This window comes from Peromyscus eremicus, chromosome 2, assembly GCF_949786415.1.
Source record: "Peromyscus eremicus chromosome 2, PerEre_H2_v1, whole genome shotgun sequence".
NCBI classification, from domain to species: Eukaryota; Metazoa; Chordata; class Mammalia; order Rodentia; family Cricetidae; genus Peromyscus; species Peromyscus eremicus.
Genome location: NC_081417.1, coordinates 136,192,137 through 136,248,379, shown reverse-complemented (window position 1 = coordinate 136,248,379; position 56,243 = coordinate 136,192,137). Strand labels below are relative to the sequence as shown.

At 49.4% G+C, this 56,243-nt stretch overlaps 2 protein-coding genes across 7 annotated transcripts; one reads left to right on the top strand and one right to left on the bottom strand.

Moving 5' to 3' along the window:
• Positions 1-8,481: 8,481 nt before the first annotated feature.
• Positions 8,482-17,399, top strand: Zc3h12a (zinc finger CCCH-type containing 12A). Its single transcript, XM_059256110.1, has 6 exons — positions 8,482-8,588; positions 9,287-9,760; positions 13,865-14,004; positions 14,919-15,153; positions 15,604-15,710; positions 15,907-17,399. Exons 2-6 carry the CDS (start codon positions 9,321-9,323, stop codon positions 16,770-16,772), a joined length of 1,788 nt encoding a protein of 595 aa, XP_059112093.1. The 5' UTR covers positions 8,482-8,588; positions 9,287-9,320; the 3' UTR covers positions 16,773-17,399.
• A 9,397-nt stretch (positions 17,400-26,796) lies between these two features.
• On the bottom strand, positions 26,797-51,525 carry Meaf6 (MYST/Esa1 associated factor 6). 6 transcript variants are annotated; one of them, XR_009377659.1, is made up of 9 exons: positions 51,370-51,524; positions 50,344-50,459; positions 45,984-46,071; positions 45,789-45,834; positions 32,881-33,073; positions 29,032-29,061; positions 28,870-28,927; positions 28,230-28,263; positions 26,797-27,405 (listed from the first exon to the last, which is right to left on the bottom strand). XR_009377659.1 is itself a non-coding variant. In XM_059254945.1 (8 exons), the coding sequence occupies exons 1-8, from the start codon at positions 51,457-51,459 to the stop codon at positions 27,397-27,399; spliced, it is 606 nt and encodes a 201-aa protein (XP_059110928.1). In that variant the 5' UTR covers positions 51,460-51,525; the 3' UTR covers positions 26,797-27,396. The 6 variants fall into 6 exon arrangements, 4 of the variants coding, with proteins under 4 accessions (XP_059110928.1, XP_059110930.1, XP_059110929.1 ...); XR_009377660.1 differs by lacking the exon at positions 29,032-29,061 and having other exon boundaries at positions 51,370-51,523; XM_059254945.1 differs by lacking the exon at positions 28,870-28,927 and having other exon boundaries at positions 51,370-51,525.
• Between the last annotated feature and the right edge of the window lie 4,718 nt (positions 51,526-56,243).

The window sequence follows — 56,243 nt, the reverse complement described above, 5'->3', positions numbered from 1 at the left end:
ATGACTCAGCAGCTGGAGAGGAGGGCCACAGCAGACACTGACTCTCCCACACCACCTGAATGGAGGAGAAGCAGCTGGCACAAGGGGACAGACAGGACATTTGGGACCTTGAGCAGCTCTACAATCACCATGCTGTGTGGCCTTTGGTTAATCGCCAGCCTCTCTGGGCTTCTGCTTCCCTATTTGGAAAATGAAAGGAACTGTTGTCATCCTCCTATTGGGAAAACACAAAAGAAAAGGATAAAAATGTGGAGTGATGGTTTCTCTGGGGATGCAGAGAAATTCAGTGAATAGCAATAATTAGTGGGTGGGGGGCTGGGGATGCCAATGAATTGGTAGAGTGCTTGGCTAGCATGCACAAAGCTCAGGGTTCAATTCCCAGCACAGCATAAAAAAAAACAAGCATAGTAACCCATCCATGTCATCCCAGTGGGTGGAGGCAGGAGGATCAGAAGGTCAAGGTTACCTTCAGCTATATAATGATTTTGAGGCCAGCCTGGGCTACATGAGAAACTGTCTTAAAAAACAAGCAATAACAATAATAATAATAATAATAATGGAAAAGGATGAGGGCTTGCAAGCAGCTGTAAATCCCTAAGTAAGTCTCATGACTTTCCTAGTTTGATAACGTGCCAAACAGCCAAGGCTGAACCGCACCGCCAATTCCCTGCCTTTGACTAAACATTTATTGTACTATTTCCAAACACAGACCTCATAGTTTGTAAGATTTTACCTTAAGCTCTATATAGTTGTTAAGTAATTACTTATCTTTAGAAGGGATTTTTAAACTGCGAGTAATAGTATTGACAGGCAGATAGCACCTGAAAACCTAGAACCGGGGATAGCTTCAAGTAAGGCTTGATCCAGCAGCTGATACAAAGGACCTGTGGTTTTTTCAACTGTCAGCTTCTCCTCCTGTGATGATTCCAAGGAAGCCAGAAATTCCAGGCATCACTGGCTTTCCTCATTCATAATGAGCAGAAAGCAGTTCCTTTCCCAGTTATCAAAAAAAAAAAAAGACAAGAATTGAGACACCTTGATTAACTCTGGCTCATCTAAGTTGGGCCTGCATCTTTTCTGGACCAATGACTATAACCTGAAGGATGAGATTTTCTAACTTGCTTATGCAGACCAGACCCCTCCCCTTGAGTGGGTCACGTCTGACCAAGTCACACGGCTAGGAAATCCCCTGTTAGGCAGAGAGTGGGGCAAAGGGTGCTGCAGAGGTAAACGCTGGCAGCCTTATTGGCCAGCTGACTTCTGACCAGAAGAATCACATGTAGGTGAACTCCAGGGTTTGTGGGGTGCTGCCATGAGGACACTTTTCTGAGTGTGATCACGAACGAGACTCGTGTGAGCTGATGTCCGCACAGGAGGCCCCCAGATCCTATAAAGTGGTCACATAGGGCCTTGTGACCCGTCCCTCCTGGCCCCACTCAGTCCTCCATCCCTGTGGTTTTCCTCACAGACAGATTAGCTGGAGCCCTGAGCTCCCTTCCAGCTTTGGATCCACAGGCACACGCACAACCTTTTCAAACAGGAAATCTGTCAGCCGGGCTTGGAAAGCGGGGGACAGCAGAGGAGGGCAATCCAAAACATAATGAAGGCTATCAGGGCCCTCCCACCCCAGTTCTCCGGGGATGGGACCTGGCCAATCCTCAGTAGCCGCAGACAGAGGGGAGAAAGCAGTGCCTCCCTGGGCATTCAGCAAGGAAATCTCCACGGCAGGGCAACTCAGCGAGACCCCTACTTACTGCCCTTGGGAGGTCACATGTCTTCTAGAAGCTTCCTGTGTATTACTGGGGAATTCGACCTCTAGTTGAGGGTCCAACCCTGATGTGTACACTCAGGACTTCCACAGTCCTCTTTGAGCCTTCAGGGCAGTGATTTCGGTGACTGACATTCAGTCTTTTACCTACCTTCGGGCCCATCTCTTCCTGGAGGTTCAAAACTAGGTGAGACACACACTGTTGCCAACATTAGGGACTTCCATCTGGCTCTCTAGCCAGCACCTGCTGGTCCAGGGTTGGGGTGGGGTGGGGAGGTCCAAGAAGAGTCATAGGGACTTGAGCCCAGTAGGCAGCTGATTTTCATCTTTGTACAAATAGGGCTAGGGATGCCTGGGGTGGAGAAAGTCAGCCTCACCCTGTTCCCAGCATGACCTACATGAACCCGGCAAGCCAAGGCAAGGCCTCCCGTAGACTCCAGTCTCTGGTCTATAAAAGAGTTTCCGGTGGGCCAGCCTGCAGGGACTTTCCAGCCTGCTGAGCCATTTCAGGGCCATAAAGGAGGGAGCTGGGGTAACCGGATCAGGGCAGCCAGGAGGAGGGCGGGCAGAAGGGCCATCTCATCAAAGCCCCCAGACAAAGAGGCCTCAAGCATAGACTTTGGATGTTGTCCCCACATGGGTCCAATTCAGGTACACCAACTCAGGTACAGGACGTAACCAGCAGAGCTGAGTGATGACAAGACCACATCTAGGGCCAATCACTGAAGCACAACTTTTGTACAAGTCAGAAAACATATGTGTTTTCTTTTGCTTTTTCAAGAGTTGTGTGTGTACGTGTGTGAGTGCGTGTGCATTGTGAAAAAGACATTGTATATCTTCTTTAATTGCTCTCCACCCTACTCTTTTTAATACTTATCTATTTTGGGTCAAGTGAGGTGGTGCACGCCTCTAATCCTAATACATGGTAGGCTGAGGCAGGCAGATATCTGTGAGTTCAAGGGCCCCCCATCTACAGAGTGGGTTCTTTGAGAAAGATCCTATCTCAAAAAGAAGAAGAGGAAGAGGAAGAGAAGGAAGAAAGAAAGAGGAAAAGAAGAAAGAAAGAAAAGATTTCATTTGTTTTATTACATGGGTGTTTGCCTGCATGTATGTCTATGTACCATGTGTGTGCCTATTGTACACAGAGACCAGAAGAGGGTGTCTGATCCATCCGATCTTCTGGGATTGGAGTTACAGATCGTGAGACACCATGTGGATGCTGGTAATCAAATGCAGGTCCTCTGAAAGAGTAGCCAGTGCTTTTAACCCCTGAGCCATCTCTCCAGTCCCCTCCAGCTTATTATTTGAGATAGCTGAAGCTGGAATCAAATGTTCTGCTTTGAAAGTCCAGCGGTGGTGGCACACACCTTTAATCCCAGCACTCGGGAGGCAGAGGCAGGTGGATCTCTGTGAGTGTAAGGCCAGCCTGGTCTACAGAGGGAGTTCCAGGACAGCCAGGACTACACAGAGAAACCCTGTCTCAAAACAAAATGAACAAACGAAAGTTTTGCTTTGTGACCCTCATGAACATTGTTCCAGCGGGAGCTGCTGGAGCTCCACCTGCCCGGCACCCTTTACCCTGCGCCTTTCTTCCATGGTCAGGTGTGTCCTAACTATCTGGCACTAGGAGGTGCCACAGGTTCACCTCTCTTTGCCCCAGCCCTAGGATCAGACACCGCTCCAAAGAAACAAATATTTCAGGCTGGCATGATGACACACACTGTGATCCTAGTCCTCAGGAGGCAGGGGTAGAGGCAGGAGGATTGCCATGATTTCGAGGCCAGCTTGTAGCCATGCAGCTGTTCTCAACCTGTGGCTCGTGACCCCTTCAGCTACACTGCATATCAGATACTTATATTACAATTCATAACAGTATCAAAATTACAGTTATGAAGATGCAACAAAAATAATGTACGGTTCGTTGTCCTCACCACATGAGGAACTGTATTAAAGGGTCACAGCATTAGACGGTTGAGAACCACTGCTATAATGTGTTCCAGGTCAGCCAAAGCTACATAGTGAAACTTTGTCTCAAAAGAACCAAGAAACTTAAACAAAAAGAAGTGTTTTTTTCTTTAAAAGCAAATAATACAAATACGTGGTGCCACATTTGAAAACCTGATTTTTAAAAAGAAGTTAATTGTTCAGCTAATGTTTAAAACCAGGGCTGGAGAGAAGGCTTAGCAGTTAAGAGCATTGGCTGCTCTTCCAGAGGACAGGGGTTTGAATCCTAGCACTCACATGGTGGCGGCTCACAGCAGGCTGTAACTCCAGTTCTGAGGGATCCAGGGCCCTCTATTGGCCTCCCTGAATACTGCATGCATGTAGGGCACAGACATGCAAGGAAAATACCCAAACATTTAAAAAAAAAATCTTAATCGTTTTTTCTTTTTATTAAAACATACACCAGTTGGTGGTGGCACATGCCTTTAATCCTAGCACTCTGGGAGACAGAGGCAGGAGGCCTGGTCTATAGAGCTAGTTCCAGGACAGCCAAGGTGGTTACACAGTGATACTCTGTCTTGAAAATAGATAGGTAGGTAGGGAGATAGATGATAGATAGATAGATAGATAGATAGATAGATAATAAAACATACACCAGGTCCAGCCAGATGGCTCAGCAGGTAAAGACACTTGGTGCACAAGCCTGACAACTGGAATTCAATCCTTGGATCCCACATAAAGACTCAAAACACTGGAGGCTTTCGTGGCTTGCAGGAGTCCTAGCCACTCAGCAGCCACTCAGCTAACGCATGAGAGTCACTGTTCAGCCCTCTAGAGGGGGCTCAAGTTCCTCTGTCATCCCCAGACTGAGCTGGAGTCATTTCTGGGACTTTTCCCTCTCTAGTCTTCCCCACTTATCCCTAAGGGGTGACAGTCCAGAAGTTTCTAGACCTTCTCCAGGTGACAAAGGACAGGACTACTCTAGGAAGGAAGTGGCAAAGCCTAGCTTCCAAGACAGGCATGCAAGATGTGAGTTTGGGATGATCAGACCCATAGGGCTCCTGGGAACTGGGCCAACGCTTGCAAAACCCAGTTGTAAACAGGGCATGGCTTCTCAGGAGCAGCCAGGGCTTTCTGCAGAAGAGGGTGTCTCAGGAAGGAGTCATCGTCACAAACCGGAAGAGAGGGAGACTGTGGCTTATGGGGAACTGCATGACTCATCGCTGGCCCTGCCAGCTGCCTCTTTAAGTGCTGGACAGCACAGGGCTTGGGAACACAGGTGGAAGCCCCTGTCTAGTCCCCTCACCAGAGGAGGCCCCAGGCAGATGAAGTGGTTCTTAACTCGGACATATCACTTAATGTTTTCGCCATCTGAACGGCGGTTACCTTAGAGAATGGCCCCACTATCGCTGAGCACACATGAAAAAGGGGATTCAGTGTGCTGAGTTCAGCAGGAGTGACCCTGAGCATGCCACATGCCCAGCACCAGTCATGAGCTGGCACTCAGCAAGGATGAGTTGGATTCTCTTTCTGTTCAACCCTCCAGCTTAAGTAAATAAGGCCAGGAACCAAATAAGCACATGCCTACATGTTTTGATGACATTCAGTAAGCCTCAAGGAACAACCTCAGGACCAGCTAGCCATGTGTACTTCCTCCTCCTGGCAGCCTCCCAAAGCCTCCGCAAAGCAGGTTTCCAAGGGAGCTGGATGCAGCAGGGAAAGCTGCAAGATTTCCAGCCCCACCAACTCCGAGCCTTAACTTAACCCTTCCCAACCTCTAAATGACATTTTCTCCATTCTCCAATTATATGAGGGCAAGCCATGGTGGTGCATGTCAGTAATCCCAGCACTCAGGAGACAAAGACAGGAAGACCACAAATAATGCGATTAAACTGATAGCAATCCACGGAATCAGCTTAATGACCAAAGGAATGTATTTGGGGGTAAACTCACAACCACGGGAGATTTATCATAGGGTCTGGGAAAGCTGAGCTATGTCCCACGCTGAGCAGCTTGGTCCAAGATCTCAGCATCCAAACCATGAGTTAGCCAAGAGAGATTGCGCATCCCAGGTCTTCAGAGTCCCCCAGCGGCCACGCCCCAGGGGCAGGTACCTTAAGGTCATAGGCAGGTGTCACAGCTACAGCTGCCTTACTGGGGGCAGTGCTTCAGGGCATGGCTCAAACAGCTACCACTACACACAAATTAGGATCAAGCCTTATCTACACAGCAAGACTTTGTCAATAGATAAATATGCAAATAAGAAAAGAAAGAAAGCCAGTATGGTGACACACACCTTTAATCCCAGCACTTGGGAAGCAGAGGCAGGCAGACTTCTGTGAGTTTGAGACCAGACAGGTCTGCATCGTGAGTTCCTGGCGAGCTAAGGGACACAGTGTGACCCTGCCTCAAAAAAAGAAAAAGAAGAAAACAGATAATATCCAAATCATAGAAACAACACCCAATACAAGCAAAGGGATAAATAGTTCTGAGTTTCTCCATGAAGTAGGATGCTTTTCAGCAGAAAACCAAATAAAGTGTAGTATGCAGGCAACAGACATGGACTTTCACCATCAGAGACCTGTGGGAAAAGGGAAGCCTTTTCATTGTAGAAGGAGTCTATTTACCTAAAATTCTAGACAGAAAGCATGGCCAAACAATATAATGTTAACACAAGGGAGCAACTCGGGGGAATGACTGGTACGGCAGTTCCTCCAGATGCAGGAAAGCGGTGTGGTGGGGGCACCCAGGAGTCCTCAAAGGTACCACACCAGCCTCCTTTCCACATTAGGTGATAGATGCATGGAAAGCCAGGCACGATGGCACATGCCTGTCACCCCAGCATGTAGGATCTACAGGGAGAAGATTAGGATTCAGGGATAGCCTCTGCTACTTAGTGAAGTCAAGGCTAGCTTGGTCTCCATGAGACCCTAACTCAAAACAACAAAACAGGGCTGGAGAGATGGCTCGACCATTAAGAGCACTTGATGCTGTTACAGAGAGCCCAGGTTCAGTTCCTACATGACAGCTCACAACAGTCCGTAACTCCGGTTCCAGGAGATCTGACACCCGATTCTGACCTCTGAGGGCACCAGGCAAGCATGTGGTACACAAAATTAGATGCAGGCAAAACACTCAGACACATAAATAAAATAAATCTTCAAAAATAATACAAAGGATAACATAGGCAAGGTTTTAAAAATTATTATTGGGAGTGGGAGAGATAACTCAGCGGTAAAGAGCACTGGCTGCTCTTTCAGAGGACCCTGGTTTGATTTCTAGCACCCACACTGCAGTTCACAACCATCTGTAACTCCAGTTCCAGGGGTCCTAAGCCCCTTCTGGCCTCCTGGGGCACCAGACATGCACATGGTATGCAAAACACCAATGCATGTAAATAAGATAACTAAAAAAGATAAGTAAAGTCAATAGAATTATTGCTATCATTTTTTAGGCTGAACATGTCCAGTTGTATCTGTAGTGTCTTTTACTATAAAACCATTTTATTAAACAGCTAGCATTCTTAGAGGACACCTACATTTGACAAGGCAGGTGTAACATGACTAAAGTATTGATACTCGGTAATAAGCACGTAGTTTTGGGTGTTTTGACTTCCTGAGCCTCAGTTTCCCTATATACAAGCATGCTGGTGACACAAAAGACTTTGTCCTCCATGTGCAGGTCCTGGGGTCCCTTTCTCCCTCTCCTCTGCCCCTCTCTCTTTTCTGGCATACACACGCACGCACGCACGCACGCGCGCACGCGCGCACACATACACACACACTGACAGCCAGGCTTCCTCTGCCCTGGGCCAACAATGGTTTTCAGAATGCTGACAGTGGTCCCTGGTGCTCTGGAATGGGATCTCCTGGTCTTAGTCTCTCTGGCTGAGGCCATCCAGCCTTTTCTGCATCTCTCAGGGGTAAATGGAGCTAGCAGGATAGCTCCTGCCTGTAACTGCAGCACTCAGGAGGCTGAGGTAGGAGGCCACTGGGTTGTTCAAGGCCAGCATGGGCTGTGAAGCTTGACCTTGTACCAGAAAGAATGACGAAACCCAAAGGAAATACAGAGCAGAAGGATCTGTCCATTACCTAAGCCCCAGGCAGACGCAGTAAAGGGCTGTGCTCATCTGAGGGATCTTGACCAGTGACCTGTCGCCTCTTGAGAGTGAGGGATAGGATGAGTTTTTGCAGTGTGCTTACCAGCATTCTTCATGAACTCTCCCATAGAGATTGGTGTCAATATCCCTCCTTTCTCTGGTTTTCCTCCACCACTGTGCATCTGTGGTGGTGGTGCCCTCCTGTCTTGGGAAAGTATTTATTTCAGGAAAAGTGTCCCTGGCCCCGAGTGTGGTTGCATCTCTGAACCGGCTTCAGACACAGGCTATGGAACTGAAATGGAGTGTCCTGGTCTCCACCAGACAGGAAGGTGCCACCTCCAATGGCTGTGGCCCCACTTGTGCACTTGGAAGTCTGGACCAGGCCGGTGGACCTGTCAAGTTGTTGAGCTGAACCATCGAATATAGCCGTGCTATATTCCGGTTTTGCACAGTGCGCAGAACCTGCTTCTGCAGAGCCTGCCTCCCTTAAGCAGTCGGGTGGCACCAGCTCCGGGCCGCCCAGACTCGGAGTGGCCAGGGGCGTGGCTAAGGATGCTTGGGCGGGGTCTGGTCAGGGACGGGGCGGGACCAGCGCGGGTCTGCCGGGGGCGGGGCCGGGCAGGAGCGGGGCGGAGCAGGAAGGGGCGGCGGCCCTGCCCGGCTTCCGCGTCACGGCCCTTAAAGCACCTGCCCGCCTGTCGCAGCTACGAAGGTGCCGTCCGACCTCGGGACTTGGCTCCATGGACACGCTACGGGCTGCGTCCGGCGCTCGGCGGGGTGAGTGAGTGCTGCGGGGTGGGACCGGTGGTACGCTGCGATGGGACTGACCTCGGGAGGGTCGCGGGCCGCGTCTCCATCGCGGGTCACCGGGACCCCGCCGAGTTCACCCTGGTGAGTGGAGCGGGCTGTCTTAGGGCACCCAGCATGCGCGAGGCTCTAGCCGGGACCGCCTCGCGTCACCGGGCCCGGTAGCCAACCAGAGTCTCCCAGCAACTTTTCTCCCTGTGGGTCACCCCGGAAACTTGTCCTTCCTGGAATGGGACTCCGGCCCTGGGCTCTTAGTATGGGACTGAAGAACGAAGGCGATGGCCACAACGGGGAAGCCCCTGAGTCCCCTGCGCACTTCCAGCCCCCAGTTTCCTTCTGAGAGCCCCGCCCCTGCCTCTTGGGTCCCTTGGGTTGGCGTGGATCAGGACGGGTTTGGGGGTGGAGTCAGACAAGTTCAAATTTTTTTTGTGTGACAAACTATGAGTTGACGACCTTGAGTAAATTCTTACTGACTGTGCCTCAGTTTCCCTCATATGAGAATAACTCCTTGTCGAGAGCTCTTGAGAGCACAGCCTAAGCTGGCACGTGAGGATGGCTTTGGATAGTGTCACCTCGGTTCATGTTGCCTCATCCTGTGGGGGAGAGAGGCAGAAGAAGAGAGCTACATTGGGTATTCCTTGCCCCTAACCCTGTGGTCTGGTCAATAGGAGCTGTGATGGACGCCTTCCAAGAATCTGAGATATGAGTGACCCCCGTGGAAAGAAGCCTGTCCAAGAAGCCAGCCCCACCATGAGTCTGTGGGATCTTGAAGACAGCCACAGCTGCCGGGGTCGCCCTCAGCCACCCCAGGATCCTGAGGCTAAAGAGGCCTCTGCTGAGTTGCAGATGAAGGTGGACTTTTTCCGAAAACTGGGCTACTCGTCCTCCGAGATCCACAGTGTCCTGCAGAAGCTGGGGGTCCAAGCGGACACCAACACCGTGCTGGGGGAGCTGGTGAAGCATGGTTCAGCTACTGAGCGAGAGTGCCAGACCTCGACAGACCCCTGTCCCCAGCCCCCTCTGGTGCCCAGGGGTGGAAGCACCCCCAAGCCTTCCTCTCTAGAACCTTCACTCCCAGAGGAGGACAAGGAGGGCAGTGACTTGAGACCTGTGGTCATCGATGGAAGCAATGTGGCCATGAGGTATGTGTCACTTCTGTGGAGAGGACCTGTGGAATAGCATCTGTGGCTCTTCCTTCGGGTGGGGGGAAAAAGCTTTGCTTTCTTTGTGGACTGGTGAGGGAGTGCAGACACTCTCTGTGAGGTCCCACCATGTGCCAGGAGGATCCCTGAAGCCCTAAGACTTCTTGGGGTATTTCATGAATGTCCTAAGAAGGAAAATGGGAGCTCAAACCCTTTTCCAGGCATGCTCCTTGATAAATGGGAAGCAAGGATTCAAACTCAGACAGTGCGGGGGGGATTCACCTGTGCGCTTGAGCTTTCTGGGAGCTTAACAGGTTGAGCCACATCTCTTGACTCTTGTCAGTCTTTCCTCTCGGGTGGCCCTTGTGGGGAGAAAATGCAAAGAACACGGAAAGTTGCAAGTCCTAAGTAAACAGTTGTTGTTATTCAGTGGCCGAGACCTCTGGAACCTCCTTGTCCTAGACTTGTGCTCCTACAGAAGCGAGGCTTAGTTAGCTAGCTATTGAGAGCTTCCTAGCCGTGACCAGGTGGAATCTATTGATTCCACCAGATCTCGTTCCATGGGTGTGTGCAGGTGGCCTGATGGGATCTATATTGCCTGAACTGACGCTGCTTGGGCTGGACTGATCTCTGGGGGTTCCCAGACCTCAGTGCTTGTCGCCTTGGCAGATCTCACGGGGAATGGGGTGGGGAGGAGGCACAATATGAGCCAGGCTGCCTCTGACCTTAAGGAGCCCTTGACTTCTCCCTTCTATCCAGGGCGCACCCTCCAGCCCTGCTTTCTCCCAGTTCCCTGCACAGCGGGCTGGTGAGTCAGGATGGGTGGATCACACACAAGGAAAAGTTCCTGTTGGCAGAGACCAGGGGAGACCCCAGCAAGAGAACAGGAAGAGGGGAAGTCGCCTTCCCAGTTGCCCTGAGGGTTCTCCCAAGTGGACTGCCCAACCTGTAATGATGTCAGCTTCTTCCCTACCTGGCATTTGGTCCTACCTACTCCCAGCCCAGCTCGGTCAATCAAGTGAGCTGTCCAGCTGGTCCTGGCCCTACTTAGCTGGTGCACGGGGCGGGGGCAGCCCACCCTCTTCTACACCTTTGGGTCTATCTTCACATCTTTAAAATGGGCTGATCTTGGGTGGCAGGCTGAGAATTGCTGGCTTCCGTGCCAGAGGGCAGCGGGTCAAACTTGTACATTCAGAGTCTGGAGTTCTCTCTGAGGTTCTGAAATAGGGTAGGAATTAGGAGGGGTCTGACTTTCCCTAGGAGTCATGGGCTGGGTGTTAGGAGTCTTGTGGGCAGCCATGTGCTATGTGTATTTGTGTCCTGGGCAGGGGAAGGAGGGGCCTGGACGGGAGGAGGGGCAGTGGTGGAGGGGTTCGGGAGAGCTGATACCAAAGAGACAGACAGCTACTGTCTGCGGGCCGTCTGCCCGCCTGCCTATCTGCTGGGGGTTTCTGAGCTGGGGTGGCCACGGAAGGGGAATTCCAGCCTCACACTTCCTGTCTCAGCAGCTGCTTGGTTCCTACCCTACTGCTCCCCACACACACAAGGGCAGGCCAGCTAGCCCCCACCATATGCAAATTGTGGGGAAATTCACCTCTGTTTCCTTCTAAGGGAATTTTCCTCCACTCGCTAGGCCCAGCCCAGGCAGTTCTTTTCACCTGGGGAGGCTAGCCCTGCCTTGTCCTTGGGCAGGAGCTGGAGTCTTCCACATACAGAGCCCATCAGGCTGGGAGCCCTGACCTGTGGGTCTGCGGGACTCTGAGGGAGGGAGGAAGTTGGTTTTCCTGGGCCAACCAAGCTTCCTGCATTGCAGTGAGCTGAATGAGCTGTCCAGGCGTTCTGGGCCTCCGGCCTCAAGTGCTCTCTCTGCCAAGAATAGGGCTATGACTACCTGCTGAGGGAACATTCCAGTGTCGGCACTGCGGAGAGTGGACTTGTCCCCAGCCATGGTTTTAAACGCCCAGAGGCAGTACACAACCTAAGACCCCTGGCATCGTGAGATCCTCAAGCTTGACTTTGCTGGTCTAGGAGAGGCCCATGAATACATAGGGAGGTCAGGGGACAGGTGGACACTGCACACTCAGGACAGTGAGCCATGAGGCAGATGACTACCTCACATCTGGGGGAGACAAGAGAGTGCCCAGGGAAGGAAACAGAATGATGGGGCAAGGCTGGACATTGTGAAGCCACAGATGGGGACCTGCCCTGGAAAGCGAGGAAGGGCTTCTCAGAGGTTTTGACATGTCACCTGGCTTCCAGAAGGAAGTGCAAGAATTTGCCAAGAGTCCATCATTTCTCTCTGGTTCCAAGGATGCCCCTTCCTCTCCGTATGCAGACTGAGCATCATTGATACTTGAGTTCAGAAACTACTTTTCTCTCACATAAACTCTGGGTCTTCTGTAAGAGACAAGATGGCAATCCAGTAGCCCCACACCCCAGCTCGGCTTTCACCTCTTAGCACTAGCCAGGGAACTTGTACGTGTCGTGGAGTCTTCATTCCCAGCACTGAAAGGTCTGGATGACCCCTGTGCCTTTCCCAACCATCAGGGCTGCTGGTACCTAAATGCCAGCTGAGTGGTTCTGATCACTGGCTGCTGTGTGACCCTGGTAACTTAGTCTCTGGACCATCTGAACAGAGGGGAAGGGGAGGGTAATTGCAGTACTTCTTGGGGGCTTGCTCATGATTCTGGGGGAACATAGAATGGCCAGGTTTGCAGCTCCCCGAGAGTGTTAACTCTATTATGAGCAGGCTACATGGGAGTCAGGGAACCAGGAAGGTGTGAGTGCTACCTTGGGGGTGAACTTTGTTTCTTCTACAATTCAAAGACTTCTAGACTTTGGAGCCTCTTCCCCCGCCCCCCAGATAGCCTCCATGCCTCCAGTTACCCCACTTCCCACTCTACGTTCTCTTGGGGCTCCAACTCTCACTCCCCCAAAGCTACCCACAGGATGTGGTCTGCCATGGACTTGCCTCTTTTGCGTAACATTTATTCTGTTTTATTTGCCAAATATGAGTCTGAGTTGCTCACTATGGTGCTAACCAGAGGCTGGGATTGCGGGGGAGGGAGTCCCCCTTCAGAACTTCCAGGAACTCCACCGTACCAGCTGTCTTTAGCCTCAAGCCTTAGGGAAGTTTGTCCCCTGCTGTGAAATGGCTTGTCTAAGGAAAGATGCTGTCCACAAAGCGTGTGGGCAGAGACCCAGACCAGGGCAACCTAGGAGCCAGCTCAGCTGCTTCTGAGGAAAGCCATGTTTAGATAGAAGAAGGCCAAGGCCTGACGCCCCAGCCCTCCTTGTGAGCAAGCAGAGTTCCCCAGCAATTTCCTGCCCATCTTTCTGCCAGGAGTCACACCCTCCCTGGGGTGGGGCGGGGTGGGGGGGAGTGTGAGGGGGGAGAAGAGGACACACAGACATGCAGGGAGGGCAGGCTTGCGGGGAATTGGCCTCTTGAGAGGAAAAGAGATGGCCTTTCACTTTCACCCGGAAGAGCTCCTGGAGTACCTCCTGGCTGTTATTTCCTGACTCCTGTGGAAGCGTGACACCCTGTGCTCCTTCCCTGCACCCTTTGGGGACCCAAGCTGAGACCTTGTTCACAGACTGAACTTTAATCCAGAACAGTCTGGTTTTTTTCTCCTGCTTTACATAGCTGGTGCCTCCCCCGCCTCCTTCGCTGGTACCTCCTTGCTATGTAGTGTTGAGGTGACTCAGCCTACGTGTGCACATCTGTGTCCCGTGGTCCCTGTAGCTCCTGGGTGGGGCAGGATCCCCAAGTCTCCCATCACCTTTCCCCACCCCCAGGTATGTTGCAAGTGGCCTGACCCTCCCCCTCTACGTGGGGAGCCAGTGTGGCTAGATTCCTGGGTGGATCCACACTTTGAGATGGAATCTTAGGGAAAGTCCCAACTAGGGCTGGCCACCAGGCGCTGTGGGAACCGGCCCAGGGACAAGGCCTTAGGCCCTACTGGCAGAGGGCCAGGGCTTGAGTCCTGCAGCTACCCAGCAAGGCCAAGCAGGGCTAGAGCATGGCCCACTTCCCACTTCTGCTCCAGCCTGGGTGACCACAGACTGGCTACTCTGTGAGCTGACATGTCCTTCTTCTGCCAGCCACGGGAACAAGGAAGTCTTCTCTTGCCGGGGCATTCTGCTGGCTGTGAACTGGTTTCTAGAGCGGGGCCACACAGACATCACCGTGTTTGTACCATCTTGGAGGAAGGAACAGCCTCGGCCAGATGTGCCCATCACAGGTATGGATGCCGTCTGGAAGGGGACGGTCTCACTGTACCAGGGACCCTGGCGCTCCTCAAAAGAGTCACTGAATAGGGCCAGCACCTTCTAGATTGTAAACAAGGACCAGTCTCTTTTTCCAGCACCTGCTACCTTCAGCGGCCCAGCTCAGACAGGAATGGCTAGAAGTCACCTTGTGCAGCCTCGGAGTATCTCCCTCATCCTACTGGAGGGGTGTCCCTTGTTCAGCCTCCCCATTGGCAGAGGGGCAGTATAGCTTCATGATTGAGACTGTGGGCGCTAGTCCAAGAAGACGGGGTGAGAGGCTTGGCCCCGAGTAACCCAGGCGAGGGTCTTAAGTAGCTATGCTCCGAGCCATGGGCTCTTCCTCTGTGAAGTGGGACAGGGTGGCGGTGTGCTGACAGTACCCACCAAACACTGCTGAAGGAGCGGCTGAGATGGTACGGCAGTGCCTGACCCAGCGCAGTGTGAATGCTTGGTATGTTCGAGCTGTGGCCACCACCCTCACGAGAGCCCCCACCTTGAGGAGGAGGAGGAGGGAGTGACCGGACAACTTCTCTGGAAGTCTGCAGGTCTGGTCCAGGCTGGGGACTCTGGGCCTCTTCTGAACAAGCCTGGGAGCATTGTTCTGAGTGTATAAGGGACAGGGCCAAGACACTTCTTCCTAGACCCCTATGGTACAGGCATGGCACACAGGTCAGAGGGGAAGCAGGAAGAGCCACTCTGGGCTCAGCACACTTGCTGAACGGGATGGTCCTGCGCACAGGTGCGCTTGGTTTCCATGTGGCTGACTGGTTTCTGTCCTCTTGAAACTGGTGCGAACAGCCTCTGAGTCTGGCCACTATGACATGGAGCCCTGTGGATGTCCCAAGATGCCCAGTGGCCCCTGACCTGGACCTCTGTCATCCCCCAGACCAGCACATTCTGCGGGAACTAGAGAAGAAGAAAATCCTGGTGTTCACGCCATCCAGGCGTGTAGGTGGCAAGCGCGTGGTGTGCTATGATGACCGCTTCATTGTGAAGCTGGCCTTCGAATCCGACGGGGTGGTAGTCTCCAACGACACATACCGGGACCTCCAAGGCGAGAGGCAGGATTGGAAGCGCTTCATTGAGGAACGGCTGCTCATGTACTCATTCGTCAATGACAAGTGCGTTCCTGCCGGAGGACTGGGAGAGATACTGGGGGTGGACCCTGCGGGGCCCATGGTCTGGCTTGCAACTTTGGAGGTGACGTGAGTAGTGGAGAGAAGGCTGAGGCCAGTAGAACTCTTTGATTGGGGGGTGGGGGTTGACACTAGCTTGAGATAGACCCAATGAGTTCCTAGATGGCTCTCAAGTAAGTCTATGGCAGCGTACATCCCAGGATGCAGTTGGCTTGTGGTCTCTCGGTACCCTGAGAGCTCCCAGCCTGAGGAATGCCTGAAGGTAATCCTGAGCTATACCCTCTGAACTGAGGGATCACCTCTTCCTTTGGGGTACCTGAAGACAGGCAGTTTGGGGGGCTGAGCTACTCTTCCCAGGAAGGCTGGCTATCTAGCCCTTTCCTTGGTCCCTCTTCATGATTTCTTTCTCCTGAGCGTTCCTTTCATCTGCTGCAGGTTCATGCCCCCTGATGACCCTTTGGGACGGCATGGGCCTAGCCTGGACAACTTCCTGCGTAAGAAGCCACTGCCTTCTGAACACAGGAAGCAGCCATGTCCCTATGGTGAGACCCAGCTCTGTCTTCAATAGCCCTTTGTACCCCACCTTTCCTCTTGCCTGCCCATCCACCTAGGTAGGCCCGCCTGTGCCCTGGTGGCTTCCTTGTGGGGACCACATGTACTAGGCCACCTAAACCCCAAGTCCCTGTGCCTCCTCTTCCCTCTGGTCCCATTTAGAGACATTCTCCATCCTTCTTGCAGGGAGGAAGTGTACCTACGGAATCAAGTGCCGGTTCTTCCACCCTGAGCGGCCCAGCCGCCCCCAGCGCTCTGTGGCTGATGAGCTCCGCGCTAATGCCTTCCTCTCGCCCCCCAGGACCCCTGTCAAGGACAAAAGTGGCCAGAGGCCTTCCCCTGCCTCTCAGCCCAGCTCTGTGTCTTCAGAAGCTGAGCAAGGCAGCCTGGATGGGAAAAAACTGGGGGCCAGATCATCCCCGGGCCCCCACCAAGAAGGCTCAACACAGACCTTTACTCCAGCTGGCAGGAGCCTCCCTGTTAGTGGGAGCAGCTTGGGGCCCACAGAGTGGCTCCCACACACCCTGGACTCGCTCCCGTATACCTCCCAGGAGTGCTTTGATTCAGGCATCGGCTCCCTGGAGAGCCAGATGTCAGAATTGTGGGGGGTGCGAGGAGGCACCCCTGGGGACTCGGGCCCTACTCGGGGCCCTTATGCTGGTTATCATACCTATGGGTCTGAGCGGCCAGCAGCACCTGCCTTTGCTCCCTTTAGACAGCCCCTGGGTGCTGGCCACTTCAGTGTCCCCACTGACTATGTGCCCCAGCTACCCACCTTTCCAGCCAGAGAGTACTGGTCTGAGCCATACCCTTTGCCCTCACCCACCCCAGTCCTTCAGGAGCCCCAGAGACCCAGCCCAGGAGCTAGCAGGGGCCCCTGGGGCAGGGCGAATGAAAGGGCCAAAGAAAGGGCCGGTGTGTACACCAAGTTGTGTGGTGTCTTTCCCCCACACCTGGTAGAAGCTGTGATGGGGCGCTTCCCGCAGCTCCTGGACCCCCAGCAGCTGGCCGCTGAGATTCTTTCTTACAAGTCCCAGCACCTCAGCGAGTAAAGCCAGAAGGTGGCTCAGGGGGCTGTCAGGCATCACAGGTCAGTCCCCAGCCCCTGGCCCACCCTGGAAGCTGGACAGAGGGACGAGTGGAGCAGGCAAGAGAATCCTCAAACCAAAGATACCGTAGGATTGGTTCTGGCCCTGTGGCACCTCTATCCCGCATGGGTCAGAAGCGATCACCCTGTTGATACACATTGTATCTCTGTCATTTAAGGAGACGCTGCCGGTCAGGCCGTCCATCCGTGGCTGATGCCCAAACCCTCTTTTTTTTTCTCAGAGGGCGGGGAGGGAGGCCTGGGGGAGCAGAGGCCTGAACTAGACCCCACCCTCCACCCTGTCCCTGGGACGCCGGCACCACCGGCTAGTTGGGCACCATGTGCCTGCCCTCCGAGGCCCCCCTCAAGCCATGCGGCTTCATCCCTGTTCACAGGGCATGAGGCTTCATGTTAGTAAGCAAGATGCTTCTTATAACCCACCCGCCCGCCCGCTCTGTCCACCTACCCCGTCACCCCACCAGGGCTCCAAGGCCCTCTCTCCCCACACCTATTACCTTTCCCCACGGGTGGGAGGACACATGTATGCTATGTACAGGAAAAAAATTGAAATATTTTAAATGGAAAGAATGACAAAAATAAAGGATATTGAAAGTCCTTGCAAGAGGTCGTTGTCTTTGGTGTCCTTGGGGGGCAGAGCTGACCTGGAGTGACAAGAGGCCAGGCGGGCAGGTGGCCTTTCACCCTGGGGGAGCCATCTGATGTCACTCCCTGTCCTCAGAAAGGAGGCTTTCCAGAACTGGCTGGTCCCTTGGAGCGGAGCCTGGGTAGGAGGTGAGGTGTCCCTGGGCCACAGCAGGTGACGGGCACAGGAAGCAGAAGTATAACATCATAGAACCCTGAGGCTTCAGCTGGATAGGGTGACCCTGGTGGGGGGGCGGGGGGATGGAGCTGTTCCCCTTTTCTATGCTGACGAAAATTGAGGGTAGGAAATAGGGAAATGACCTGCCAGGTTATAGCTCTAGAGGGTGGGGGATCTGAGTGGGTGTGAGACAGCCCTTGGGTGCTGCACTCCGGGGCCTTCCTCCCAGATCTGTGTCCAAAGAACAAGGGTGGCAGAGCAGGGTTGGAGAGAGCTGGGGTAGGGGCAGCAGCACGGAGAGGCCCTGCCACTGACTCTGCCAGCTGGAGCCAAGGGACTGTCCCTCCCAGACCTCAGTTTCCTCATCTATGAAATGGGAATACTAATGGCAGCTACCTTACAGGTTTGTCACGAGGACTCAGTGAGATAATACGTGCTGGGTGTGTGGCCTGCCTCCTGCCACACAAGAACTGCTCATTAAGAGGCCTCCAAAAGTGTGACTCCTGTGGGTGGGTTCACAGGACTGACCCCATCCACCACGTCCAACTGCTCACCAGCCTAGACAAGCCCAGGCAAGATGATACTCTTCTCTCCCTCCTCCTCCCTGCTCCAACCTCAAAAATGAACATGAGTATTAAATATGTTAAATGAAAGACTAGGCTGTCACACAGTCCCCGAACAGGGAAAATGGAAAAAATTACAGCTTTAATAATGCTACCTTTGAACAATTCCTCTGATTTGTACTTAATGGCCGGTACAGCTATATTTTGTTTTAAAAGCTACTTCAGTACAGAACAGCTGTGATACTGAGGAAGAAAATGTCACCCCAGAGGCCCTGACCACCAGCTCCTGACCACCCTTCCAGAAGTCCCTGCTTAAGGCAGGGGTAGGGTACCTCGGCATGCGTGGGCTGGAAGCCTCCCTCCCACAGGCACTCAAGATGTCTGTCCCAAGCCTCCTCAGGTGGTTTATCAGCATAAAACCTTACTTAGACTTTACAATCCAACTACAGTTTGCAGTCCAGGGAGCTGGGAATGTAGCCAATCATGCACGGAGTTCACGACTGGGCACCTGGTGCTGGGGCAGGCACCTGCAATCCAGCATCTGGGAAGAAGACGGGGGAGGGCCAGGGTTCAAGGCCATCTTTGGTTGCAAAGCAAGGTCCAGGCCGACCTGGCCTTCATGAGACCCTCTCTCAAACGACATGAAACAAAACACACAAGACACACAAACACCCCAATGTGTTCTCATATTAAAAGGCTTATTTACGGGCATCTGTTTGTCTTTATGGGATAGGAAGCTAAAATACCGGACTGTCTGGTTCATTATCAGCTGCTTGGCAATGCTGAGTGACTTGCCCAAGGTCCCACGGAGGAAGGCAGGCTGGGGCAGGGCTTTCAGTACTCGTCCCTGATCCCAAAATCTGACACCAGTCTACTGTGACTCAAGCCCCTGCAGAAATGGGAAGAAATGTCCTCCCAGAGAGACAACTATAACGACTCAGTAGGGCCCGGTCTCTCTCTGAACAACATAATGGCGCCGGAGGGTCGTGAGAATCAGGGGTCCTCTGGAAGGGGAAGTGGGAAACTCCCCCGTCTGCTTCCTTCGCCAGAGTTGAAGTCATTTGCCAACTGTCCCGTGGAGGTGGCAAATGAGGTGGTCCCACAGGCAGACAGGCAGCCATGTTAGTACCAGCAGGCTGTGGTTAATGTCAGGAAGCAGGGCCTGGCCCGGCTAGTTCCCTGACAAGAACCAACGAGGACTACACATCCACACAGAAGGTGCCAAATGGGGCTGGGCCCTGGGGAAGAGAGGGTCAGCTCGGCCCGCTGATGCCTGACCTGGCACCCATGCTTCCTGACGGCTCGGCTCAGCTGGGCCAGCCGGCCACAGAGCCATGCCTCCAGGCCTCTTTCTCAATCCAGCTTCCGGGCAGGGCAATGCAGGCAGCCAGGCTCAAAGCCAAGGCTGCTGCTTCTCTGTGACCTGCTTCAGCCTTAACTGCAAAGCTCTCACCAGCTCCGTCCCCTGGCCCACGAAAGCAGCATAGATGGGTGGTGCTGAGTCACGGGGCCTCGGCCTCCCACCTGTGAACAGGACACAAAGCCACACCACCCATCTAGATACTGCAAGGGGATACCTTAGCTAGCGGCAGCCAGACCCCAGTTCAAGTCCCATTCACTAGCTGGGCAGCCCTGGGCAACTCACCACCCTTCTCACAGGGCCTCGGCTGCCTGACCCACAGGGATCCATGTGTGAGCTTAACGGGAGAGGGTGCCCGGGACAGAATGTGACTCCTGAGACCAAAGCTCAAGCCACCAGGCATGCTGCAAGGGATCAAATTCCAAGTAGCTGCCCCAGTTGCTCTTTCCTGCTGCCTTTCCTGGTCACTTGAGCCAAGAGGCCGATGGGGAAACTGGTGTGTATGCAAATTCCCACTGTTGGGAAATGATCCCTAGGAGCGGGGCCTTCCCACAGGCCCTGCCTACTAGTGCCAGCAGGTAGGTGCTGGCCCCTAGGTGTTTCGGCAAGGTCTGCCCCACAAGATTAACCCCTTCAAGGGGGGCCCCAGCCTGCTCAGAAGCCAAAATGACTGCAGTCCACCTTCGCCGCCGGTAGCCTGATATAGGAAATCTCTGTACTCCCTGCCAGACTGAGCCAGCCCAAAATGGAATGAAGCAGCCCTGCTCCGGACGTCCATGTCTTCTCAGTCTCCATCGGGCTTCTTCAGGACATGGGAGGACCTGGCGGTCCCTGAAGATCCTGGTACCTAAAGAGCCACTGTGCAAAGGACACCTGGGGCTGCTAACGCCCCAAACTGCTGGTGTCTTTCAGGGGGTGAGGGAAGCCAGCAGCTGGGACGAGGCCAGCACCCATCTCTGAAGCTCCATTTCTCACTTCCTTTTTCCCCTGCCACCCTCCCCAGAAAGAGCTTGAACAAAAGGGTAACCCCCTGTCTCAAGGAGGTGTTGGGTAAAGAAGTGAGCAGACAGAACTTGAGGGGAGGGTCATTAGCTAAGCCTTGCCAGAGGAAGGTGGCCCAAGGACCCTGGAGCCTTTGTCCCAGGCTTCAACTCCTGGCTCATCTTCTGTCATTGGCTCACAGCAGACTGGGTGACAAGAACCCGTCCTGGGGACCTCCTAGTTCATGGAAAGGGTGTGGGAGATTTGGCTGAAAGAGGCAGGAAGTAGGCCCCTGTCATTAAGAAAGCCCAAGCTATCCTAGGCCATGGCATGTAAATCCTTGCAGCCAGTTCCTGGAGGGGGAGGAGGCCCAGGCTGTAACCCAGGGTGTGCCTCCTGAAGCTGCTAGCAAGGCAGCCGCTGGTGATCCTAAACAATTTAAGAAACAGCAAGGAGACTCCGTAGGAGGAAAGGCTTAGGCAACCAAGCCCACAATACACCAGGCAGGCAGCACCCTGCTGCCGCCTTCTGGCAGCTCCCGGTACTACTACTACTGCCTGGAGTGGCGGCTTGCCCACCTGGAACTGCCTTTCAGGGGGCAAGGGTAGGAGTGGCTGCATGAGGTTTGAGAGACTGGGCTCTGGAGATCCGGCTATCTGGAAGAACGGGCAAAACAGAGCACTGACATGGACAGGGAACTCCTTTTGGCTTTTGTTTTCGGACAGGGTCTCAGTATGTAGTGCAGAACTGTGTCAAGCTCACAGTCCTCTTAGCTCGTAAAGGTGTGTGCTTTTTGTTTAAGCAGTGAATTTTCAAAAGTTTTTTGTTTTTGTTTTTGTTTTGCTTTTTTGAGACAGAGTTTCTCTGTGTAACAGTCCTGGCTGTCGTGGAACTTGCTCTGTAGACCAGGCTGGCCTTGGAACTCACAGAGAACCACCTGCCTTTGCCTCCCAACTGCTGGGATTAAAGGTGTGCCCAGCTGCCAAGAAAATTCTTAGGCAGGAGGTAGTTGAGTACTTGCTCAACATGTATCAATCCCCTAGTTCAACCCTCAACATGTGTTGCACACGCACACACAGCTGGAAGAATAAGGAGAAAAATTACAATTACGTGTACTTAATAAAATCACCATGAGTTGCTATTCCAAAAGAATTGAAAGGGCCGGGCGGTGGTGGTGCATGTCTTTAGTCTCAGTACTCAGGAGACACAGGCAAGTGAATCTCTGAGTGTGAGGCCAGCCTAGTCTACAAAGTGAGTTCTGGGACAGCCAAAGCTACTACACAGAGAAACCCTGTCTCAATGATAGTAGTAGTAGTAGTAGTAGTAATAGAAAGGTTAGAAATGCTGTCATTTGGGCAGGATGTAGGGAAACAGGCAATATCCTATCCTATCTAGTGTCAATTCTGAAGACCTGGTACTCCAGGTTACCTAAGAAAACACACACCTCGACGGGGGGTGGGGGGGGTGGGGGTGGGGTGGCGGCAGCAGTGCACGCCTTTAATCTCAGCACTCGGGAGGCAGAGCCAGGTGGATCTCTGTGAGTTCGAGGCCAGCCTGGTCTACAGAGCAAGATCCAGGGCAGGCACCAAACTACACGAAGAAACCCTGTCTCAAAAAAAAAAAAAAAAAAAAAAAAAAAGGAAAGAAAGAAAGAAACACACCTCTTGACTTGACAATCCTACTAATTTATCCCGAGCCCTCATCTGCAAAAATGATGGAAGGCATTTAGGACAACAGCTAAGCTGGAGACATCAACCCCATCAATAGAGCATGGGCTGAAGGAACTGGCCCAGAGCAGTGGAGTATCAGTCAGTAAAAACAAGGCAGCTGTCTATCTGGAATCTGTTTCTGCTTTTGTCTTGTTTTCCGGGTAGCCTGGCATAGGAAAGCTGCCGCCTCAGCTTCTCACTTGCTGGTTGGGATTACAGGTGTGCACCATCACGCCCAGCTGTGTATGTTTTCACATTTGTGTGCGTACCCACGTGCCCATGAGTGGACAGCTTGAGGGAGTCAGTTTCCTGCTTTCAGGGTGAGGGTCCTAAGGATCAAACTCAAGTCATGAGGCTTAGCGGCAAAAGCCTTAACCTGCTGAGCTATCTTGCCAGCCCAAGGCTGGCTTTGGGATAATTTCTAATCTCAGAAGCTATTTTAAAAACGAAAGGTAGTGCAGAGCCAGCACCTTCCCATCTTTGCAAACAGTTTGTCCACACTCCTCAGCCCCAAAGTTCCTACAAGACACAGCACCGCTGTCTCTAGAGGACTGGCCACTGAGCCCCAAGTTCCCGCTGGGTGTATCCCAGCACCATCTGATCTGAATGTATACCTTTTGCACACTGCTATGGCCAAGAGTTCTTCTGAAGCCCTGTGGTAATTATAATTCCCAGAGGGAAGGCCTGCAGACAGTGAGCTCAAAAGGGCAGAGCTCTCTAGAGCGGAATTACAAAGTGTTTTATGAGAGGGGCCTGAAGGAGCTCCCCTCCCACCACTCAAGGAAGCAGCAAAGGCCTCTGGGAACCAGGATCCAGACCCTTTACCAAGCACATGCATCTACTGGCGGCCTGACCTTAGATTTTCTTGCCTCTTAAACAGTTATCTGTAAAGCACCAAGTTTATGTTATTGTTATAGTAGCCTCAATAGACTGAGACAGGTATTCAGATGACGTATTTCAAAGCCCCGACTCTTCTTGAGCTGCAGACTAGATTATCTGGGGGTGAAGTGTGGAGCTGGGAGAACATGGACCAGGGGCCTACAGTGTATTCTTGTACAGGAACAGCAAAAATTTGGAATGCACAGACCTCCAACACATGCCATTCAACATGACAGCAGTCATTTTCATAGATGAAAACAATTTCACTATCAGCAGTTCTTGTGGTTCAACCTGATATTTATTTATAAATTATCCACGTTTTAATGAACTAATATTTAGGCATATTACACAACATATTCAAAGTGAAGAACTACACAAGGCTGAGGTCCAAAGAGCAAACACATCCAAGATCTGGTCTTACCCTCCCGCACCCCAAGCCATCCATACCCACTCTCTTTCCCTTGGACGCATAAGCAAGGGCCAGAACCCATGCCACCTGCTTCCTGTGAGACCCACAGTATGACGGCCTCCACAGAGCAGTGTTCAAAATGAAACCTGTGCTTCAAATCCTGAGGCTGGCCCTGAAGATCCAGACCTGGGAACACACATTTTAAACACAGGGGATAGATTGACACTCTCTCTCTCTCTCTCTCTCTCTCTCTCTCTCTCTCACACACACACACACACACACACACACACACACACACACACACACACACACGGCCTTCCTAGGCACTGTTCACAGCCCCACGCTGAGAGGAAGTTGTGCACACAGGGCACTGCCCTCCACTTCCATCAAGTCAGAGCTTCTGAAGAGAATTTGCAAGTGTGCAAACGCCGTAGTGATTTAGAATAAGGCTGAGGGTGGGGAAACACCAAATAAATGCAAAAACTCCACCGGAGAGCTTTAAAACCGCACACCAACTACGTACAAGTGCAGGCACCTCAGCGCTTCATTTTACTGCATGGGTGGATGCAGGAGCATCACTCTCCACGCTTCCTGCAGCCAGGACCAAAAGCTTCCAGGTGAAGATCCCACTGCTTGCTTCCTACTCTTGGAACAAAAGGTTTTCCTGAACGCAAACAGTACAGACTCAAGTGTGGGGGAACAGCTAACTCATGCAATGACAGATCCCAGATCTGTTTCTCACAGTGCCCTGAGGCTCCTGAGACCCCCTCTGGACCAAGCACAGCAGGTTTGAAAGCATTGTTCTTGGTCCACACCGTCCTTGTCCCAATTCCTAAGCTTCCTAAGGTCCCTCTTGCAGGCCCCAACTTTGTGGGCTGGTCGTGTTTCCCACATTCTCCTCATGTACCCCAGGAGTGTTGGGAACACTGATTTTAAACAGAATGGCCCCTTCTTTAGTCCTTGGAACTGTACACTTGACACTCCCATGAAGCTTTGCGCTAGACTGTCCTTCAAGTAACTGACAAAAATGTTACCACAAAAGGTCAGGTCTTGTCTTATAACTTTCAGAGGCCAAGGGCAAGCTCCTTCCGTGTTAGAGAGACGCACATGAAAAGAAGTATACCTGGTGGAGGAAACGAGTGTGCCACCCTCCACGCCTTGCCTTTGCCCTGCCAGAGGACAGGTGGGTCACTGGAGTCAGCTGTTGCTTCTTGCCCACTCCCCACCACACACACACACACACACACACACACACACACACACACACACACACGCCGGCTAGTTACAGCCTAGGCTGGCCTTGAACGCCTGTCTACACTTCCCTCCCAAGCGGTAGGATTACAGGCTTGTGTGCTCTCTGTTACACCTGATTCAGGAATTGGCTTACTCCTTTAAACCAGCCCCTCCCACAACCCGCAGGGCCCTAGCTGTCACTTGGGTTTAGGGACTGCTGGCCGGCTGGTTAAAATAAAAGACTATCCTAGCCACCGAGATTAATGCTCTTTTGTGTAAGCACATTCCTTCTTACCATCAATGACTTGTAAGCAAAGTTGATAAAGTTAGTATCACAGCATGGTACAGAGAGGCAGGAACCTATTGGAGTGGGTCTTTTTTTTTTTAAAGTAAGGTTTCTTGTAGCTCAGGCTGACCTCAAGCTCCCTATGTAGCCAGGAATGACTTTGACTTCTGATCCATCTGAGAGGTTGGATTAAAGGCATGCACCACCATGCCCAGGTTTATATGATGCTCATGATCAATCCCCAGGACTCTGCATGCCAGACAATCACCCCATTAATTAAGCTACATCACTAGAGTCTTCTGGATGCCTTTTTCTAAGCCACCTCAAAATAGGAAAAGCAAGTCACCTCTCGGAGCCTGAGTTCCACTGGCCAGTATAGGAAAACTAGAAGACCCAACCAATGGTTAAATGCTATGGGGTGGAGGAGGCATAAAGCAATCAGCCCACAGCCACAACCTTCTACATGCACACAGGGACAGTCACACACACAGACATGCTGCTACATAACACACATTTAGGGCCTGGAGGGTACGCAGGAGCAGATCCCTTGCCTAGCATGGTTGAGGTCCTCTAGCCAACTCTACAATGCAATAAATAAATAATCCACCTTCTACCGAGCAGGACCACCACTCCTCTAGCACACAGACAACTACGGAGGTCCAGATGTTTTGAAGTCGGTTATTTGCTTTCCTCAGAGTTAAGGACAAGGCGATAAACCAATGAGAGAGGGTCCAAAATATTTCTGAGGTTTTTCGTTTTCAAGGAACAATCTACATATTATAAACTACTTCCTTAAGAACTGGAGCTCTGCTGCCAAGGACATGGCCAAAGACTGGAAAATCATCAGAGGAAACGGGAGTTTAAGAACGAAAAGAAAAGCTTTTGCACATCAGAAGGTGGTTCTGGTAACAGGCCATCTACGCTCCGCCTGAAGCATGGCCTTGATGGCCCAAGTCTTATACAAAGGCCCAGGCATCAGTCAAAGGAAAGGTAAGGCCCTGAAGCTTACCCCTCAACCTGACCCGGCTATATGTATGGCTCAGTCTCTAACACTACAGCCTCGAGCAGACTCCTAATCAGCAGCCTGGACTCTGAGAGAACCCCAACACGCAGGCGTACCCTAGAATCTTGGGGTTGGGATCCCAGCATAGGCACTGGGTTGAGCTTCCCAGGTGACCGTAATATGCAGCCAAGGCCACTGACCTGAAGACAGCCAAGGACAGGAGCAGGGGCTGAGCTCTGCAGGAAGGGCTGTCTGTGGGCAGTGCTGGCTCTTGGGAGGCTCTCACTCCCTCACTGGAAGCTGACTTTCAGTCAATTGGGGCTTTTCTACCGCCTTCGTGATTTTTTAGAGAACTATCTAACTAGGTGAATGTCAGCAAAAAGAGAAAAGATAACCCCAGCACTCGGGAGGCAGAGGCAGGTGGATCTCTGAGTTCGAGGCCAGCCTGGTCTATAGAGCGAGTTCCAGGACAGCCAGAGCTACACAGAGAGAAACCCTGTGTCGAGAGAGAGAGAGAGAGAGAGAGAGAGAGAGAGAGAGAGAGAGAGAGAGAGAGAGAGACACATAACGAAAAGAAAATCTCAGGCTTAAAAGGAGAGCATGAGAAATGGAAGAAATCAAAATGTCTGTTCTAGGAGTATGACATATGTTTTTCAGCTTTCTTGTTCCTCAAACACGAGACTGCTCCCAAGAGGCCATCATTAAACACTCTACCTTCCCCCTGCAGAAATCAAAAAGCCAAAGAGCCAAGTTGCCCATTTACTTCTAGAAAGCCACTTTAGTTTCAGTTATGAATATTGACAGCACATGAAACAGTTGATCAGATGTGTCATCAGGAAGGTACAGGCATCACAAAATGTCCCAAAAGAAAATCAGATGGTAAAAACAACAATAAAAAAATAATACAACACAAAACAAAACAAAAGAATGGCAGATATGTACAGCCTCCATCTGCAGAGGAACCTGGGTTCTACTTCAGCATAACACAAAATCAGAGGTGTGCACTTCCCGATGCGGGGTGGGGGTGGGGTCACAGATGGAGCTGGTGCCAGCCAGTTTGGGGGGAGACATTCATTCTAAGAAGGGAGAAATGCACAGTTAGCCACCCGTGGGGACTAGGACCAAGGACAGATCTTCCCGCTGCTCTGCTACTACCGGATGACAAGGAATGACCCAGTCTTATAGAAAGGACTCGTCACTACGGTTAGGACAGATTAGCCAGCTGCAGGCACTGGGTCTGGGGGAGCAGAGGCGGATGGCCACAGTCAGGTGAGGGACATTTGTCGCTGTGTGAGGTCAGAGGGGAAGCAGGGCTCCACAGCCGGAAGCTGCTGCTAACAAGTCTTCTAATAGTCCTAAAGAGAAAGAAACAGAAGTTACAACATATAGCCTGGTTTGAGCAAATATGTATATATATGTATATGTATACATATAATAAACTAAATCTTAGGGACGAATATGCTCAAAGAACGTTATACAGCTGAGTGAAAATGGTCTTAACTTAGTAAATCTATAGAATACACATTTTTAAAAAATATCATAAACAACTGAATTTCTGTGTAGCTAAAAGTTCTAGTTCAGGTATAATACACTGCATTTCACAAGTGTGGTGACCCACCTCTGAGCCTAGAAGACAACCAATGAAAATGTCAATTCTGCTCACTAGCTCATCAGCCAAAAAAGAGCCAACATTAATAATTTAGTATGAATTAATCGAAGAAGAGTTTTCTTCAATAAAAATGTGTAACTCATTCTCTAATTGTTTTTGCTGGGTTTTGTGGATTTTTGTTTTTTTCAAGACAGGGTTTCTCTGTGTAACAGCCCTGGCTGTCCTAGAACTCACTTTGTAGACCAGGCGGGCCTAGAAATCACAGAGATCCACCTGCCTCTGCCTCCCGGGTGCTGGGGTCAACGGTGTGTGCCACCATGCCTGTTCTAAAGCATTTTAGTGAAGAACACCTGGTAGCGGGAGTATCCAGAGGGACCCTCAGAGTCTAGAAACCAGAGTGTGATCCTAGACTAGGGACATCCAGACTCTGAAAACCAAAATTACCTACAAGCTCGTCAGCCCGACTGGGACCTTGTCTAGTACGGATGAGCCCTGTCAGAACCCACCAAAACCAATTTGTTTTAAAAAACAAAACAATGGCAGCCTCTGAGTGGCCTGGCGGATACTTACAGCTCGGGGCTTTTTGTTTAACTTCAGATCAATCCTGCGGTGGGAGAAACAGAAGAGATTTCCACTTTACCTCCAGAGTCAGGGCACAAGCAGCTACTGCACAGGGCACAGCTATCACAAAGGCTACTCAATTAAAGGCCACAGTCTTCATAGACTACGGCATCATTTAGCTGTTTCCTCAGATATTAAGCCAGTATTAAAAAATACGAGCAGATACTTTGGCCATAAGGCAAACTGAGGAGACTAAAAAAGGAAATAGACAGCAGTTACGAAAGCCATAATTCTTAATTAAAACTATTGCAGAATTAGAAGAACTGGATTAAGAGGCATGCTCAGGTCAATGTGTTAGCTCTGTAACTATGTCACTGACAGGTTCTGAGACAGGCAGTGACCAGCAGCAAACAGACTAGGAATTTGTGTTTCTGGATAGGAAACACAAAAGAAATTACGAGAATTTCAATTTTTCAATCTTTTCAAAGCAAAATATCAAAATCTTAAGCTACGAATCTCCTTACGAAGCAAAGCCAGAAAATCAATTTAAATATGAATTAAAAGTACAGGTTATCTACTTAAAAAGAAATTAAAATGCATAAAAGTGAAGTTTACTTAATTTTGCTTAAGTTATTAAATAAAATGTTACCTCCATCACGTTTTTCTGTTTTTAAAAAAAACTTCCCAGCCTAACCTAATATACATACCTACAATCAAACAGACAAACTATGGGTTAGAAAGGTCTCAGAACGGCATCCCGGGTCTACACACTAAACAACACAGTACAAACACTAATGCAGATCAAACTTACTCAAAGTCATAATCAAACATGCCAGACGGGCTGAGGGGCAGCATTGGAGAGGAAGAAAGCAGTAGAAATTAATATACTAATTGAATAAATTAGTTGATTAGCCATCCTAGCAAGATTCGTGGAAACAAAAGTCAGCTTTAAGACTCTTAAGCCATAAGGTTTCAAACATCAAGGCACCAAAGACTGTGTGGTCAGGGGGATTCCCTTCCCGCAGCGGAGACCAGAGCAGAGAGCGGACTACAGGAGGGCAAGCGGCTGTGTTAGAGCACCCAGGCAGCCCCAGCCCCGGTGTTAGCTGCCAGACTTGGGGTTAGAACTGCTAAGATATCTGGACTGAAAACAGAATTAGGGGATTAGAAGTGAGGGGAGGAGGGGGAGGGGGGGGAGGGGGGAAGGAGGGAGGTGGGGGAGAGGTTTAGCCATACAGCAGAAGGTGCTAGAAATAGGCATAACATATTGTCATTAAAACAAAACACTTTGCATTTTGAAAACAGCAAAACATGTAACTTTTTGTTCATGTTCGTGTTGTGAACATGTCCGGTGCCACTAGCTCCTGCTGCAGGGTTCCTCCTGGAAGCCATATGCTGACTGCACAAACGTCATGACAGTCCTCTTTCACAAACCCACCTCCTAAACTGGCGAGGGCAGGTCACTGGTCTTTTTGTTTTTAATGAGATGTGGAGGGTCTCGCAATATAGCCCACACTGGTCTCAAACTTGCTGTCCTCCTGCCTCAGCCTCCAAGTATTTCAAGTGCAAGCATGTGACACCTTGCCCAGCACGGGAGCCAACTGTTTACATCAGTGCAGCAACTAAGGAGCGCCAGGGTCTGCTGAGCCCCGTGGGCACACAGCAGAGGAGCCCGTTCTGCGCTGTCAGTGCTGTGGGGACAGGCCACGTCTGCACAGACGTCCACAGCAAGCAGCGGCCTGGCATGTGACTCCAGCTCCTGGCTGGCTTTGGCACCTTTCAGACTGCAGACAGGTAGTCAGACAACACTGACTGGCTGTTCCGCTCTTTAGACCGTGCTTGTGAGCGTCATAGGAGAGCCGAGTGTCAGCACCCTACAAAACCACTTCACGTAGGACCTTCCTGGGCACACACACCAGTAGACAAGCAGGACTTGTAAAAGGCTTTCCTCTCAAACTGATTCACCCTTCACAAATTAAAATGGAACGTGTCAGCTGGGGGTGTGGCTGACTGGTAGGTGCATGCTGGGTTCAATCCCTAGTAGTGGAAATAAATACATACATGAATAAAAGTGTATCTAATAGCCAAACTTGGGTTTGGTGGCAGGCATGGCAATCCCTGACGATCCCAGCATTCAGGAGGCCAAGGCAGAAGAAAGTAGTCTGAGGCCAGCCAGGGCTACATAATAAACCCCGTCTTACAAAGAAACAAGCAACGACTTACAAAAACAAATCTTGGGTGCAATGTAATAGTAAAAACCTCTAAGAGCAGCTAATATTTACTCTTTTCTCTTTAAAGACAGTGGGACTGGGCTGGAGAGGTGGCTCAGCCGTTAAAGGCTAGGCTCACAACCAAAAATAAAGCCTTAGCTTGTTCAGACATGTAAAATATAAGAATTCAGAAAACTAGTGATTTTCATTTGACTAGCGTGCATGAAGCTTTGCATTCAATCCCCAGCCTGGGGCGGGAGGGGGGAAGGGGTAGGGTGGGGTGTCCTTAATGGATTTTCATATCCCAGAAGAAGGTAAGTTCAAGTACTTCCTCCTGCTTCTCCTCAACAGTGTCTGGCACGAGGCAAATCCAAAGACATCTTGTCACCATGGCCTGACTACACGGGCCACCGAACAGCAGAGAAGGAAGTACTGCTCTGGGTGCCCCCTCCCGAGTGTCCGGATAAAGTGCTCCACCCCTGCCCTCGAGTGTGCAAAGGTAGCAGGACTCCAACAGCCTTAGCCCACTGAGGTGCCACTTCGGGAAGTCCTGACCCCAGCTTCCTAAGAAACAATGCAACTCGGTGCCACTAGCCTTTGGGGGCAAATGAGCAGGCGAGGCCCTGGGAGGATCAGACAGATGGGACTTCTGGAGATGAAAACTCGGTCCACCTTCTGAGCAGGACTAGCCCCTTATGAGAGCGGTGCCCAAAACGGTCTTTCTAAACGCTAGAGTGTTTCTGGAAGGAATTCATTCCTGGGGCCAGGGATGGGAGGGATAAGAAGAAGTGTTATCCTGTGGAGTTGTTCTAGAAACCTGCAAGGACAAAGTGAAATGGAATGCTTCTCTAGAGCCTTCCAGCAGTCAAGAGCTGATCCCATCACTAGTGCCAAGGAGATGTTACATGGAAGCAGCGGGGTCTAGAGGACACTGGCCAGTGGTGGAGTCCTGGGAACTTTCAATAATGTCCTCCCTGCTCTACACACTCTGAAATAGGAACAGAATCACCAAAATGTAATCAAAACAACACAGAGAAAATACTCAATGATCTTGTCAATCTGTGTGCATGTGTAAACATGTGTGTGCATCTGGAGGCCAAAGGTCGATGCTGGGTGTCTCCATGTAGTTTTTGAGAAAGGGTCCCATCACTTCTATTAGACTGGCTGGCCAGCAAGCCCCCCAGTTCTCAATGTCCCCAATGCTGGGGTTACGGACATGCACAACTCACTGAGTACTTTGACATGGTGCTGGGATTAGAACTCAGGTCCTCAGGCCAGCAGAGCAAGCACTTTACAGACTGAGCCATCTCCCCAGCCCATAAAATACTCGTTCGTAAGAGTATGGGTCTCTGCCTACCACAACGCTCCAATAACCTACAGCCGTAGCAAGACGGACGGTAGGGGCAATCCTTCGCTGTTCCTTGCTATAGTTTAGATTAGCACAGTGGGGTTTGGTTTGTAGAAAAACGTAAAGCGGCAGTCGTTCAGCACTATTTATTGGGAGGAAGCACTATTTCTGCAATTTAAAAAACAAGAAAAACTTAAAAACATTCAAGAATCTGTTGATGACAAAGAGGTTTAAACCAGTTCAATTTAACTCTCTGTTACCCACAGTGCCAGGTCTATGAAGTCCAAGTGTAACACCTCAAGTGCAGGAAGGGACACCCCACGGGCTTCTGAAGCAACCAGAGGACGGGAGCCCCACGCAGCCCTGCACACCCCTTTCACCCTACAGTGTTCAGGCTTCCAAGACCAAGAGGGAGAGCCCCCTGCTCTAGACTCATTACCCTCTGAGTTAAGGCCCAGCATTAGCATACAAACCCAGGCAGAGTGACCACTAAAGTCCCTGAGACACCTGACCTCTCTGTCCACTGGTGTCATTCCCATCTCATTTCCCACTGCCCAAGTAGCAGTGCTCACTCAGATGGTTCCTACGAAGGAACGCTCGCGCTTAGCGACTTTTAGGGTTTCCCCGTATCTGAAGGCAGCATACTCAGAGAACTACAAAATAGAAAAGTCATAACAATCAAAACCAAACCCATATTTAAAAAGTCAGAGAACGGCGTGTCAACTGAGCTCTCCTAGGAGCAGGCAGGGCCCAGGATTCAAAGAACTCTCTACCCCAGGCCATAGCCTCCCAATAGCCAGAGTCATTCTGCAAGGACTCCTTTCTATTTTCGTTTTCCTCTTAGCAAAGGTCCCAAAGCTCACGATGTCAGGTGGCTTAAAGGAGTCACATTCCACCCTAGCGACTCCCACTGATTCCTCGGGGCCTCTCTATTGCCACCCACTCCTCCCTCAGACAACACCAGCCCACCTGACTTGTACCAAAAAACATCTCTGCCACCCAAAGTGTGAGGGCTTGCCACTGTCCCAGGCATGTTCATTCCAACCGAGTCCCTCCCAGTAGTCACGAGAACTCTGGGACTGGGTGGGACCTTGCCACTAACCTGTGCCGGTTTTTATTCTTCCGTTTTTTGTGGCTGCTGTGATGGCTCCCTGAGGAGGTAGAAGAGGCAGCCTTCTGGGGCTTCACTCCCTGAACGGACCCGTCCAGGTCCTCAGGGTCCTCCGGGGCGGGCTCGTTCTCCTGATTGTGAAAGTCTGGAGAAGTATCACTTTCGGTCCCACTTCCTGGTTCCCCTAGAGGAAAGGAAACAGGTCCCAAAAGCCTGAGCAGTATTCCCCAAATTCCTGTCATCAGCAGACGTTTGCTTGTAGGCCCACAGGCCACGTGACAGAGAAGATACAGTATCAAAGCTGGAGAATGCCTGGAAACCATGCTACCTGGAACAATGCTGGAGATAAAGCAGACCACCACACAGAGCACCATCCCACTACGTGAGGGCTGTGTAACACACAGTGTGCTGAAGAGAGAAGAGCTACGCCCGGAGAGGGAGGGTGACGACCCTGGGCAAACTACAGAGCATCAGAGAAGCCTGTCTTTCTTTATAGAGTGGCGGGAGGCGGGGAGGGCTGGAGACATGACTCGAGGTCAAGAGCATGTACTGCTCTTGCAGAGGACCTGAGTCTAATCCCCAGAACCCACGGAATGAGGCTCACCACCTGGGGCTTCAGTTCCAGGACAGCCAACACCCCTCCTTGGGTGCCTGCGTTCACATGCACATACCCCCATACAGACACACAGATATGATTAAAAATAACAAATAAATAAATAAGAAAGACAAAGAAAAGGTACCCACTGAGGAGGAGAGTTTGGTCCAATCCCTGAATCACTGAGGTTTTAGATCTTTTGTGGGGGGAGGTGGGGGCGTAGAGAAGGTCCCATGTAACTCAGGCCTTGAACTCCCTAGGTCACAAGAGGATACCTCTGAACTTTTTCAAAAGATATTACTGAGCTCACTTTTAAATCGTACATATGTGTGTGCGGGCAGAGTTTTGGGCAGTGGAATACTGGCGTCTGTGGAGGCGAGAAGATACCAGAGCTCCTGGAGCAGCTATTACAGGCCGTCAGACACGGGTGCTGGGAATTGACCCAGGGTCCTCTGCAGAAGCAATAAACCATCTTAACAGCTGAATCTCCAGCTCCCCCTCCTTTTCAAATCACATTTTACTGACCTATGTGTATTCTGGGGGGTGCCGAGGCAGGGGGTTGACTGGAAATGTCCCCACAGGCTCACCTGTTTTTTGGTGGGGGAGTAGCTTGGAACGGTGTATAATCTGCAGGAAGAAGTCTGCCGTAGGGGTAGACCTGGGGGGTATAGAGCTTCACCCCACTTCTTGCTTCAAGTGTGACAGAATATAACCAGCCAGCTTCCTGCACAGGAAACCCGTGCTCGAACCATAAAGGAAGCCAAAATATACTTTCTTCCATTAGTCCCTTTTGGTCATGGTATTTCATTACAGCAACAAAAATAACTAATATCCACAGCAAGTAGGAGGAAATCAGAACACAACGGAGGCAGTCCACTCTCCCCTCCCACCTCTCACGTCATCAGGCTTAGCTACAAGTGTGTTTACCCACTAAAACAGCACACACACCCATCTTGAACTTCTGATCTTCCTACCCTCATCTCCTGAATGCTGAGATTACAGGCACGTCCCACAATGATATCCTACCCTCCATCTTTGGCAATCCTGGCTACTGAACCCAGCCAGTAAGCTAGACCACCAGCCCAAGGATGCTGGAACAAAGTAGTAATTAACGTTCTTCAACTGACATAAATCACCAATTTTATTTTTGGTTATGAGCCTAGCCTTTAATGGCTGAGCCATCTCTCCAGCCCTAAATCACCAATTTTAAAATAGCTCTTCAAGAGCCACGTGTGTTCGGGCCATCTTCTGTACCCAGGCAAGGCTTCCAGTGGAGGGAAGACTTGGGAGGTATAGAGCTTCACCCCACAAGGCTTCCAGTAGAGGGACATCAACCCAGCCACAAACTGTTCGACCTATAATTTGTCCTGCCTGTAAGATGTGCTGGGGCAGAGGTGGCATAGAACTTGTGGGAGTGGCCAACCAATGACTGGTCCAATTTGAGATCCGTGTCACAAGGAGAGGGAGCCCATGCCTGATACTGCCTGGAGGGCCAGGAACCAGAAGCTGGATAGCCCAGAGACCTAGGGTAGAACCAAATAAACTGGGGGAAAAAGTCAGTGAAATGATGCCTAATGGTATTTGTCTATACTTGTAGACTGGAGCCTAGCATAATCATCATCAGAGAGGCTTCATCCAGCAACTGACGGGAGCAGATGGAGAGACCCACAGCAGAACATTGGGCGGAGCTTGGGGAATACATCAGAAGAGGAGGATGAAGGATTGTAGGAGACGTAGGGGTCCAGGACACCACAAGAAAACCCACAGGATCAACTCAACAGGGCTCACAGGGGCTTGCAGAGACTGAAGCAACAATCATGGGGCCTGCATATGTCTAAGCTGATCCTCTGCCTATATGTTATGGTTGTATAGCTTACTGTTCTTGTGGGGCTCCTAACAATGGGAGCAAGGCTGTCTCTGACTCTTTTGCATGCTTTTCAAATGCACATAAAATAAAAACATTTTTTTTAAAAAAAAGCCAGAAGGGGCTGAGTAGATGGCTCTGTAGGCAAAGCACTTGACACATAAGAGCAAGGACCTACGATTGGATTCCTAGAACCTACATAAAGCTGGACACGGAAGTATGCATTTGTAACTCCAGCTGAGACAGGAGAATTCCTGGAAGCCCCCAAGCCAACATGCACGGCATATGTAGTGTAGTGAAGAACAAGAAGAGACCCTGTCTCATATGAAGTGGATGGTAAGTGGTGTGGAATAATCTTTTTGTACACTGTGAAATGTGTCTTTGCCAAGACACCTTCTGATTGATTTAATAATGAGCTGAATGGTCATTTGCTAGGCAGGAAGGGGGGTGAGGAGACGGACGAGGACACAGAGAGAAAACAGGAGGTACAAGAAGGTAGAGAGATTAAAAAGCCACAAGGCAAAACATAGATGAATATAAATGGGTTAGTTTAAGTTATAAGAGCCAGTGGAACAAGTTTAAGCTATAGGCCGAACTTTCATAATTAATAATAAGTCTCCATGTCATTTTTTGTGAGTTGTCAGCCCAAAGAAAAAGTAGTCAACAGGTAAAGAACTAACATCTGAAGTTGTCCTCCAACTTACACGTGCGCATGTACGCATACACACACACACACACACACACACACACACACACACAGAGATTAAAAAATAACGTAAAGGGGTTGGAGAGATGGTTCAGTGTGGTGATACATTGTGTACCCTAATAAATTTGCCTGAAGATCAGAGAGACAAAGGAATTAGCCACCTCTTACTCTATGACTCCTCAGCCTGAAAAGCCTCCTCAGCCAAAAGACTTTAGTTCCTGTCTCCTCACACCTCATATACCTTTCTCTGCCCAGCCATGTCATTTCCTGTCTCAACTTTCCTAGTGCTGGGATTAGAGGCATATGACTCTCAAGTATTGGGATTAAAGGTGTGTGCCACCACTGCCTGGCTTCTAGTTTAATCTAGTGGCTTGGTCTGTTCTCTGATCTTCAGGCAAAGTTTATTAGGGTACACAATCTATCACCATAGCTCAGCGGTTAAGAGCACTGGCTGCTCTTCCAGAGAACCAGGGTTCAATTCCCAGCACCCACATGGCAGTTCATAACTGTCTTTAACTCCAGTTCCAGGGGACCTGACACCATGGCAAAACACCAATGCACATAAAATAAAAATAAATAAATTTTTAAAAAGGTAAAACAGAAGGTGTGTAATAGTGACTTATATCTGTAATTCCAGAGCTGGGACGCCTGAGGAAGGAGGATCAGGAGTTCAAGGTCAGCCGGAACTACATAAGAGACCTTATCTCAAAAAGACATTAGGAAAAAAAAATTTTTTTTAAAGCAGAAGAGCCCAGCAAGATGGTTTAGCAGGTGGAAGTGTTTCCTGTGTACGCCTGACAACCTGTGATCAATCCCTAAAGCCTATGGGAGAGAGAGGATCAACTCCCAAAAGCTGTTCACATGCAGGCCATGGAACACATATAAACACAGTCCCCCAACACACACTTCTCCATCGCCCCCCAAAAAGTAAACAAACAGCCCGATCTCAGAAATGATGGAACTAATTTGAACACGATGCAGGAAAGTACCAGGAGAGGGAGCTCCAGAGTCACGGAGCTGCACAGGACTGGAAAAGCATCTGATTCCACATATAATTTACCACAAGAGCTGGGTGTTGGCACACACCTGTAATCACAACACTCAAGAAGCTGAGGGAGGAAGACCATGAATTTAACACCAGCCCGGACTACAGAACAGGACCCTCTCTCGAAATAAATGAACTGAAAGAGGCAAAAAGGATTTTAAAACTTATCTTCCCAAAGCTACAGTCATCAGCACTGCGCTGCTCATGCTGCTGGGGTAAGGATAAACAGCTCGAGGGAACCGAGCTCAGTCCGAATGAAGCCTAATGTTAAGGTCAGCTGATCCCTGATGAGGTTAATGAGACGATTCTATGCAGAGAGAAGTTTTGTTTGTGCAAGACCAGCCTGAGCAACACATTGAGACCTCACCTCAGAAAGATGCAATAGGCCGGAGAGATGGTTCAGCACTTAAGAACACTGGCTGCAGCCAGGCGGTGGTGGCGCATGCCTTTAATCCCAGCACTCGGGAGGCAGAGACATGCGGGTCTCTGTGAGTTTGAGGCCAACCTGGTCTACAAAGTGAGTTCCAGGACAGGCTCCAAAGCTCCAGAGAAACCCTGTCTCAAAAAACAAACAAACAAAAAAGAACACTGGCTGCTCTTGCAGAGGACCTGGGTTTGGTTCCCAGCACCTACATGGCTGCTCACAACCATCTATAACTACAGTTCCAGGGGACCTGACATCTAGGATTGTGTGCATGTGGTGCACATATATTTAGACAAAATATCTAAACATGCCGGGCGGTGGTGGCGCACGCCTTTAATCCCAGCACTCGGGAGGCAGAGCCAGGCGGATCTCTGTGAGTTCGAGGCCAGCCTGGGCTACCAAGTGAGTCCCAGGAAAGGCGCAAAGCTACACAGAGAAACCCTGTCTCGAAAAACCAAAAAAAAAAAAAAAAAAAAAAAAATATCTAAACATATAAAATACAAATAAATTTTAAGTCTTTTTTTTGTTTAAAGATAAAATGAGGCCAGGTGTGGTAACACATGCCTTTAATCCCAGCACTCAGGAGGCAGAGGCAGGTGATCTCCGTGAGTTTGAGGCCAGCCTGGTCTACAGAGCAAGTTCCAGGACAGCCAGGGCTACGAAGACAAACTCTGTCAAAAAACCAAAATTAAATAAATAAACAAACCTAGCCTAGCATCTGAAAGATGCCTACAACTGAAACTTTAAGAAACTTTTTTGGTAGTGGGGGTTCATGTCTTTAATCCCAGCAGTCAGGAGGCAGGGTAGGTAGATCTCCCTGCTCAATGCTAGCCAGATCTATCTATGTAGAATTCCAGGCAAGCCAGGGACACACAGTAAAACTGTTCCATCTCAAAAAACAAAAAGCAAACAAACAAGAAACCTTTAAGACACTGAAAAACAAATGGACTGGAAGGGTTCATGAAGACTAACATGTGACTATTACCAAAAGTGATCTGCAAATTCCCAATGCAACCCCATCAAAACCCTGGCCATTCTTCACAGAATTATTTTTTTAAAAAATCCTAATATTCATATAGAAGTACAAAAGGCCCCAAACAGCTAGATCAGTCTTCAGCAGGAAAAACGATGCTGTAAGTACCTGATCTCAAATTACAGTATAAAGCCATAGTAACAAAACCAGCATGGTACAGGCAGAAATAGAAACAGATATGCAGATCCATGGACTAGAACAGAGGACCCAGAAAGAAGCCCACACAATCAAAGCCCACTCTGACAAAGCTGTCAATGGCATACACTACAGAACAGCCTCTGTAGCACACACAGGAGAATGAAGCTAGATCTGTAGCTCTCACACAGCAGACACCAAGTCATCAGAGATCACAGTGGTTCACACAAGACTTGAAGCTTTGAAACTGCTTGGGGAGAAGATACAGGCCCAGGCGCTCACCTGGGCTGCAGACCACTCAGCGGTTAAGCCACTGTTCCTGTAGAGGACCTATGTCAGGACTCCACAAGCACATGGAACTCCAGCTCCAGAGAATCCAATACCCTTCTTCTGGCCTCCAGGGACAATGTTCTCCCGAAGACCCCCACCCCTGCCCACCACACATTATACACATAAAAACAATACACACACACACACACACACACACACACACACACACACACATATATATATATATATATATTTTTTTTTTTTTTTTAAAGATATAGGCAAATGCAAGAACTTTCTGCACAGGACCCCAAGAACTGACAAGTGGGATATAAAGAATAAGAAGCCTGCAGGGTGCAGGAAGCACCGGAGTGAAGGACAGGCTACAAAATGAGGGGGGAAATCTTTGCCATCTTCACATATGAAATTAATATCCAGGATGTTTTAGTTTTGTTTTTATTTAATGGGGGGGGGGCGCTGAAGGAAATGACTGAGTGATTAAGAGCACTTGCTATACAGTCAAGAGGACCAGAGCTCAGATTCCAGAACCACAGGACAGGTCAGCTCTGCAGGTGGAGACGGGGGTGCTGGGGCTTGGTGCTTTCCAGCCAAGCAGAGAAAATACAAGCCTTGGGTTTAAGGAGAGACTCTGCCTCAAAGAACTAGGCAGAGTGCTAGGAGGACACCTAACGTCTTCTAGCTTCCACATGTACACACAACTATGCACAAACACACACACTCTCTCTCTCTCTCTCTCTCTCTCTCTCTCTCGTGCATACATTTTTTTTTTAAACTGCAAAAATTACACACCAAAACCCCAAGTCACCTGATCAAAAAATGGGCTAATGAACTGAAGGCATCTGTCCAAAGAAGGAATACAAATTGCCAGGGAATAGGGGAGCACACCTTTGATCTCAGTACTCAGGAGGCAGAGGTAAGAGATCTCTGTGAGAAGCCAGCCTGGTCTACACAGCAAGTTCCAGGACAGCCAGTACTACATAGTGAGTACCCTGACTCAAAAAAAAAAAAAATGACAGGCCGGGCAGTGGTGGCACACGCCTTTAATCCCAGCACTCAGGAGGCAGAGACAGGCGGATCTCTGTGAGTTCGAGGCCAGCCTGGGCTACCAAGTGAGTCCCAGGAAAGGCGCAAAGCTACACAGAGAAACCCTGTCTCGAAAAACCAAAAATAAAATAAAGTAAAATAAAATAAAATAAATGACAACAAATGCTGGTGTGAGAACGCTGGGAAAAAAGAACCTATATTCATTGCTTGGGGGGTGGGGGGAGCGCGCAGTGTACGGCCACTACAGGAGTAAGTATGGAGTGTTCTCCAATCAGTAAAAACAGAACCACCACATGGCCCGCTTACACCACTCCTGAAGGACTCTAATTCTACACACCACATAGATATTTGCATGTCCATGTTTACAGCTACACTGCTCACAGTAGCTGGGGAACTGAGCCAGTTCAGATGTCCGTCAACACACGGATGGATAGAGTATGTATGGTACATGAATGACATCTGTAGGAAAGTGGACGCCACTGGAAATCATCATGCTCAACTAAATAAGCCAGACTCAAAAAGACAAATACCACCGTGAGGAACCTAAACTTAAAGTTCTGTGTAATTAATGTGTATGTGTTAACATACGTGTGTTTGTAGGTTAAGAAACTAGAAAAGGGCCGGGTGGTGGTGGCGCACGCCTTTAAACCCAGCACTCGGGAGGCAGAGCCAGGCGGATCTCTGTGAGTTCGAGGCCAGCCTGGGCTACAGAGTGAGTTCCAGGAAAGGCACAAAGCTACACAGAGAAACCCTGTCTCGAAAAACCAAAAAAAGAAAGAAAAGAAAAAAAAGAAACTAGAAAAGGGATCATGAATCATGCGAGGAAGAAGGTATCTGCATCTTCTAGGAGCTGGGGCTACAAGAGGGGACAGAAAACAGTTCCAAGAAAGCAGAGTCAGGCTCTCCCTGGGGGGGGTGGGGGGGGAGGAAGCAGCGGGAGCGGCGTGAGGGAGGACAGGAAGGAAGATACAGCATAGGGATGCACAGGTATGAAAATCAGTACTTCCTGCACCAACCTACCCATCATTCCCTTTTCGTTACTATTGTTGCTGTTTACATTGTTGGTGCTCCCATGAGCTTAAATGGAGTGAAAAAGAGCAGTGGGGGAGGGAGGGGTCTTTACAGGAGCACAGGCAACTTACCAGGGATAGGCCACTGAAGAAGTCTCTCCCTCTCCCAGCAACCATGAACTGCCTGTAGACCCTCACTGGGGGGGGGGGGGGGGGGGGGAATGGTGACGACGACAGGGGACAGCTATGAGCCCTTCCCCCAAAAAAATCATTTCTAAGAGAATTGAAAGTGGAGGTGAGCCGGGGCAGTGGTGGTACACGCCTTTAATCCCAGCACTCAGGAGGCAGAGCCAGGCGGATCTCTGTGAGTTCGAGGCCGGCCTGGGCTACAAAGTGAGTTCCAGGAAAGGCCTAAAGCTACACAGAGAAACCCTGTCTCAGAAAAAAAAAAAAAAAGTGGAAGTGAGCAGAACAGACAAGCCACACTTGGATTCCCGAATCAAATACTGTGGTTATTTATCATTTAACAACCCCATGAGGTTTATACATCTAGACAGAGGGTAAAGGTTCAAAACAGGAGAACACGGTCCAGGTCCACACTTAATACACACCATGTGGCCTCACATGAATGAGTCAGTTTTTTCCTTAAACTGGACCACTGAGTGAAATATAGAGGCCTGGTTAGAACTGAAATCCCAGCTACTCTGGAGGCAGGAGGATTACAAGCTCAAGGCCTGTTTCAGCTACAGGGTGGTTTCAACTGTACTAATAAGTCTCTGTTTATAATAAGCAGCATGTATTAAATACATATATAAAGATCTTTTCTTTTTTTAATTAATTAATTCCTTTTTTTTTAAATTTCACTTGCATTGGTGTTTTGTTTGCATGTATGTCTGTGTGAGAATGTCAGGTCCCCTGGAACTGGAGTTATAGACAGTTGTGAGCTGTCATATGGGTGATGGGAATTGAACCCAGGTCTTCTGGAAAAGGCTCTTAACCACTGAGCCATCTCTCCAGCCCCTAAAGATCTTGTCTAAAGTCAAGTGTTGAAAATGCTGATGGGGGACAAAGGGATAGTGGCAGGACAGGAGCCCACAGAGCCTTGGACCACAGCAGGGTGACAGGCCAGTCAAACACTGAGTCAGCAGGGGCTGGGAAGACTAGACTCTGAGAGACAGGAGGGAAAGGCAAACTCTGCTGAAACCCCCACTCTGAAAAGACACCGGGAAGCTGGCTGTCCATCAGCAGCCTCTGCTGCAGGAGTACCACGCAAACAGCGGCCACGCTCCAGCTCACTCAACGGCCACCTGCTCAAAGCCCAAAAACAGAGAGCTCACCTAGGTCTCCTGTCTGATAAACTGGTACCCAAGGCAATAACACTGTCCAAAGGACCCGTATGGACATCAGGAACCATGAGAACTGGTTGGGGATGTCACTGTACTCAGAGCCCTGGGTTCAATCCCCAGCACCACATGAACCAGGCTACGGGGCACATGTGTGTGCGCATGCATGTATCAGTCCAACATTCAGGAAGACGAGAAGTAAGTTCAAGGTCTCCTTTGGCTGCATAGTGAGTTTCAGGCCAGCATGGGCTGAGACCCTGTCTCAAAAGGCTCCAAGGGAAAAAAAGATGGACTCTCTTTCAGGAACTGCATTTCAGCTGTGGATTTGCAGTGCTGGGGATCAAACTCTAGGCTTCACACATGCTAGGAAAATGCTCTCCCATAGAACAAGTCCCAGCCCAAGGCTGTGCTGCAGAATGACAAGTCTGTTGATGATACATGACAGACAAGGATGCTACTAAAGTACAAACAAGAGTTTCCTTCCTTAGCTCATGGAAACTCAAGGACTGTGCAACTTCGAGTCAACGTCCCACGGGCAGCGCTGCACAGAGGAGACACACACGAGAGCTTGTTTGTCACTGACGGAAAACTGAGCAAGGATGAGGAAGTCTACACGCTCCAGCAAAGGAAGGGTGATTGAGGGCTGTGACTTCTGAGGGAGGGCAGGTTTCCAGGAGGAAGGGAAGCCCTACAGCACTGAGCCCTGGCGCAAAGAGCAATTCTGTGAGAAGGAACATGCAGCAGCACCTGCTGCCCCTGCCGCGCCAGCGGGGTGAAAATCCACCTGCTTGCTTTTTCTTTTACTATATTCTTTCTACTACAATGCCCAAAGATGCTTCACAACTTACACAAAATAATTCCTCTTTAGGGGCCACGCAAATCCACCCTCTTTCTAGTAGGCAAATATACGGAGCCAAAGGAAGCAGAAATAATGCCTTTAATCCTACCACTTGGAAGGCAGAGGCAGCGGGTCTCTGAGTTCCAGGCCAGCCTGGGCTACACAGTGAGATGGAGACTCAAAAAACCAAAACAAACAAGACAACTAGTTGTCCAGGGAAAACCAGTCCTGAAGGAGGCCAACAGTCAGCAGAGGAAAAGCATCTGCAACATCCTCTTACAAAACACAGGGACAAAGGCTGGAGAGATGACTCCGTGGTAAAGAGCACTGGCTGCTCTTCCAGGGGACCAGAGTTTGTCTCCCAGCACCCACGTGGTGGCTACAACCATTCTTAACTTCAGTTCCAGGGGGTCTGATGCAGTCTTCTGGACTTTGCAGGCATCAGACACACATGTGATGCATATATATACATGCAGAAAAAACACATACACACACATAAAATAAAAATGTTTTATAAGACCAAAGCACGAAACTGTTCAGTCAAAACTAACCTGACACGTAGTAACCCAGGCAATACCAACCATGTACTACAGGCAGGCGGCTAAGTGCTGGGTAATTTCAAAGAACGGCTGGCCAGTATATCCTTTAGAAAATCAGGTATAATACCTAAGCTCAAGGCTAGCCTAGGCTACACAGTGAGAACCTGTCTCAAATTTAAAGACTTTGCAGCATCTGATGAGGCAGTCAGACAGGCACCAAGATACTGTGCAGGGGGGTTCTGGGAAGGGGAAGGGCAGGAATAAGGTAAGGACCAGGGAAGAAGCTGGAAGGAAAGCTTCTGAAAGTTGGAATTTGACTCGGATGGAAATGACTCTGGGACAGGCAGGACCAAGGCATGGGAGAGTCTGGCTGGGAGAGAAATCTACACAGAGCTAATAACAACTGAAGTCACTGAGTGACTCTCAGGTCCAAGCTACCAAAATCCCCTTTCCACTTATCCCTGCCCCAAAGCAGGGCTCTGATCCCACAACAGGACAGAGCACTGAAAACCTACAGCAGCCTACACAAACGCCAGCTGTTTTTTACATTAGACCTGGCTTCCACACAGAAATGACCTGTGTAAGAAAACAGGACCCACCCTCCCTTCTGTATTTAAGAATACACAGATATACCCTTAGAGTCCCCTAAGTTGAGCACCAGGGATTTATCTGGTACGCTTGAAATTTCCTATTAAATACTTGCTGTTACTGTTTTGAGACAGTGTTTTGTCTGTGGTGGTTTGAATGAGAATGGCTCTCATAGGCTCACCTATGTGAACATTTGGTCCCCAGTTGGCGGAACTGTGTGGGAAGGATTAGGAGGTGTGGCCTTGTTAGAGGGGGTCTATTACTAGGGATAGGCTTTCAGGGTTCAGAAGCCATTCCCAATGTTTCTCTCTCTACCTCAAATCCCCAGTGCCTGTCTGTCTGTCTGTCTGTCTATGTCTCTCTGTCTCTCTCTGCCTGTGGTTATGTCTCAAGATGTGAGCTCTTAGCTACTGCTCCAGCACCATGCTTGCCTACCTACCACCATGACAGTCATGGACTAAAACCCTCTGAAACTGTAAGCTCCAGATAAACTCTTTCTTCTAGAAGTTACTCTGGTTACAGTGGCTTGTCACAGCAATAGAAAACTAAGACAGGGTCTCACTATGTAGCCCAGGCTGGCCTTAAACTCAGATCAGCCTGAGTCTACCTCGCAAGTGCTGGGTTTAAGGTGTGTGCCACCACATCCAGCCATGTGGGTATTTTTTTATTAATATATTTGTATCTATGTGTGTGTGCCTGCCCGAGTTTACGTACACCACATGCATACAGGTGTCCTCACAGGCCAGAAGAGGGAAACCAATCCTCTGGGACTGGAGTTACAGCTGTTGTGAGGCACCATAGGGGTGCTAGGATCCAAACCCAGGTCCTCTGCACCATCGGTAGGCACTCTTAACTACTGAGTCATTGCTCCGGATCTAAGTGACTTATTGGAAAAGTCCTCCCAGCAGATGATGACACATGCCTATGATCCCAGCACTCAGAAAACAGCAGGAGGAGGGCCAGGAAGTTGAGACAGCCTCAAGTTATTAGCAGGTTCAGGTCAGCACGGATTAGAAGAGACTATCTCAAAAAACAAACAGAATTCCTAGGAATTTAAGCCCTACTGTGGCAGGGTCAGAGCATGGGGTCTTTCAGTATCTCCAGCCCTGCTTCATGGGAAAGAAGTGGCAGAAGGCCACTGGGTTCTTCCCTGGAGAAAGGTGGCACGGTGGCACAGGCCTTCAATCACAGCAAGCAGGAGGCAGAGGCAGGTGTATGTCTGATTGGGACAAGTACAAGCCACACGTCAGACAGACTATATAGCAAGACCCCACCCCCAAAACAAAAAAAAGACTTGGGGAAGGTGCCCAAAGGCCTCCCAACGTCCAGAAGCAAGAGAAAACCATAGAAGATGCAGTCCTCAGGTACTCAGCTGGGTAAACAGAGTTAACTTAGGGCCTATGGCTGCTTTAAAATAAATGGATAAAGAAGGTAAAAACAGACTCACTCTTTTCGATGAGCTGGTCCTGAACTCCTGCCAAGGCACTTACTGCCTAAAAGAGAAGTCACTGGTTACCAGACAAGTGACCACAGACCCCAAGACACCAACCCACACCCGGGGAAGGGAAAGTCCACATTCCTCAATAAAGGGCCACAGGCAGGCACACCCGCCACCGCCACCGCCACCACCACCACCACTTACTGCTGCCGACGTGACTGAGGATTTGCTGAAGAGCCGTTCAGCCTCCTTGAACTTCCGGTTCCTCCGATCGTTTTTGCTATTGGAGTTTCTAAAACACAGAGACAAGTACCAAGCTGTGACTTCCACTCAAACTGGGTGCCTAAGGCAGATGCAAAGTTACGGATTATTATTGTGTTCATGAATGGTGTGTGGGGAGTGCATGTGTGCCATGTATGTGTGTGGGGGTCAGAGGACAACCTTGCCAAGTCAGTTCTCTCCTTTCACCTCAGGTGACTGCACTCAGGTGGCCAGGCTGCAGAAAGCACCTTCACCTGCCGCACCAACTCCCCAGCCCCACTCTTTTTTCTTTTAATCAAGTTCAATTCAGGAACGCCTCTGATCCACATAATTGGCCAAAACAAACCTCATGTCGAATGCCTATAAGTACCAACACTTTTCACTGTGGGAGGTGAGCTTATTTCTAGTGGCTTTATACACAATGTCATGTTTCTATCTTCATCTGTTTGTTTGAAGAAGCTCAGGAGTGTAGATGTAATTCTAAACAGTCTTATTAAATAAGAAACACAGAGCCAAATAAAGAGTTAAAAGCCCAAGAGGTCAGAGCAGTAGCGAATAGCCTTTGGCTTACCAGTCGCCACCGTCCTTCCCCTGAGAGACAGACAGACCTTCTCCTGTGTGACCCGTCTTTTTTATTGCCTTTCTGTTCTACCTTCTCAACCACATGACTTCCTTGTCACTGCCTGTCTTTACAGACCTCCAGGTCTTTATGGTTGGTACTTGGGTTAAAGGTGTGTGTCACCATGCTGGCTGTGTCCTTGAACACACAGAGACTTTGCCTGCCATGTGATCAGATTAAGAGCGTGTGCTACCACTGCCAGACTTCTGCTATGGCTTGCTATTAGCTCTGACTCCCAGGCAACTTTATTTATTAACATACAAATAAAATCACATTTCAGCACAAATAAAATATCACCATACAGGAGACCCCAGGACACCGAGTCATGTCTTGCCTGGCATGATAACACCAACCAGCACTATCGCAGGATCAGTAGTCTGCCCGACCCAATCCCGCTTTCCACTCTATTTTAGTATGCAATTATGATAACGTTTATTGTCAAAAATGTCTAGTGCAGGGGCTGACAAGAGAGGAAAGGCACTAAGCTGCTACCTCAATTAAATGTTTTCTTTATAAGAGTTGCTGTGGTCATGGTATCTTTTCACAGCAATAGAAACTCTAAGACACCATGTAAAGGTGGAAAGAAAGAACCAATTCCACAAAGCTGTCCTCTGACCCACACACTGTGGCACATGCAGACCCCCCACCCACATCACACACACATATGATAAACAAATTTTTGTTCTTTAGACAGGGTCTCACTATGTAGTCTTGGCTGGCCTAGAACTAGATGTGCAGACCACACTAGCCTCGAACTCATACTGAAACACCTGCTTCAACCTCCTAAGTGCCAGGATTAAGGGCATGTGCCACTTTAGCCAGTGACAAACTTTTTCAATCAAAAAATCACTATGAAAAAATACAATGTGGGCTGGATAGATGAGCTCAGCGGTTATGAGCACTGGCTGCTCCTCCAAAGGACCCACATTTGATTCCCAGCACCCACATGGCAGCTCACAAATGTCTGTGACTCCAGCCCCAGAAGATCAGATGTTATCTTCTGACCTCCGAGGGCATTAGGGCACATGTGGTATATAAACATACATGCAGACACAACCCTCATATATATAAAATAAACAATTTTTTTAAAATGACTATAGCAGGGTGGTGGTAGTGGTGCACGCCTTTGATCCTGGCACTCATGCAGATCTCTGTGAGTTCAAGATCAGCCTGGTATACAAAGCAAGTTCCAGGACAGCCAGGGCTGTTACACAGAGAAGCCTTGTCTCAAAAAAAAAAAAAAAAGTGACTATAGACGGGCATAGTGGTGCATAAATTCCATTCAGGAAGCAGAAGCGGATAGAGCTCTGTGAGTTACAGGCTAGCCTGGCCTACATATTAAAGCCTAGTCTCATAAATAAGTATATTAAAAAATAATAATAAGTTTTTTAAAAGTTTCTGCCAGGTATAATGGTGCACACCTTTAATCTCAGCACTCGGGAGGCAGGGCCAGGTGGATCTCTGTGAGTTCGAGACCAGCCTGGTCTACAGAGCGAGATCCAGGACAGGCACCAAAACTACACAGAGAAACCCTGTCTCAAAAAGAAAAGAAAAGAAAAGAAAAGAAAAGAAAAGGAAAGAACCAGACATGATGGCACATGCCTGGAATCCCAACACTCACATGCAACCATAGGTCTCCTGTCTCAAGCAAAAGATGGGTCAGTGAAATGACGTAACAGACAAAGGCACTTGTATCAAGCCTGAGGACTTGAGTTAATTCCAGGCAGAAGAAAACTAACTCCCTCAAGTTTTCTTGTGCTCTACACACACATTAAGGCATAAGCATGCCTTATCCCCCATGGAGAAAAACAATGTAATAGTTTTATAAGCCAAGAAGGGGAATATTAGCTGGGCAATGGTGGCGAACGCCTTTAATCCCAGCACTCGGGAGGCAGAGGCAGGTGGATCTCTGTGAGTTCGAGGCCAGCCTGGGCTACAGAGTGAGTTCCAGGAAAGGCACAAAGCTATACAGAGAAACCCTGTCTCGAAAAACCAAAAACAAACCAACAAAAATATAGTGAGACATAACTGTTGAAAGTAATTGGACCCAGGATAAAAAAAAAAAAAAGTGGTAAAGCATTTTAGGGCCAACTGAGGGAAGTTGAAGGAATCAGTGTTAATATTTAAGCTATGAGCATCAGAGTTATATGCAGAAATGTCCTAGTCTTCTCAGGAGATAACTGTTAATATACTTCGGTGCAGAGATTCATGGTATAAGCAGCTCAATTTTCAATGGTTAGTAGGGCAGAAAAGTACAGGGAAGCAGAAACGAACTAAAGGAGCAACATGAAGGAGATCTTCATGTTGACAAAACAGCTCTGCATTTTTTTTTTTTTTTTTTTTTTTTTTTGTTTTTCAAGACAGGGTTTCTGTGTTACCCTGGCTGTCCTGGAACTCACTCTGTAGACCAGGCTGGCCTTGAACTCATGGAGATCTGTCTGTCTCTGCCTCTCAAGTGCTGGGATTAAAGGCGGGCGCGCACCAGCACCAGCACCAGCACCAGCACCAGCACCAGCACCAGCACCAGCACCAGCACCAGCACCACCGTTGGCCCTTGCGGTTCTACCTTGCTGAGTCAGAGTGGATCTTGTTATTTTGACAGCACTGCATAATCCACATAGCTGGTGTTACAGGTAGTTGTAAAGCACCTGACATGGGTGCTGGGAATCCAACTCCTGTCCCCTGACAGAGCAGGAGTGCTCTTAACTGCTGAGCCATCTCTCGCCAAGCCTTTTTAACACAGGTTCTGGGAACTGAACTCAGGCGATCAGGTGTGCACAGCAAGAGCTTTTACCCACTGAGTCCTGTCTCCTGGGCCTAGTTTTACATCTTGTGGATATGCACATATGATAAAATGCCATACAACTATACACACACACATTATGCCAATATCCATTTCCTGGTTTTGATAACGTACTACTAGAGTTACATAAAATGTAACCATCAGAGAAAACTGTGTGAAAAAACATACAAGACCTATCTGTTGTTTTTGCAGCTTCCTATGTGAATCTGCAATTATTTCAAAATAAAAAATTTTAAGCACACATAGATGGTTCCATATATTAGAGCTTGTACCCACAATAAGTTAGCAACTCATGGATATATGGGAAAAATACAAGCTGAACATGCATTATATCATCTCAATTTTTCTATAGATTTGAAAAATTCTCACAAGTTTAGAAATTTTTATATAATCATATTACCAAATCAACAACAACACAATTAGCATACAGTTATAGCAAAGTTTGTAATTGTATATCATGGTTGATTAAAATGTAGAAAACAGTTAAGCCACATGCTGTATTTCATTTATACCTACACACGCCTGCACCATGGGTCCGACTTTCCCTAGTCACAAATATGGGCTTTGTCCAAGGTTACTCCATGAAGCAATGGCAGGGTCAGAATTCAAGTTCAAGCCTAGACCTCATTTCACACTACGACTCTATTACCCACTCCCTGCAATGGCAGTCCATACCCTTAAATCCAGCAATTGGGAGTCAAAGGGAGAAGGAACTATGTAATTAATCTGTGAGTCTGAGGTCGCCTGAACTACTTTAGTAAGTTCCAGGCTAGCCAGGGCTACATGGTAAGACCATGTTTTAAAAAAAGAAAACAAAATAAAAACCCTACAGATAAATATTAGTAGGGGATAAACAGATACTTCTAGATTCCAACACTCACTTTTGATTGGTCAGATACCGATCCCAGCCACGGATAATATTGCCATACATCTGAGTGTCTTCCAGGTAGCTTCCTTCAAAAGCATAGATCTGTCTCTCCAAGTTTGCAAGCGTTTCCTAAGTGATGAGAAGAGAGACACGGAGAAGCAAGCATTAAGCATGAGCCAACTGAGATCTGGACACAGACTTTGTAAAGTCAAGATTACCCACATTGAACCATTTCTGTGGAAGAGTGGAGGTGATGGACCCTTTTATAAATAGAATGGTATGTGTAGCCTGACCTCAGAAAATGCACACACATGCAACATTTTGCATTTACTTCAGAGGGAAACCTAGCTATCACGAGCAGGGATGAGACAGAATGTGAGCTCTCTCTACTCTCACTCACTAAATGTGTCCCTACCAGCAGAGAGAGGAGTGAAGAGCTTTTCAAAATCATCTTTTCTACATCAACTGCTCCCTCCCCGCTAGCTCTGGAAGGGCCGCCCGCAGCGGATGCCGGTTGCTATGGAAACCTGGAAGGGCAGCTTCAGGTGAGCTTTGCCTCCCGGATGCTCCATGCAAAAGGCGGGAGCTTGGAGGGCTCAGCCACCAGGGTGCCGGCGGCTCCGGGTGCGCGTCACCATTCCAAATTCCCTAGACTGAGTCCTGCGTCTCCCGCCAGCCCCTTCCTGGCATCCTCAAATACACCACGCTCTCCGGCCATTGAAACGCGCCGCCCGTGCAATCCGCCGTGCGGATACCCACCCGACACGCTCCCGAATCCTCTCCAGGCCGGGGTCTAGCAGCCTCCCTCCCACCCGCCAAGCCGGACCGGATCGTCGTCCCCGCCTCCTGCCTCTCGCCCTTCCCGCGCCCTCGCCGCCCCGCCCCGCCCCGCCGAGCGCAGGCCGGGAGCCGCGCCGCCGCAGGGAACCGCGCCGCGCCCGGCCGCCCAGAGCGCCCGGACCCCGGCCGCCCGCCGCCTTCGCCTCCGGAGCGGCCTGCGAGGCCAGGCGGGGACGGCGCCCCGGCCCCGGCCACTCACCGCCAGCTCCTGCTTCCGCTTCACCAGCTCGGCCAGCTCCCGCCGGGTGTCTGGGATCTGCGGCGGCGCCGTCTTGTTGTGCATCGCCATGTTGGGCTCAAGCGGCGGCGGAGGCGGCGGCGCGCGACCGGTAGGCGGACCCTGCGCGCTACCGCCGCCGGCCGCCAGGGGGCGCGCCGCCACTGCGCCTGCGCGCGCGGCTTCCGGGGCCGCTGGCGGGCTCCGCGCGCGAAAGCTGGCACAGAGTGGTGCTGGTTCGGGTAGGGTCGCCCTTGCTGCCCTTGCCCCACTTTGAACCCCTGATCTTTGCAGACACCCACGGACTTTCACTGCATCCAGAGACCAGCTGCAACATAAGCCTATTAAATATCCTATGTGCCTTGCCTCAGACAATGCCCTTGCCTCACTACCCAATTGCAGGTGGGAAACCTGAGCAGGTCCGGTCCCACCATCCGGAATGGAAAGCAGATCCCAAACCCAGCCCTTTCCTGGGTGGTGGCGCATGCCTTTAATCTCAGCACTCCGGAGGCAGAGGCAGGCAGATCTCTTGAGTTTGAGGTCAGTCTGGTCTACATAGAGAGTTCCAGGCCAGCCAGAGATACATTGTGAGACCCTGTCTCAAAAGATAATTCTTGTGAGAAATGTGAATCAGCAGAGCCTAGTGGCTCAGGCCTGTAATCGCAGCAACTCAGGAGGTGAAGGTAGGGGGTCATGAGTTTGCAGCCAACATGTTTTACATAGCAGAGACCCTGTCTCAAAAATAAGTTAAGGTCAGGCTTAATGGCTCATGCCTTTAATCTGAGGCAGACGAGGCCAGCCTGGTCTACATATCGAGTTCCAGGCCACCCAGAGCTACATGAGACCCTGTCTCAGAAAATAACAAATTCAATTAATAAATCTATCTCTATATTTGTATCTATGCCAGCAGCACATAACTGAATTTACTTCCCAGTTACCTCATTGTAAGAGAACCTACTGAATACAGTTGCAGTAAGTGCATCGCTTATTGGACATGGTGGCATCTGTCCTTAATCCCAGCACTCTAGAGGCAGAAGCAGGCAGATCTCCTATTATTGTACGTGGTTTGCCAGAGGGGAAGGATTAGGAAAGAATTAGCTTTTATCTTCGGATCCAGTACTGTATCCCAGGCTGGTATTAAACAGAACACACAGACCTTCAATTTACGTACTGTTTCTGCCTTCCCAATGCTGGAATGGCAAGGGTGAGCCACCACCACATTGTTAACTGGTGCTGAGGATGGGAACCAAGACAGACTAAGCAAGCACTCTACCAATGGGGCCTGCACTCCAGGCCAGCTCTGCATTTCTCAGTGCTCTCAACTTCACAGTGAGTCTAGGTGGCATTATTCTTTTCCCCGTGTGTGGATGTCCTTGAGTTGCTATGCTCTAGGTGGATATTGTTCAACAGGTCTGAGAAATTCTCAATTTTCTTCAAACCCTCTTTCCTAATTTTCTCTCCTGGAACTGAAACATTAATCTCCTCGCTTCTCTCATGTTCCCCTCTAAAGGTACATGACTATACTCTTAGCCCCTGAGAAGCAGGAAGGTCAAGACGATGCTGCATAGTATTTGGGCCAGCCTGTGCTACAAAAGACTGGGTCTCAAAACAAGTCAAGGGCTCGAGCTAGAACTCAGTTCTATCTCCTAAGCCTAAGCATGCATGAATCCCTGATTTTGAGCCTAGCACCCCATCTCTTTTCCTGCCAGGCTGGGGCACATAAGAACTTCACCAGGCCAGGCATGTGGCATATACCTTTAATCCCAGCACTCAAGAGACAGAGGCAGGTGGGTCTCTGTGAGTTCAAAGCCAGCCTGGTCTACATATCGAGTACCAGAACAGTCAGGATTACATAATGAAAGCCTGTCTCAAAAAAAGTTCAAGGCCAGCCTCAACTATTTAATTTGAGGCTAGCCTGGGCTCAAAAAATAACAAATGATCCTATCTTGAAAAAATTTTTTTATTAATTTATTTATTTGGTTTTTTTGTTTTGTTTTTTGGTTTTTGGTTTTTTAAGAGACAGGGTCTCACTATGTAGTTCTGGCTGTCCTGGAACTCCCAGCCTCCACCTGCAGAGTGCTGGGAATAAAGGCATGTGCCACCACCACCCAGCTTATTTTAACATATGTAGGTGTTTAGACTGTATGTATGTCTGCACAAGCATGCAATTCCCAAAGAGGCCAGAAGAGGACATCAGATTCTGGAGTAAGGATTGTGAGCTGCCATGTCAGTGCTGGGGATTGAATCAGGGTCCCCTAGAAGAGCAACCAGTGCTGAGTCATCATCTCCCCAGCACCCCTGCCCCCCACTTAATAACTGACTTAGTCCCAGTTCGAGGTGCCCATATACTTCTGGGTATGGGGTCATCCAATGGAATGTGCTCAACCTTCCAGGGGCCACACCTTCAATAAAACTGATTCTCCCCCATGGAAGTCATCCACTGTCAATAGCTCCTTAAGCTAGGGACGGGGGCTTGTGAGCCTCTCACTCCTCCAGGCTGGATGTTGACTGGCCTGATCCTATGCCAGTCTTCTGGAGGCAGCCACAGCTGCTGGGCTTACAAATACAAATACTGGGCAGTCCTCTCATGTCCAGAGTCATGTCAGCGCTCCCTGACCTCTGGCTCTTCCAGCCTGAAATGGTCCCTAAGCCTCTGGGTAGTGGTGGTGGTGGTGGTGGTACAGATGTCGAAAATTTGTGGCTCAGCATCTTTATCTTTTTTAAAAATATACCTTTTTCAGAGTTACTATTTTATGATTGTTTTGCCTCCATGTGTATCTGTATACCATGTATGTACCAGGTACCTGTGGAAGCCAGAGAGGGCACTGGTTCCAGATTTTTGTTTTTGTTTTTCTGTTTTTTTGAGACAGGGTTTTGCTGTGTAACAGCCCTGGTTGTCCTGGAACTCACTTGGTAGACCAGACTGTCCTCAAATTCATAGAGCTCCACCTGCCTCTGCCTCTACTTCCTGAGTGCTGGGATTAAAGGCTTCAGCTACTACACCTAGCTCCTCTTTAACTTCTTAACGTAGTGGATTACTCTGATTGACTTTCAAATGTAGCAGCCATAAATGTCAGGAAGAAATTTCTTGGCCATCTTAATTATTTTTGTATATTGTTGAATTCAATGGATACCTCTTTATATGTTTTCTCTTCCTTTTTTTTACTGGATTTAATTTGCCAATTTTTAAATGTATTTTCTTTCTTTCTTTTTTTTTTTTTTTTTTTTTTTTTAAAGATTTATTTATTTATTACATATACAGTGTTCTGTCTGCACGAATCCCTGCAGGCCAGAAGAGGGCACCAGATCTCATTACAGATGGTTGTGAGCCACCATGTGGTTGCTGGGAATTGAACTCAGGACCTTTGGAAGAACAAGCAGTGTTCTTAACCTCTGAGCCATCTCTCCAGCCCCCTGTATTTTCTTTCTTTTTCTTTTCTTTTCTTTTCTTTTTTTTCCAAGACAGGGTTTCTCTGTGTAACTGTCCTAACTCCTGGAACTCGATCTGTAGACCAGGCTGGCCTCGAACTCACAGAGATCTGCCTGCCTCTGCCTCCCAAGTGCTGGAATTAAAGGTGTTTGCCAGCACTGCTTGAATGTATTTTCTATCACTTATCTCTGAGTGCTGAGTATGCCACCAGGACACAGGTGTGGAGGTCAGAGGATAATCTGCAGGAGTCTGTTCATTCCTCCTGTCAGCTGGGTTCTGGGGACTGAACTCGGATCATTTGAATTCCCATCAAGTGCTTTACCTACTAACCTGTCTCCCCTGTCCTACTTTGCTAGTATTTTGTTGATTTCTGCATCTAGTTCCTAAGTGATGCTGCCTTGTGGAGTTGTCGCCATTTTAAGGGTTTGTTAATTCTCACGTGTGTAAGTGTTTGCCTTTATGTCTGGGTACATGCTTGCAGAACCCTTGTAGGTCAGAAGAGGGCGTTGAATCCTCAGAAACTGGAATTAACAGAGCTTTTGATTTTTCACAAAGTTTGATTCCCAGCACTAGGGAAGAAAACCAAAAAAACCTACAAATTGGGGCTTGGAAAGATGGTTCAGAAATTAAAGAGCACTGGCTGATCTTCCAGAGGACCCTGGTTTGATTCTCAGTACCCACATGGTGGCTCACAATTTTCTTTAATTCCAGTTCCAGGGGACCTGACTCCTTCCTGGGATACACGAGATGTGCAGACACATATGCAGGCAAAACACCCATACACACAAAATTAATTTAATTAAGAATGTGGTATACTCGGGAGCTAGAGGCAGGCGGACTCTGAGTTCAGGGACAGCCTGGTCTACAGAGAGAGTTCCAGGACAGCCAGAGCTGTTACACAGAGAAACCCTGTCTCAGAAAAAAAAAAAAAAAAAAAAAAAAAAGAATGTGGTATATGGAGCTGGAGATGGTTCAGCAGTAAGAGTGTTTGTGGTTCTCACCGAGGACGTGCGTTAGGTTCCCAGCACCCATATGGTGGTTCACAACTGTCTATAACTTCATTTCCAGGGTATCTGATTCCATATTCTGGCCTCCGCGGGGACCAGGCACACACAGACATACAGGCACACAAAATTTGGGACTTTTACTGTTTCCGTGCCTCAGCTCTCTCATTTGCAAAAGTCAAATCCTGCTTAATTGAGGATGGAGAGTTCTAGTACGAGCTAGTACTTGTTTAAGGTGTTTAGAATTGTATTTTCCTAGAAAGTGCTCTTATATTCCATCATTTGGCAGGGTTGTTGTGTAGGACTTTTAGGAAGTTGAAACAGATTCAAACATTCCATCCTGCTGGGAAGTCAAAACAGAAAGGTAAACAAATCAAACTAGCTTTAGGAAGTCCCTGAAACTGACGAGACTTATTTGACCC

What these genes read in the sequence shown, in the direction of transcription:
- Zc3h12a (XM_059256110.1), top strand. Translation starts at nt 9,321, where the DNA reads ATGAGTGACCCCCGTGGAAAGAAGCCTGTCCAAGAAGCCAGCCCCACC. An exon ending in GCCAGATGTGCCCATCACAG is followed by an intron (nt 14,005 to 14,918) that starts GTATGGATGCCG and finishes GTCATCCCCCAG; the next exon opens with ACCAGCACATTCTGCGGGAA. An exon ending in GAAGCAGCCATGTCCCTATG is followed by an intron (nt 15,711 to 15,906) that starts GTGAGACCCAGC and finishes TCCTTCTTGCAG; the next exon opens with GGAGGAAGTGTACCTACGGA.
- Meaf6 (XM_059254945.1), bottom strand. Translation starts at nt 51,459, where the DNA reads ATGGCGATGCACAACAAGACGGCGCCGCCGCAGATCCCAGACACCCGG. An exon ending in GGACCAGCTCATCGAAAAGA is followed by an intron (nt 33,074 to 45,788) that starts GTGAGTCTGTTT and finishes CCTTTCCTCTAG; the next exon opens with GGGAACCAGGAAGTGGGACC. An exon ending in ATGTTTGATTATGACTTTGA is followed by an intron (nt 28,264 to 29,031) that starts GTAAGTTTGATC and finishes CTCCCACCGCAG; the next exon opens with GATTGATCTGAAGTTAAACA.